Genomic DNA, 72,089 nt, shown 5'->3' on the forward strand with positions numbered 1-72,089 from the left:
TTTGCCAAGTTTGCGAGTATGTTGGAAGGAAGAAATCCAGAACATGGGAAAAGCCCTATACCAGAAGGTGTAACTGAAGACCCACTTCATCATCCAGGATTAACCCCAGAACAATCTCAGAATGTTCAAGTGACCCCTGTTCATGTCGGGAAGGTGCACATTAATCCAGTCGGTGCTTCTGTAAACGTACAGCCTGGATCTAGTTCATATCAGGAAGAACATCAATATCATCAAGTTCCGGACCTTGATGAAGAAGCCAAGAAGGACCAAAACAATCTGCTGGAAGAGAAATGGAAGCAGTTAGAAAGAGAGGTCAGAGCCATGAAGGAAGATACCAGTGTCTATGGATTCGACGCAAAGGAGTTAAGTCTAGTTCCTGATCTGGTCTTGCCTCCAAAGTTTAAAGTTCCTGACTTTGAAAAGTTTGATGGTACCAGGTGCCCCTCTGCACATATCACAATGTTTTGTAGGAAGATGACCGGATACATAGGGGACAATCAATTGTTGATACACTGCTTTCAGGAAAGCTTAACTGGCTCGGCAATCCGATGGTATAACCAGCTGAGTAGAGCTAATATTAAATCGTGGAAAGACTTGGCTAAGTCCTTTCTTGAGCAATACAAACATGTGAAAGATGTTAGGCCCAACAGGATGATGTTGCAAGGAATGGAAAAGAAGTCTAACGAGAGTTTTAGACAATATGCTCAAAGATGGAGAGATGTAGCAGTGCAAGTCCACCCGCCATTGGAAGAGGATGAAACAAATGCTTTTGTCAACACCTTAAAGGCTTCTTTTTTCTCGCATCTTATCGGTAATCCTTATCGAAGTTTTGCTGATGTAGTTACGGCGGGAGAAATGATTGAAATGGATGTTAAGAGTGGGAAGCTCGAGGGAGGAGAGTCTAGTAAGAGGCCACCAACGAGGAAAAAGGAAAACGAAGTCAGTAATGTGAGGCAGTACGATTCTAATAACATCACTTTTTCCCGTCCTCAAGGAGCAGGGTCATCAACACAAAATGACAATAGACAAGGGGTAAGGGACCAAAAGAGAGATAGGCCTCAATTTGATCCAATTCCGATGACTTATAAGGAATTGTTTCAGATTTTGTATGATCGACATGTGGTTTCGCCATATCACGTGACACCAATACAACCTCCTTTTCCCAAATGGTATGATGCTAGTGCTCAGTGTGAGTACCATGCAGGGAACCCTGGGCATTCCATTGAGAATTGTACTGCTTTTAAGAAGGTTGTCCAAGCTTTGAGAACGAGGAATGTCATCAACTTTGGTGACAGTGAGCAGCCAAATATAGCTCAGAATCCGTTGCCAAGCCATGCATGGGCAGGAGTTAATGCGATTACTGAAGAAAAAAGAAAGAGAATTGTAAGGAAGGTTAGTGATGTAGTATTACCCATGAGTTGGGTGTGGTGCCAGATGGTCAAGGTAGGATTGTTGAAGCCTAGTTTGATGGGTGAACAGTTTAACAGTGGAGAGGTATGTCTGTATCATAACAGTGAAGGACACAATATTCAACAATGTCCTGACTTCCTATCTTTGGTACAAAGACATGATGGACAGTAAAGAAATTGAGTTCTTTAGAGAGATTGCTGAAGAAGAGGAAGCGGAAGTTTGCGCTTCAAAAGGATCGTCTAAAGGGGTATACAATGCCAGTTGTCCTCTAATTATTACTCCCAAAAATCGAGTTGTTGAGAAAGTAGCCCCGAAAGTGGTTATTACACCTCCATCTCCATTCCCATATCGGGATAATAAACAAGTGCCTTGGAGATATGATTGCCATATGGGAGATGTAACAAAAGAGAATGAGGAAGTAGATGAGGTGGGACGCTTTACTAGAAGTGGTAGGTGTTATTCTCTTAATCCACCTAAAGAGTCTGAGAAGAAGGTTGCAGTTGATAAAGGGAAAAAAGTGGATGTGCAGATAGAAGAGGATAAGCCTGTTATTAATGAACCAGTAACCGAGAGTGAAGCGGTAGAATTTTTGAAGTTTTCTGAAACACAGTGAATACAGTGTTGTGGAACAGTTACACAAGTTGCCTGCCCGTATTTCTGCTTTATCATTACTTTTGAGTTCAGAGGCCCATAGGAATGCTCTGTTAAAGGTTTTGAACCAGACTTTTGTTCCGAAAGAGTTGCCCATTGAAAAGTTGGATCGGTTAGTTTCCAATATACAAGCTGATAATTTTTTATCTTTTTCTGAGGATGAGATCCCTTCTGGGATGATTGGTAGTCAGAAGGCTTTGCACATTACAGTTAAATGTAAAGGGCATGTGTTGTCCCGGGTCTTGATTGATAATGGTTCAACTTTGAATGTGATGCCCTTAGTGACTCTGAAGAAGCTTCCATTAGATAGTACACTTATGAGAACCTGTCAAAGTGTGGTTCGAGCTTTCGATGGGACTAAAAGAGAAGTGTTGGGCAAGATTGATGTTCCTCTGAATATTGGTCCAGCAACTTATGAAGTAGAATTTCTCGTAATGGACATTATGCCTACGTACAATTGTTTGTTGGGAAGGCCTTGGATTCATCAGGCCGGTGCAGTTCCGTCCACATTACACCAGAGACTGAAATTTGTGATTGATGGAAGGTTGGTATGTATTCATGCTGAAGAGGACATTATTGCTTCTGTTTCTACTACTGCTCCGTATATTGAAGTTGATGAGCAAGCCGTCGAGTGTTCTTTCAGATCGTTGGAGTTTGTCAATGCTACGTTTGTGGCCGAAGGCAAGAAGATACCAAAGCCTCGATTGTCAAACTGTACCAAGATGGGGCTTAAATTGACTCTTGGAAGAGGAGCAAAAGTTGGAAAGGGTTTAGGCCGACAGTTGCAAGGACCGGTGAATCCCATATGCCCTATTACTAAAAAGATCGATTTGGTTTGGGATATCAGCCAACTTCGAGGGATAAGATGAGGGGAATTAAGAAGGGCCAAGAAATCAGAAAGGCCAGATTGGCTGGTGAAGACCTTAGCTGGGAACCCATGACCTTCCCGCCGTTGAGTAGCATTTTCATGTCTGGGGGGCATATGTTTCAAGGGAATACAAGGAACACTGAGACGATGGTTGAGAATGCCTTGGGAGATTTAGGCATTAATGTTATAACTGATGATGAATCCGAGGAAAATGAGAGCTATGGGCATTTATCCTGCACCACCGGGCTTCGTGTTGAACAATTGGACCGCGAAAGAATTGCCTGTAGTTTACAAATCTGTTACAGAGTAATGCACTGGAACTTTCTCCCTGTTGTTCATACCCTGGGGCAATAGGTGATTTTATGTAAAGGGTTAAGCTGTTTGTTTTTTCTTGCTTTCAATAAAGGATGCATTCTGTTAGTTCCAAATGGCAAACATTCTCCCATGCATTTCATTCATTCATTCTTTGTTGTATATATGTATGTATTTATTTCTTTTTATTTATTTATATGGGAAAATATCCTCCCATATGTATATATGTATATATATCTTCTCTTTCATTATTTTTTCAGGAGCTCAGATATCAATAATATGAATGCCAATGACTCTGACCCGGAGATTGATTTCGAAAAGCCTATATGTCAAGGGGAGATCGAGGATTGTGATGATGATGAAGGATGTGAACTACATTCTGAATTGCTGAAAATGGTGGAGAATGAAGATAAGCATATTCTACCTCATAAAGAGCTTACTGAGATTTTGAATTTGGGGACAGATGAGGATAAGAGAGAAATAAAGATTGGTACCACTATGTCAGTTGGAGGTCGACATGATTTGATAGAATTGCTTCGAGAATACAAGAATGTGTTTGCTTGGTCATACGAAGATATGCCGGGTTTAGATACAGAGTTGGTTGTTCACAAACTGCCAATAAAGCCTGAATGTAAACCGGTACAACAAAAACTGAGAAGAATGAGACCCGAGATGCTGCTCAAGATTAAAGAGGAAGTGAAGAAACAATTTGATGCCGGGTTTCTTAAAGTGGCCAAAATATCCTGAATGGGTGGCTAATATTGTCCCAGTACCGAAGAAGGATGGGAAGGTTCGAATGTGTGTCGACTACAGAGATCTCAACCGAGCTAGTCCAAAAGATAATTTTCCTTTGCCACATATAGACACGCTAGTGGATAATACTGCTGGAAATTCTTTGTTCTCTTTTATGGATGGTTTCTCTGGCTACAATCAAATTAAGATGAACCCTGAAGATATGGAAAAAACGACGTTCGTTACCATGTGGGGAACGTTTTGTTATAAAGTAATGCCATTTGGATTGAAGAACGCCGGGGCAACATATCAAAGGGCCATGGTGACGTTATTTCACGACATGATGCATAAAGAGATAGAAGTTTATGTCGATGATATGATTGTCAAAGCTAAGACAGAGGAAGAACATATCGGGAATTTGAGAAAGCTTTTTAAAAGACTAAGAAGATGCCAGTTAAAACTCAACCCAAATAAATGTACTTTTGGGGTGACATCTGGGAAGCTGTTGGGATTTGTAGTAAGCAAAAAAGGAATTGAAATAGACCCAGATAAAGTAAAGGCTATTCAAGACTTGCCAGCCCCACGAACACAAAAAGAAGTCAGAGGATTTTTGGGGAGATTGAATTATATAGCTCGGTTTATTTCACAGCTGACGGAAAAGTGTGATCCCATATTCCGCCTTCTTCGCAAGAATAACTCAGGAGAATGGAGTGAAGACTGTCAAAGAGCTTTTGAAACAGTGAAGAGATATTTGTCGAGCACTCCGATTTTAGCGCCACCCATCTCAGGCAAACCCTTGATTCTGTATTTGTCGGTTTATGAAAATTCAATGGGGTGTGTGCTGGAGCAACATGACCAAACTGAGAAGAAAGAAAGGGCTATCTATTATCTCAGCAAGAAGTTCACTGAATGTGAGACAAGATACTCACCCATTGAAAAGTTGTGTTGCGCTTTAGTGTGGGCTACCTGAAGGCTTAGGCAATATATGTTGTATCATACTACTTGGCTTATATCCAAGCTTGATCCCTTGAAATATCTAATGGGTGTGCCTGCATTATCTGGAAGATTAGCTCGTTGGCAGATCTTATTGTCCGAGTTTGACATCCAGTATGTAAACCAGACGGCAATTAAATGAAGTGCTATAGCGGAATTCATTGCAAGCAGGGCTTCGGAAGAATATGAGTCGTTGAGCTTTGATTTCCCAGATGAAGATTTAATGGCTATTTCGGTAGAAGAAGCAGTGGCATCCACTAGCAAATATTGGAAGTTGAACTTCGATGGTGCTTCAAATGCCTTGGGACATGGAATCGGGGCAATTTTGGTCTCACCAGAGGGAGAGCATTATCCTTTTACCAGTCGGCTTAATTTTGATTGTACTAACAATATGGCTGAGTATGAAGCTTGTGTTCTGGGTCTTAGAGCTGCTGTTGAACGCAAAGTAAAAATGCTCAAGGAGTATGGAGATTCAGCTTTGGTAATATACCAGCTCAGAGGAGAATGGGAGACAAAAGATCCCAAGCTTGTAGAATACCGTAAGTTGGTTATGGAGCTTGTTGAAGAATTTGAAGAAGTAACTTTTAATTACCTCCCCAGAGAAGAGAATCAAATGGCAGATGCCTTAGCCACAGTGGCAGCAGCGTTTAAGATGAACGAGCATTCAAATATGATGCCCATTGAAATGAAGGCTTATGAGTATCCAGCCCATTGTTTTAATATTGAAGAAGAAGAAGATGGAAACCCCTGGTATTATGATATCTTGCAATATATAAGGTATCAGAGTTATCCAGAACAGGCTACTGAGAATGATAAGAGAACCATTAGAAGAATGGCATCAGGGTATGTGCTTGATGGTGAGACCCTATACAAGAAAGTCTGGATCAGGTTTTGTTAAGATGTGGACGCGAAAGAAGCCAAATTGATTCTTGAAGAAGTGCATGAGGGAATATGTGGTACCCATGCTAATGGGCATGTTATGGCTAGGCAGATTATGAGATTTGGGTATTATTGGTCAACTATGGAAACAGACTGTATCAATTATGCCCGAAAATGTCACAAATGTCAGATTTATGGAGATAGGATACATACTCCTCCTCATCCGTTGCATGTAATGACAGCTCCGTGGCCATTCTCAATGTGGGGCATGGATGTTATTGGACAAATTTCGCCCAAGGCTTCAAATGGTCATCGCTTCATTTTGGTAGCCAAAGATTATTTCACCAAGTGGGTAGAAGCGGCTTCTTACGCAAATGTTACCCAGTCTACAATATGCAAATTTTTGAAGAAAGAGATCATTTGTAGATATGGTTTACCCGAGAGGATTATCTCCGATAATGCGTTGAATTTAAATAATAAGATGATGGACTAGGTCTGTAAACAGTTCAAAATAAAGCATCATAATTCCACCACTTATCGCCCAAAGATGAATGGGGCAGTAGAGGCGGCCAATAAGAATATCAAAAGGCTCATAGAAAAAATGACTGAGACCTATAAGGATTGGCATGAGAAGTTGCCCTTTTCTCTGTTTGCTTATCGAACTTCAGTACGGACTTCAACTGGGGCAACTCCGTTTTCTTTGGTTTATGGGATGGAAGCTGTCTTACCTATTGAGGTGGAAATTCCCTCACTTCGGATTTTGTCAGAGGTAAAACTTGATGAGGCAGAATGGGTCCAAGCTAGGTATGACCAGTTGAATTTGATTGAAGAAAATAGATTGAAAGCTATTTGTCATGGTCAGATGTATCAAAAACGTATGATACGGGCACATGGTAAGAAAGTTCGTCTTCGAGAATTCCATGAGGGAGATTTGGTGCTTAAAAGGATTTTGCCTATTCAGAAAGATTTCAGAGGAAAATGGATGCCCAATTGGGAAGGACCTTATGTTGTCAAGAAGGCCTTTTCTGGGGGAGCTCTAGTCCTAACTGAAATGGACGGATCAGAATTACCATATCCAGTGAATTCCGACGCTGTTAAGAGATATTTCGCTTGAAGAAGAAATAAAAGAGAAAAAAAAACGAAAAATGAAAAAAATAATAATAAAAATGAGAAAAAGAAAAAGAAGAAAAGAAAAAATGAGAAAAAATAAAAATGAGAAAAAATAAAAATGAGAAAAAATAAAAATGAAAAAAAAGAAAGAAAAATAAAAAGAGAAAAATGAAAAAAAGAGAAATAAAAGGAGGGTTCAAGACGAAAACCCGAAAAGGGCGTCTTGGAACCAAAGGAGGTCTCAAGTTGAAAACTCGCAAAGGGCGACTTGAGTCTCGATTGAAATAACCAAGAGAAATTGAATGCATATGAGATTCAATATTGGTTTAGGGCATCAAATAATAGAGATTTGGGAGTTTAGAAGTAGCTTCATACTCGTAAGCATCACAATTTTGGAGATCCTTTTGACAGAAGCTACACTCGAGACATTCTAACGGCGTGCCAGTTCAAAAGCATTTGCATTATTGATATTTGAAGACGCCTATTCTTTTGTTCTTTTACTGTTTTCAGTTAAAAGTTTGCCATAAAATTACCTAAAAATTCTCTGCATTTTATAAATAAAGAGATGTATTTTCTTGTTAATTTCCCTCTTACAAACATCTTATTTTGAAAGGTCAAAACATATAGCTTAACTTGAAGTACATGAGATCATTTTGTATTATTGTGCAAAAGGTTTTGAAAAATGCAGGTATTCTGAAGTTGACAATGGTTTAAACATGTAAGCTTGTGTGGCCATGGGAAACTAAAATCCTCAAATTCAAAGAAAATCTCAACCATTAAAAGATGACCCAAGGAGGTTATCATTGATCAAGAAGTTGGTCATGGGTACTGACGGGTTTCAAGAAAGAAATAAGTCAAGGTACTGTTAAGCCGAGAGATATGGAATTGAGATTGTTAACTGGGGTGAACTGGTTAAATGTTCTGTGCCCAATATGAAACCGAGTTCCATCGAGATCAAAAGGAGATAGAGTTCCTTCAAAGAAGAAAACGCATTGAATTGCATAATTGCATACATTTAGGCATGAATAAGATCATGACACTCATAATTGCATGATGACTTAAGCATTTGCAGGTTTCCCAATGATAGTTGAAGATTGAAGAGTTTGAAGCATCGAGATGAAGATAACTGGTCTTGAGATTTTGACAAGAATGTTGTTCAGACGAAAATTGAGTCCTATACTCTCTGAAGGAATAGGGAGCGGACAAGTTCGTTGAAGATTGAGTCCTATACTCTCTGAAGGAATAGGGAGCGGACAAAGTCGTTGAAGATTGAGTCATATACTATCTGAAGGAATAGGGAGCGGACAAGTTTGTTGAAAATTGAGTCCTATACTCTCTGAAGGAATAGGGAGCGGACAAAGTCGTTGAAGATTGAGTCCTATACTCTCTGAAGGAATAGGGAGCGGACAAGTTTATTGAAGATTGAGTCCTATACTCTCTGAAGGAATAGGGAGCGGACAAGTTTGTTGAAGATTGAGTCCTATACTCTCTGAAGGAATAGGGAGCGGACAAGTTTGTTGAAGATTGAGTCCTATACTCTCTGAAGGAATAGGGAGCGGACAAGTTTATTGAAGATTGAGTCCTATACTCTCTGAAGGAATAGGGAGCGGACAAGTTCGTTGAAGATTGAGTCCTATACTCTCTGAATGAATAGGGATCGGACAAGTTCGTTGAAGATTGAGTCCTATACTCTCTGAAGGAATAGGGAGCGGACAAGTTCGTTGAAGATTGTTCGAGTTCTATACTCTCTGAAGGAATAGAGAACGGACCCGTTTTATGAAGATTGCTCGAGTTCTATACTCTCTGAAGGAATAGGGAGCGAACACGTTTGTTAAAGATTGAGTCCTATACTCTCTGAAAGAATAGAGAGCGGGCCTGTTTATTGAAGATTTTCCGAGTTCTATACTCTCTGAAGGAGTAGAGAGCAGACCTGTTTTATTGAAGATTGTTCAAGTCTTATACTCTCTGAATGAATAGAGAGCAGACACGTTTTATGAAGATTGTTCGAGTCTTATACTTCCTGAAGGAATAGGGAACAGACTCGTCATTTGAAGATTTTTCAAGTCTCACTTATCCCGACGTAATATTGAGTGGTTTAATCTTTTGAAGTTCTCATGACTGGACAAATTCGATCATCTTTTGATCTTTGTTCTATTCTCGTTACACGACAATGAGCAAAGAGGGGCAGCTGTAGATGCTCGTTTCTGTCCGGGGCCAAGTCGGAGCAGACCCGAAGCAATGAGAGCCCAGATGAGCCCAAACCAGATGAAGGTCCAGCTCAAGACCAATTGACAACAGTTTGATGCGGAAAAAGAAAGAGATCCAGGTTGGTTTTTAGCAGTTGGAATAATTAGATAGTGGGGAATTAAAAAACTGTAAATGGTCAGTTTTGAGGGGGTTTAACTACTAGAAACTATCAACCATGGGGAGGGATAGAAAGGAAGAGTAAAGGAAAAAAAAACGGAAACCATTTTTCTGGAGAAAAAAATAGCAAGCATTACGGAGGAACACGATCAAGACAAAAACGACAAGAAACAGGAAAAATAACAAAGAAAGAAAGAAAGGGGGTTCTACTGTCCGATAAAAAACTAAAAAAACGAATCAAGCAGAAATTCCATCAACATTCAGTGGGAAATTCGAGCACAGGGAGAACACCATAAAAATTTCTATGTAAACAGGGTATTTCTTCAGTCTTTTTTTTTTCTTCTTGTCTTCCGGTTTTATTTATATTTACTTGTATCATTTTGAGATCAAAATAAATAGGAATAAAAAGAGATTTATCTTGGTTACCTTAGTCTATCGAGTCGCGTGGCCGTCGGGGAAAAGAGTTCGAGCGTGGGCGAGCAGTGTTTCCTCTGCATGCATGGGCACTGTTCGAAAGTCAGGGAAAGTTTTGAAAAAAAATAAGAACTAAAAAAAATAGAGCGAGAGAAAGAGGAGGTCTACCTTTTTCGAGCGTCGGAGCTATCATCGGGGTGCAGTGAGGATTTCAATTGAGAACAATAGAGAGTTAGGGAAGAAGAAGGGCGCTGTTCTAAGTGAAGAGAAGAGAGGGGAAGGAGATTTACCTAGTTTGATCGAGTATTTGTTGGAGTGGGTTGGATTTGATGGTTGTTAGCAGTGGCCGGTGTTTAGAACTTTAGGGTTCTCATTGAAGAAGAAAGTAGGAGGGTATTAGGTGAAACGACGTTGTAGGGGTTGAGTTTAACAGAAAGAAGGCTTAATTTTTAGGTTAAATCTTAGGTTTTAATTAACAGGGATAAAGCGACGTCGTTTAGGTGTTTAGAGTACCCATTTCACGTGTGGGTTATCCACAAAGTGAGCCATTCAACTTTCAAGGTCATGCATTCTGGTCCTGAAGTCGAATCTTTTATGTTTTAATTCTGCCTTTTTATTTCATGAACATTTGAATTTAGTCCTGGACACTAGTATATTTATTTTCCATTTACTTATACATTTGGCACATAATTCTCTTCATGTTATATCTTAGTGCTTGAATATAATCTTTTCTGTTTTTTTTTAACTTAGCTATCAATTGTTACATTCATTTAAATTTAATCACCACATTTATGTAAATATACATTTTTTAAAAAAAAATTTATGGTTTAACATGTTAAGTTTTTGTTTTTACATTTGAGTCATATTTATACGTTATATGTTAATAAGCATTGTTTATATTTTTAATTTTTAATTTTAAATATTTTTTTTTCATGATATTTTTAATTTAGTTTAATTATTTTTTGGCATGACATATTTTTTTTTGCATAATATGCATGATAACCTCATTTGCATAACTCGACATATTACATAATTAGATTAAGGGTAATACCCTTTTAATTTAAAATTATTGTAAGTGGGCAGTCATAACTGATTTGAGGTCCGCTTTTAATGATTTTAAATTAAAAGTGTATCCCGAAAGTGAAACCAAAAATTTGATTCGTCACCTAAAATTTGACGAGAGAAAAAGAAATGTTCGTTTATTTAAATATATCGAGAAAAGGTTGTTATATCTTTAAGATCTGGTCTCGATATTTGTAAATAATCGAACATTCTTTATCTTTCTGAAATGACTTGGTAATTTTAATTTAATTTGTTTGAGTTTTGAATATTTTAAATTTACATTTTTATTTTATGGGATCAAAAATCAAATTGAATTAGAATTTGTAAAGTTCAATGCAAGGACGTTAATTAATTGATTAGGTACCGATTTAGGGCGTTGTGGGGGTGCTAATCCTTCCCCACACGTAACCGACTCCCGAACTCGGATTTTGGTAACGCAAACCTCAATTTGTTGTTTTAATTAAAATTAATTTTTATTTAAAATGACAAAACATTTTTGGGTGCCCAATCACACCCTAATCAAAGATTGGTGGCGACTCTTTGAACCGTATTTTTTGATCATAAAGGAAATCCAAAAATTTTCGAAACAAGAGGTCTTTTAAATCGCATTTATCTTTAATTTAAAAATCAATTGAAAGGGATAAGTTAAAAATTGATGTGGTTTTCAAAATCTCACCTTTTCACCTTTAAGAAAAAAATCGTTTCGACACTCTCGAAATCTAATTTTAATGCGGTTTAAACATGGGCTTCCAAAATTGTATTTTTTCAAATAGAACCGTCAAAATCTTTTTAAAATGATAATTTTATTGATACTCGATCATACCTAATTCAAGACAATTGATGAATAGTCCATCTTTTAAAAGTACATCTTTTAAAAGTACATTTTTAAAGACGAATATTTTAAAAACTATTTATAAAAACAAAAAGAAATGAGCATAATTGAGTTTTTTATGAGTTTAAGAGCAGTATAAACCAAGTTATCTTAGTGTTTAAAACGATGATTATTATCTCTAAATGTCTCAAGTTCAAGTACTAGAGACTGCAATGATATTTTATATTTTATCGTAAAATAGTTAAAAATATTTAGAACAAATATTATTCTATAATCATCATATATTAATAAAAAAATAACGATCTAGATGGTTAGTAATGCCTCCATTTTCGACTCCTTAGGAACCAAAACTAGTAAATATATGCTTTATGTTGAAAATTGGCACACCAAATTGCTATCATTAGTCAACATTATGGGTGGCAATTTGGTGGCATTAATGGGGCGGCAAAATTGGTAAAATTTGGCCACCAAATTATTGAAAATTTTGGATGGTAAAACTATACAATTAGTCATTGTAATTTAGGATATTTACAAATTAGTCCTTAAAGCTTCAACTATAAATACCCTAGCTCATTTAACTTCAAAACCATCCCAAAGCATTCTAGCTTTCTTCCAATACTAGAGAGAATTTAGAGAGTTTATTGAGAGTTGTTTTTTTCTTTTTATCAAGAGAGAATTATCATTGTTTTCTCTTTGGTAGATCGAGAGAGGTTGTAATTCCTATTTTTCTCATAGTGAAATTCTTCTACCGTTGCCCGTGGTTTTTACCATATATTATTTAGGGGTTTTCCACGTAATTTTGTGTCTATTTTATCTTCATTTTTATTTTCTCAAATTATCAGTTGCGATTTTGCTCTATTCGATAGCCATCTTCTGCAACAATTGGTATCAAAGCCAGATTAGAGTGTGTAATATCTGTTTATTGTCTTTGTGGTTACCAGCGAAAGGTGTATCCTCCAACATAAGAAAGTAAGAAGTTATTACCCATTCTTTGAAGGTTCCAGAGAACTATTCACGATAGTGAAATAGTGGGAGTTATCCGTAAACGAAGCAATGACAACGAAATTTGATATTGAAAAGTTCAATGGGAGAAATTTCTCATTGTGGAAATTGAAGATGAAGGTCATCCTGAGGAAAGACGGTTGTCTAGCAGCTATCAGCGAAAGGCCAGTAGATTTCACAGACGACAACAAATGGATCGAAATGGACGGAAATACTATGGCAAACTTTCATCTAGCATTAACAGATGAAGTATTGCCAGGTATCGAGGAGAAGAAGACAACTAAAGAGATATGGGATCATCTCACCAAACTGTACGAGGCCACATCGCTGCACAATAAAATTTTCATTAAGAGAAAATTGTACACTCTCCGTATACCATAATCTACTTCAGTGACGGAGCACTTAAATACACTGAACACTTTATTTTCTCAGCTTACATCCTTAAGCTGTAAAATAGGAGAACAAGAACGTGCTGAACTTCTACTTCAAAGTCTATCGGATTCATATGATCAACTCATCATCAACTTGACAAACAGTAATGTCACCAGTCTAGTCTTCGATGACGTTGCAGCTGCTATTTTACAAGAAGAAAATCGGCGCAAGAACAAGGAAGACATACAAGTAAATCTGCAACAAGCAGAAGCGTTGACAACGATGACAACGATGAGAGGGAGATCAACAGAACGTGGCCAAAGCAGCAGTCACAAACATGGTAGATCGAAGTCGAGAAACAAGAAGAATTTAAAGTGTTACAACTGTGGAAAGAAGGGTCACTTGAAGAAGGATTGTTGGAGTCTAAATAAAAACTCCAATCCACAAGGCAATACCACAAACACTTCAGATGATGGAGATGCTCTATGCTGTGAAGCGTCAACCACCATGGAATAAAGAAAACGATTTACAGATATATGGCTCATTGATTCGGGAGCAACATATCACATGACCTCAAGAAGAGAATGGTTCCATCATTATGAACCTGTCTCAGGAGGACCTGTGTATAGTTGTAATGATCATGCCTTAGAGATCGTTGGCGTGGGAACCATCAAATTGAAGATGTATGATGGAACAATTAAAGTTGTTCGAGATGTGCGGCACGTGAAAGGTCTGAAGAAAAATTTATTATCCTACGGATTATTGGATAATAATGCTAGCAAGATTGAAACACGAAAAGAAATCATGAAGGTGTTCCGTGAAGCGCTTGTGGTGCTAAAAGGTGAAAAGCTAGCTGCAAACTTGTACATGTTGAAGGGAGAGACATTGCTAGAAGTATAAGCCTCTGTAGCCTCATGTAGTTCAGATTCTGCAATGTTATTGCATAAGAAACTTGGACACATGTCAGAACAAGGAATGAAAGTCCTTGTGGAGCAAAAGCTACTTCTAGGCTTAACAATTGTATCACTTACTTTGTGTGAGCATTGCATAACAAGTAAGCAGCACCGGTTGAAATTCAACACATCAAATTCTAGAGGAAAAAGTGATCTAGAATTGGTTCACTATGACGTATGGCAAGCACCAGTAACATCCCTAGGTGGAGCAAAATAATTTGTCATTTATTGATGACTACTCTAGGAGATGTTGGGTGCACCCTATTAAGAAGAAGTCAAACGTGTTTTCAACTTTCAAAAACTTCAAAGCGCGGGTGGAACTTGATTCTGGAAATAAGATCAAGTGTTTCAGAACAGATAATGGAAGAGAATACATAAGCGAAGAATTTGTTGACTTTTGCAGGAAAGAAGGCATCAAAAGACAGTTCACAGTGGCGAACACTCCTCAACAAAATGGAGTGGCAGAGCGGATGAACAAAACCTTGTTAGAAATAAGAAGAGCAATGTTGAGGGATGCAGGCCTAGAAAAATCATTCTGGGCAGAATCAGTCAATACCGCCTGTTATTTGGTGAATCGAGCTCCATCAACTGCAATAGAGCTGAAGACACCAATGGAGATGTGGACTGGAAAACCAGCTGATTATTCAAACCTCCATGTATTTGGAAGTACAGTGTACGTGATGTACAACTCCCAAGAAATTTCAAAGTTGGATCCAAAATCCAGGAAATGCAAATTCTTGGGGTATGCTGTTGGAGTAAAGGGGTATCGCTTGTGGGATCCCACTGCCCGCAAAGTGATCATCAGTAGAGATGTTATCTTTGTAGAAGATAAACTACAAAGAAAAGAAGACGATGATAGCGTTGAAAAGTCAGATACTACTCAGATACATGTGGAAAAAGAGTTTGAACAAGGAGATTCTTCTGAAGCAGAACCAACACATGATGAACAAGAACCAGAGAGTTCTGAAGCTCCAACAACTCATCAATCAGATCGTGTGAGAAGACGTCCCAATTGGCACTCATATTATGTTATAGAAGGTAATATTGCATACTGCCTTTTAACAGAGGACAGTGAGCCATCAACATACCAGGAGGCAATAAACAACTCAGATGCTTCACTGTGGATGATGGCGATGCAAGAAGAAATTAAAGCCCTTCATAAAAATAATACATGGGACCTTGTGCCACTACCACAAGGAAGGAAGCCAATTGGTAACAAATGGGTATTCAAAATCAACCGAAATGGTGACGATCAAGTTGAGAGGTATCGTGCAAGACTGGTGGTCAAAGGATATGCTCAAAAAGAAGGTATTGATTTCAATGAAATATTTTCTCATGTGGTTCGACTAACAACAGTTCGAGTAGTTTTGGCAATGTCTGCTACATTGGACTTACATCTAGAGCAGCTAGATGTTAAAACAGCTTTTCTTCATGGAAATTTTGAAGAAGAAATTTATATGCTCCAGCCTGAAGGTTTTGAAGAAAAAGAAAAGAAGAACTTGGTTTGCAGGTTGAACAAATCTCTGTACGGTCTAAAGCAGGCGCCGAGGTGTTGGTATAAGAGATTTGATTCTTTCATTATGTGCCTTGGATACAACAGACTTAATGCAGACCCTTGTGCTTATTTCAAGAGGTCTGGTGATAACGATTTTGTTATTTTGATGTTGTTTGTGGATGGCATGTTGGTTGCAGGACCCAACAAATATCATATTGAAGAATTGAAGGCACAACTGGCTAGGGAATTTGAAATGAAGGACTTGGAATCAGCAAATAAGATTCTAGGGATGCAAATTCACCGAGACAGAAGTAATAGGAAGATTTGGCTTTCACAAAAGAATTACTTGAAGAAAATCTTGTCACGATTCAACATGCAAGATTGTAAGCCAATTTCTACCCCTTTTCCTATTAACTTCAAATTATCCTCCAGTATGAGTCCTAGCAGTTAAGAAGAGAGGATGAAGATGTCTGGAGTACCGTATGCATCAGCAGTGGGAAGTTTAATGTTCGCTATGATATGCACAAGACCAGACATTGCACAAGCAGTGGGAGTGGTTAGTTGGTACATGGCGAATCCAGGAAAAGAGCATTGGAATACAGTAAAGAGGATCCTGAGATACATAAAAGGGACCTCAAATGTTGCATTATATTACGGAGGATCAAACTTACTAATCAATGGGTATATAGATTCTGACTATGCAGGGGACTTTGATAAAAGCAAATCTACTACAGGATATGTGTTTAAAGTTGCTGGTGGAGCTGTAAGCTGGGTTTCAAAATTACAGTAAGTTGTGGCTACATCCACAACAGAAGCAGAATATGTAGCATCTACACAAGCCAGTAAAGAAGCAATATGGTTGAAGATGCTATTGGAGGAGCTTGGGCACAATCAAGAGTATGTCTCTCTGTTTTGTGACAGTTAAAGCGCCTTGCATCTAGCAAGGAATCTAACATTTCGTTCAAGGACAAAGAACATACGAGTTCAGTACCATTTTATTCGTGAAAAGGTGGAAGAAGGGACAGTAGATATGCAGAAGATCCATACCAAAGACAACATAGCAGATTTTATGACGAAGGCGATCAACGCTGATAAATTTACCTGGTGTCGATCCTCCTGTGGCCTGTCAGAGACGTAAGCAACATGAAAGGTACAAGGTAGAAAGAATGGTGTGAAGATATGATTGTTCCAATCAAATCTTCAAGTGGGAGATTGTTGAAAATTGACACACCAAATTGCATCATTAGTCAACATTATGGGTGGCAATTTGGTGGCATTAATGGGGCGGTAAAATTGGTCAAATTTTGCCACCAAATTGTTGAAAATTTTGGATGGTAAAACTATGCAATTAGTCATTGTAATTTTGGGTATTTACAAATTAGTCCTTAAAGCTTCAACTATAAATACCCTAGCTCATTTAGCTTCAAAACCATCCCAAAGCATTCTAGCTTTCTTCCAATACTAGAGAGAATTTAGAGAGTTTCTTGAGAGTTGTTTTCTCATTTTTATCAAGAGAGAATTATCATTGTTTTCTCCTTAGTAGATCGAGAGAGGTTGTAATTCATATTTTTCTCATAGTGAAATTCTTCTACCGTTGCCCGTGGTTTTTACCCTATATTATTTAGGGGTTTTCCACGTAAATTTTGTGTCTCTTTTATCTTCATTTTTATTTTCTCAAATTATCAGTTGCGATTTTGTTCTATCCGATAGCCGTCTTCCGCAACACTTTATTATTACGACGATGACGAAGAATGCTTTAATATCAATAATTAATTGATCTAGATTGATTGATTGATAAATCGAATACCAATAGTTATAAAAAATAACGAAGGATGCTTGGATTTCAAGGCAAATAGATAACTATTTATCATCCTACATATTCTATAAAATATTATTTTTTGGAGATTGGGTTATGCAGTTCATTAGAGGTAAACCTTAGACCGAATTTCATGAATTTATGTCAACCCAATCACCCAAACTCATATTTAAAAAGAAATTTAAATTTTACTATAAATAATTGGAAAAGCCAAACTTCTCCGCAATGAATGATTTACAATGAGATTTATGTTTTGGTGTTGTTATTTGGTGTCAATGATAATTATTATTTTTTGAATAATCTGAAATTATTATAAAATCACATATTTTATACATATAATTATTTAAATTTAAAATCTTTAAGAAATCAACACTTAATTTAACTATTAAAACTATTTGATAGTTTCAATATTATCTCTTTTGAATACTGATTGTAATGACTAGGATATGATTATCTCGTGCTTAGTAGAAAATGTATTGTGAACATAATATAAATTTACATTTATGTATGTATATTATTTTTTAAACGTGCACGATTAAATCAAAACAAACATTTCAATGTAGAATTAAATTAAAATTAAATTTTCAAGGTTATAATTATATATATATAATGCAATTAATAAAATCTATCTGTAAATTTTAAATTTATCACTTAAAATTATAATTGTTGTCTGTATTGGTAAATAAATGGTGTATATTACGTGACATTGCTTAGTTGTATATTTAGCCGTTACAGTCTTTCCATAGAAAGAAAAGGAAATCAGTGGCCCAGGAAATACCACCAGGTGGCCCCGGAAATCCAAGGTGGATTGAAGCTGTAGTTTAACTACAGTTTATAAAAGCAAGGCGGAATCCGAGCACAAGCTCGCTGGATCTCTCTCCCCTTTAAATTGCCGAAAAACCAACCGTAAAAAATGTATTTTTAAGTTAAAAAAAATATTAGTTTTTTTTTTATGACAGTACTTCCTCTTCGAAAGTTCTTATTCATCTCACTGTATCACTTCGCTCCCGGAAAAAACCCAAAACCCTAACTTAATCTCCAGTAAATCCCGTTTGTTTTCTGCCTGAATTTCTGTTTTGGTTTCGTGTGTTTTTCTGTAAGGTTGAGTTCTGAGCTTTTTAACGGTGTGAAATGGTGACTTTTGGACTCTGATTTTAAACTGTATCTGTGTCTATGTGTATTCAGGTGCGTACATAATTTTTTTTGGAAGGAAAAGAAGCTATGGCTTCATCTGATAAAGAGCTGGAGCTGCTGTTGGAGGCCGGAAACAGCCTCCTCGAACCTCCCTCGTCAGTTGATGAACTCATCACTCTCCTCGATGTAAACCCTAGCTTCTTCTTTTACTCTTTCACACTCCTTTTCGATTCATTTCTTTGTTTTTATGCCACGCATGACGGTTTCGTTTTCTTTTTTGGTGAATAATTTTGGTTTTCTGATATTGAAGTAAGTTGCATTTGCCTCTTCGTGATCTAAGTTTTTCTTTGTCCTAAAGGTTTTATTTTTATGTTTTCTATTTATTCGTGTGTTCAATTATGGTTATGCCGTTACTGTTGTAATCTTGAATAAGTTCAAAAATGATTTCTAACTGATGCTCAGTTCTGATTCTGTCTGTGGGTGCTGTTTTCCACTCTTAAATGCTGCCAATTTTCTATCTTTTTTGAAGACATGCTATGAATTTGAATTTTTCACATACCTGATATGAATAATAACTTTGCTTTGCGGTAGCAAATATCTGATAATATAATTTGTCAAATATCTGATATGTATAATAGTTTTCAATGCTAGAATGTTGCTTGTATTTGAGTGCAAATGCTATGCAGTAGAAAATATTTGGCTGAAATGGTTTGACGCTTTGAAATCCTTTCAAATTTAAAAATGCGCGCAAACGGCTTTCGCAAAATTTTTTTTTGTCTATATGCGACTTAACGGTCTTGATTCTTCCTAAAAGGAATCTCACAAGCTGCATTTAAGTGAGTTTGTATCGACAAGTGCGTGCGTTTTTGTCAATATACAACTTAACGGTCTTGATTCCTCCTAAAGGAAATGGTTTGATGTTTTGAAATTCTTTCAAATTAAAAAATTTGCGTGAATGGCATTGAAGTGAGCATTTAACTACACACGCACAGTTTTTTTTCTATATGCGGCCTAACGGTCTTGATTCTTCCGAAAGGGAATCTCGCAAGCTGCATTTAAGTGAGTGTGTGTCTACAAGTGCACGTGTTTTTGTCAATATACGGCGTAACGGCCTTAATTCCTCCTAAAGGGAATCATATGAGGTGCATTTAAGTTGGCGTGTATCTAAACGTGCTCACTTTTTTGTTCATATGTGGCCTAATGGTTTTGATTCTCTCTAAAGGGAAACATACAAGCAGTTATGTGAGTATCTACAAGTTTGTGCTTTTTTTTGTCAATATGCATGGTAACGGTCTTTATTTCAAAAGTTAATCTCACGAGCTCCATTTAAGTGAGTGTGAATTTACACGTGTGCATATTTTGTGCCTTTATGCATCGTAACGGTCTGATTCCTATTGAAGGGAGTCACATATCTGGCTTTAATTTTATAAAATCTTAGGACTAGTATAATGGATAGTGTGTCCTTTGATTTTTTTTTTCTTTTCCTTAGTTAATTAAGCACTAGATCATTTGGAAATTAACTTCTAATAGTGAGTTAAAGTTTTTAATGACTTTGGAAAGCTTGTATTTGAAAACATTTCTAGTAAGGAAAATTCTTTCAGCATGTGAAAATATGTTTTTGTTGCACAAGATATAGAAGTTGGTATTAAATTATGTATTCATGGTGTCAAGTAAAACTTGAAGTGGATGTGAAAAAATGTGTGGTGAGATGTTTTCTGGCAACTTTTAATCATTTTTTCTGATAAATTGTTTGTCTGGGATCTGCTTCTCTTTTAAGCTATCTCCTTAGACTCATTGTTAATTAGGGTTTACAACTTGTTTATTGTATAAGTGACTGCAATAGAAATTAGTGCTGATTGGGGTGTTGGATACTTTAAATTTGTCTTTGGTTTATAGTCAAGTTGAACTAGAATGGTTTCCAAGTAGTTTTGTTTTTTTCTTCTCCCTATTTGACATTTTGACCGGGGCATCATTGTTTCTTTTTTTCACTGGTTACTGTACCCTTACTGTTGTCTGTATTATGTATTAAATCTGTTTCTTTTCATAGAATTTTATTCTGTATGGGTAATTTTTGAGCAGTTCCTAATGAAGCTGGGATGATCAAATTGATTATCTAATATTTTTTTGTTCTGGGTTGTGCTTTATGCTTGTTTTTCTACTTTTACATTGATTGATAATTGTCTGCTCTTTCTACCCTCTGCAAATATAGCAAGTCGAGAGTTTTCTGTCAAGGGTGGAACAAGCACCAAGCCAATCAATGCAAAATGCAATCTCTCCTTCACTTAAAGCATTGATTGCAGAGCAGCTTTTCAGACATCCCGATACTGATTTAAAATTGCAGTTGGTGCTTGCATCAGTGAGATAACAAGGATAACTGCACCAGATGCTCCTTATAATGATGACCAATGAAGGTACTTTGAATTCATTTTTTCTGGACGCTCTTGCATATTTCATGATCTTTTAAAACCCATTTTCTGCACTGGAAGTAATGATTCTTCTTAATGTGTATGCAGGAGATCTTTCAACTGATTGTATCATCATTTGAAAATTTATCTGACAAGTCCAGTCGCTCACATACTAAGAGGATCTCAATTCTTGAAACTGTTGCGAAAGTCAGATCATGTGTGGTGATGTTGGATCTTGAATGTGATGCTTTATCATTGAGATGTTCCAGCATTTCCTTAATGCAATAAGGTACAACTAAGTCCATGATTGGAGAGATGCATTCCCTTGTTCACATTCGTTCATCGGCACAAATCTTGGCCATTATTTCCACCTTACGAGTTCTGTGTGATTTGTAGGCTTTAGTTTTCCACAAGATGGTTATTGCATTATCTAAAGTAGAAAGTTGTCATTCTGTTATATTCATCCTTCTATAGGCTTCTTATTGGAGTAGATTGCTATTATAAAAGAGAACAAAGAAGTGGTTTAGTATGCTATCATGTATATGCATTCTGAACCATTGTTTTCCTTGTGATTCTTTTTGTTTGCTTTTCAGAGATTATCATGCAGATACTGTGTTTACATCAATGCTGACGATTATGACCCTTGTGTTGGAAGAAAGTGAAGACATCTCTATGGAGCTGCTCTCCCCAATCTTAGCTAGGGTAAAGAAAGATAATGAGGTCTGTTACCATATGAGTCACTTTCTATCTGTTCTCTTCTGCAATCTTGTTTAGCTCATGTAGGGCATCTATTTCCTCTCAGGAAGTTCTTCCTATTGCTCGGAAGTTGGCGAAGAGTGTTCTTGAAAACTGTGCATCAAAACTGAAACCTTACCTAACTCAAGCTGTAGAGAGCTTGGGAATTGCTTATGAGGATTATAGTGTAGTAGCTTCTATATGCCAAGTGGCACCCAATGCTGTGGTGCAGAATGATGATGCTACTGACAAACGTGTGGTAATTATCTCATTTTCATCTGAATATAATTCTATAAATTCTTTTTGTTTGATGACAATTCGTTTAGTCATTTTTCTCTCTCTGGTTTTGTATGTCTATACTTAAGACTAGGATAGTCGAGTAGTGTGGGTCACATCTCTGTCTTCTTTTAATGCCTTTGTAGTAATTTACATAACTTCTACTTTTTATCCGTTTCTGTTATTGGTATTTATGAAGGCTTAGAACTGGGCTTGCTATCGTTTGACTTCTGTGTATCATTCTCTTCACTTTTAAATTTAGTCGGGTCTTACGTTTCTGTCTATATACAAAGATTACTGCCCATTACAGACGCGCATATGATATTAACGATATTAATGACTGCATATGAATACTGTACAACTATGTATTTATGTATTTATTTACATGCATTGCATTTTATCTATATTTTAATTTTCTGAATGCCGGAGGTCTTCCACGGAAGCTACTCTCAACCTGGCGTTGGGGGCAGCCTACTACCCTACCTCCCCCTTACCCCATTGCATATGGGAATTGGGTTTTGTTGTTGTTGTTGTTGTATTAGGCACTATTTGATTATATAAGGTTAAGAGTTTTTTATTTAATTTTGTACAGTACTTCATTATTGATCTTTTTTTATTATCTTTTTCAGTTCTTTTGTTCAAGACATCCTTCAAAAGCTTGTCTTGTGCTGGCACACTAAGACACCTACTGATCCCTTTTATGCCTTCTTTGGCAACATAGAGTAGTATTAGTAACCTTAATGTTTTCTTTCTTTTTTGGGTTAATTTGCTGTAGGATGTGAGAGCAAACCAGCAGAGGAACCTTTGGAGAATGCAGTTCAGGCATGTTTCTTATATTTATTGTCAGTTGTCAATGTTCTATGAGTGTGTGTGGATTCAAGTGCTTCCTTTATTTTTCATTGTATTCTACTCTTGTTATTAGAATTTGATACTTGAAATTCATCATTTATGAATCCTCAAATCCTATACAGGAGGAGATTCCTAAAGAGTCCGTTTTAACCGAACAAGTTGATCATGCAAATGAAAAATCTCCAACTTCAGTTGTTAGCATGGTGTTATTCAAACTGATGAAAACAATTCATTACGTGATTCAAACTCCTTACAGAAGCAAGAGGATGACTGCTTTGCCAATAGTCTGAGAATGTTGATACATCAACTGTTTCTGAACTTGATGGATTGGAAGGTGACAAAGTGGTCATTTCAGATTCTAAGTTAGAACAAAGTATGAATGAAAAAGGGGGACAATCTCATTCAAACCAACAGAACCTTCTGACAGCACTCATGGTGATGGTAAGGAAGTTGAGACCTTAGCCGATCAGAAAAACAGGAAGGATGATGCTCATCCACCTTCTGAGGATCCTTCTGTTGATGGGGTTGTATCCACGGAAAATAGAAGAGAGACAGATGTTCAGCCTTCCCTGACAAAAGCAATTACGGATGAACCCAATGATGTTGCTTCCCCAGCCCCAAGCGGGGCTGTACATGATGAGAGCCATTCAATCAAGGTTGCTCGGCCAAAAAAGAAAGATGGCTTGAGCAAGATCACACCTTCTGTTGACAATGTTAAGAAGTCATCTGAAGTGTCAATTGATTCAGAAGCAAAAACAAATAAACGATCGGGAAAAAGGTTGCTTCGGCGGTTTCGAAAAGGATAGTGCTCCTCCCGGTGTAGATAAAACTAAGAAAGAAGTGGCACTGCAAGTGGTTCAGCGGAAAAACCACTGAAGCAGATATCAAAGATGGTGGATTCTAGTAGTAATAATGCAGATGGATCCTCTTCAAGGAAACTTAAGGATAAGAAAAAGCGAGCTCGGGGAAAAGTTATTCTTCCTGAGAAGGATGGAACCAAATCTCGACCAGGAATGAGGATGAGGTGCTTAATTTTTGTCTTTTAAGTTGCTTATTTAAAGCTTTATTATTTACATTTTAGCTGTTCTGGATACTTAAATAAAGGGAATAAGTGTTGTTTTATCGTTTAATTAGGAAATGGTTGGTTCTCCAAAGGCAGTGAAATCAACAACTTGATCCTCATGCGGATGAGACCCCTAAGATGAATTCCAAGAGAAAGCATACCCAAAGTAAAGAAAAAGTAAGTGTCTGTAGGTAAAAGCTGTTGAGGTTGCCTTTGTGTTCTACTTTTATGTTTCGTTTTGCTAACTTTGAGTTTTCCTTGTTGTTTCTTGAGATCATAGCTTGTCCCTTTATCTCACATGATGGAAATGGAGGCTCAAATATATTTATGACTAATCGTAATCCTTTTATTTGACTCTTGTTCATACAAACTGCGATCTGAACATAGTTGAAGCAATGATAGCGCATGTCCTTTTTCTGGAAACAAATGATTTAGATTTTATTTTTATTTGTTGTCAGGGATCTGATACCTTAGAATATGGTGAGAATCTGGTTGGCTTGAAGGTGAAGGTTTGGTGGCCTAAAGACCATGCGTAAGTATATATATTTCTGTATTTCCATCCTTTATTTGCAAGTATTACCGAAGTGATTCTCTAAAAAGAAACCTGAAATATTATTCGTTTGATCTTTTCTCTTACCATTCCCATACCAGTTTATAACCTCCTATTACCATGTTCATACTCAAACTTATATTTGCTCCAAGGAAAACAAATGACTAATGGCAAGTGATCTCTTTCAAATATGTGGTGCGAATGTAAGATTTGAGTGTGTAATAAAAAAGCTATAATATGAAGATAATAAAATCTCTTGATGAACAACAGACAATTGACATAGAAGCCAGCAGTGGTCTGTGATTCAATGTTAATCACAGGTGCCTTTCCTAATCTTATTCAGTAAACTCTTGAAAGCAGATCACCCCCAAAACATGAAACCAAGATCAGACACCAACCATCCCAACCCCCCCTCTCCCCTTCTCTCCCTTATGAATGGTATGAAACTAAACCTATCTTTTCTGCTAGCAAAATGGCATCACTTCTCCTATTAAGTTTTTCTAAGAGGTTCAAAATAAAAGTGTTGGTTGGCGTTATCCTTGTCAATTATGGATTGGATTTCTTCTTGTCTTATTAAAGTTGACCTTCTCTGCTTACTACAATTTGGTTTAGGTTGAATGCATAACATGGTATCAGGTCAAAGTGTGTTCTGTTGTTCCTAACTATCTTAAGTGAGGTTGTCCATGTGTAGTCTCTTGTCGAGCTATACTAGAGGATGGTATTAAATGGTATTACCACACATCTTTACGGACTAGATTTCTTATTGTTTTATTTCAGTTGGGCCTCTTCACTTACTACCAATTGGTTTTATGTTGGATGCTTAGTGGAAAAAGTAAATAACATGTACCTGAAAGGGTGAATTATTTGGTTATTTTGAACGATGACGTCTTAAGTGCCACTTGGTTATTTATTTGTTAATTGCCTCGAGGTTTTTCCTGGAGGTTTAATGACTTCTGAATCAAGTCATGTTTGTATTAAGATTTATTAAGTCTTTGGCTTGACTTACTTTAGTCAAGGAACTTAATCAAGTAAATGTACATAGATATTAGATTTTCTTTACACTTTGATTAAAGGTTCAGTTTCTTACTCTCCTTATGGGTGTTATTGTTTTGCAGATTCTATGACGGTGTTATTCAATCATTTGATCCTATTAAAAAGAAGCATAAGGTTGGCACATCAACTAAGATAAAAGCTTCCTTATATGCTTTTCTTTTCCTGCATGTGTTACCTGAGGTTTTCCCTCTTAACTGTTTATGGTATAATTTTTAAAATTCTTCATTTCCCTGTCTTTAGGTGTTCTATGATGACGGTGATGTAGAAATTTTGAATCTTAAGAGAGAAAAGTGGGAGATGATCAAAGATGAGCCTGGGTCAGATTGGGTGGTCAGTTTTCCTAATTAATATATATTACTAGCTTTTATTTGATTTGTGTTCTAGATTGCTAATAATTTATTTAAACAGGAAGTCGCAGCAGATCATCCAAGTGGTTCGTCTGAAATGTAAGTTCCTATTGTGATTCTTGATTGCTAAAGTTATTGAACCACAATCATGGTTCTAGATGGTGTCATTATGTATTTGGGCCTTGCGTCATGAAACCTGCTTGGTTTTTTGTGCAGTTTATGTCGATATATCTTCCGATATTTAGCAATCCTAATTCTATTTGAAGCTAGAGTTTTACTGTAGGTTTAGGGCTTGATATATTTGGTAGTTTGTACTAGCTTTGCATTTACATGTCCGTTTCCTGCTCTATTCCTGTCTGATATCTTCTGTGGCCTTATCTTTTCGACCCCTTGTTTCCATTTCCATTAACAGCTCTCAAAAGAAGAAAGCAAAAACTGCTGATCAGCCGAGAAAGAAAGCCAAGATGGATGCTTCGCCAAAAAGGTTCGTGAATTCTTTCAAACGAAAATCTTTGCTACGATTCTTTCCTTGATTTCTGAATATCTCAGAATTGGATGTCCAGGGGTGGCGGAGCTTCGTCCGGAAAATCCAAGGGTGCTGCCATGAGGTCTGGTAGCAAAATAAAGGAAGATGGTACTAAAGTGGATGGCTCCAAGAATGTCGATAAATCGGACAATGTTACCAAAGCCAAGGATCATACCCCTGAAAGTGGTAGTAGACCAGTTGACGATGCTTCAAAAGTGGGCAGCAAATCCAAAAACGAGGACAGTGTTGACACACCCAAGGATGTTGACATGCCCAAGTCTACCGAACCCAAGGATGATGTCAATGTCACACCGAAATCTACCACAAAGCCGAAGGAAGATGCTGCAAAAACAGCCAAGACCAAACAGGAAGCCCCCAAAGTTTCCTCCAATTCCAAGGGTAAGCCTCTTAAAAGTGGTGGTAAATCGGATGCAAATGGTGGGAGAAAGTCAAAATCCGGTTCATCAAAGGTGAAAGAAAGTGAGAGCATGAAAGAGAACTCAGCTGATTCAGCCGAGGTTGTGGAAGCTTTTAAGCGGAAAGCCCCAAGTTCATTGAAAGGACAGGGAACTGATCCCAAGTCTGTAAAAAAGCGACGAGAAGAGCCAAAAGCCACTTCAACACCAGAGTCATAGCCGGGACAAAGGCTGGTTCTTGTCCGATGTGGAACTCGGATGTTGCAGCCTTCTTAAATATGCATTTGGTATGGACTTGGTTTTTAAGCTTTGTGGCTTGCAGTTATTCACAGTTACAGTTCACAGCTACCCATGCATTTGGTATGGACTTAGTTTTTAGGTTTTATGGCTAAATGAAACTCATGTTGTTTAAGGTGCAGCATTAGAATACATACATCGGGTTGGCCTTTTGATCCTAAATTATTGCAACATGGCCTGCATATTTTACTTTCAACTCTTCTTTTTAGTAGGATTAAATCATCATTTCATCATTTTAGGGGGGCCAAAATGCAATTACACCGTGTACCAATTTATAAATTAATAATTTTTAAGGGACCTCCTAATAGTTTTATCAATTTTTTTTATCAATTTAGCACTTAATCTACAAGATACGTGAAAGTTATGAACAAACATTGGTTTGAACTTTTAATCTAAAACCAATAAATTCAGCTACTTAATTTTCTACCAGAAAACAAGTACCGAACAGGCACTTTCGTTGAAACAAACAATCAAATTTAACTTTGATATATAAATTCTGAATAAATATTATCTTATAATTATTTTAAATTATTAAAAAAATTATTGAAAGCTTCAATTGATTTTTTTATTAATAGGATAGCCAATCGATAGTGTTTTGGTTCGTGAAGGCTTCTTTTATCTTAAATTTTTAATTTGTCAATTGGTATATATGCTTATTAATTAAGTATTCATATATATATATATATATGTTAAGTTTGTTTTTTTTGTAAAAATATTTTGAAAAATGAAATGTTTTTTTAGAAAAACTAATATTCTATGATGTTTGATTTTTTTATATAAAAATTATGTATATATATATAGTTTTTTATTAATATTCATTATATAAATTTATTTTCATTTTCATTTTATGTAAAAGAAATGAAGTTTGAGTTCAATCCGTACAAATTTCATATTTTACTGTTTAAAAAGTAATAAAATATAACTTTATATTAATATTTAATACTATCAATTATTTAAAAAAAGTCTTTTTAATATAAAAAAACTTCAATAGTTATATAAACTTTTTAAATAGTTTGATGTGATTATAAGGTAATATTTATATATAAATTTTTTTAGTTAATGATTCGCACACATCCTACAAACATAATTGCTCGAATTTATAACCTCTAGTGAAAATAAATTCACTCAATGGATTTAATTTATTTGTATTTTTATGCTTAAATACCTTATAAAAACCTATATTTATATTATGATTTTCCCATAAAAACCAGAAAAGAAACGTGAACATTTCGCTTATAATTTATTAACAACCGGTTAGTCTAGTGAGATAAGACAATAAATTCTTTAAACAGTATCTTGAGTTCAAACTTTGGTAGCTAAAAAAATATCCCATAATAAATCTCTATAAAATCTGATATGAAGTAATATATCAATAGATCATAAATCCATAATTAATTAAAGAATCATTTCGCTTACAATTTACACCCACGAACATCTCACTAGCACTTTAAAATTGCTCCAAATGTGAGAATGACCCACCAAACAATCAAAGGCTGTTATTCAATAAAAAAATGCTTGATCAATATTTTAATTGTTTTTAAAGATTATATTGAAAATTTTATAAATTTATATACAGAGGAAAACTAGGGAATAAGTTGTTAGCTATCAATATAATTAAACAATTATCATGATGTGCATTTAGAAAATAAAATAATTAAAAGTAATAAAATAAAACAAAACAAAATTCGTGAAATATGCAAGGGACCAATTGGCTCCCTTTCAATTTTATATTATATATATATTGAAGTGCCCTTTCGATATATAATTAATCACTTTTTATGTCAATATGAATGATGATGAAATATTTCAAAAAAAAAGATAAATATATGTGTAAATTATAAATTTCAATCAATCAATCAATCAATTTTATTTTATTTCTATTTTGATTATTAAAGTTTAAAATATTTTAATTTTATCATTAAATTTTTTAATTGTTCTTATTTTGATCATTTTATCGTTAATCATTTAATAATTTTATAACATGATGACGACTTCAAAAGGACATTGTTTTGGAAAAGTAAAATTTACACCAAAACATCGTTTTGGATCCATACAAAACCCAGTTCTCAATTTTCTTAATTTCCCCCCATTTCCTCTTCCCCCCATTTTAATCCTCTCATTTCTCTCATCTATCAAATTCTGACTATTGTTGATTGTCATTAACAATGGCCGATGAGTCCTAAAATTTCTTACCAAACTCATTTCTCCTTCTTAAACATGAATTTGATATATTTACCCAGAAACACTCCATACCCCATATCTAACATCAATGTTTCTCTTCTCTTACGAAACCACCACTGTTTGATGGTCTTTGATGTTCAAACCATACAAAGAGCTTCCTCTTGTCGCCATCATTTCCTCTTTCATCTCATATTGTTTGACTGTAAAGGATTATGTTGAGACAATAGGCAATTTTGATTAATCAGAGGCATGACTTGGACTTGGAAGATCAAATTGAGTGATTTAAATTTTGGGGCTTAATCGTCATTGGTGATGATAATCGACAAAATGGTCGGCTGCAGCCAGTGATGATCGAAATTCGAGCCCCTACAAAGCTTACAAATCACTAATAAAGAAACAATTCAGCACATAATTAGAGAAATAAACATTGAGTGATGAAAATAGAAATAATTTAAAAGTTTAATGATTAAATTTAAAAAACTTAATTTTAATGATAAAAATAAGACTGATAATAAAATTGAATGATGAAATTTGCAATTTACCCAAAATATATTAAAGATAAATAAAAAGAGTTGCGCTTATCCTAATCCGAAGGGAAGGGGTTTGAATCCCAATTCTTTAAAAGAGAGAGTTGAACCATTATTTATATACTTGTCTTTTTAATATGTGCCCTAATTACCTATTGACCCAACAATGATTGTCCTTTTCAGTAAATGCTCAAATTAAATTAACTTTACTTATAATTTTATAAATTAGACTTAACTCAGAAAATTTGAAATTTGAATTGAGCCATCAAATAAAAATTAAATAATTTAAAAATTTTAATAGTTAGTTGATTGATTTTTAAGTTTGAGTCGAGTCTCTCGATTTTGTATAATATATGTGTATCACATATGAAAAATATATGAAGAAATATATATGTATTGTTATGGTTATAGGAAATTTTTAAAATTAGAATAAAATATTATCATAATATTATAAACATTTACAATTAAATCTAAATAGAAACTCGAATAACTCGACTCCACTCCACTAAAGTTATTTTTTTAAAATTAAATTTGAGTTATAAAATAAGAATCACCAACTCGAATAACTTAATTTTTTTTTATACGACTCGACTTGCATTTTTCAATACGTGCCCCAATTACCTATTGACCCAATAATGATTGGCTTTTTCAATAAGTGCCCAAATTACATGTTGAGTATTGACCCGTGCTTTATTTATTAATCAAGTCTCTCAATTATATTAATAGTTTTTAAAATTATCTTAATTTATTTTAAATATTAAAATAAACATTTTTCTTAATATGTAAACCTGTACACTTCTCACACAAAAAATAATTAATCTTAAAATGGAACAAAGCTAAATTAATCACGTCCCTCCACTTGGGCATTATAGTTTTCTTTATTGCTATTTATTATATATAATACGTAAGACAGTAAGCGAAAGCTACGTACGATTAAGTATTAATTTATCAGTTTTTTCTTGATATTTAGAATAAAAATAAATATTTTATTGACAAATCACATTATTATTTCATATTATTCTCCTTTTAAAATTTTAAGTAGCACAGTTACAATAGTAAGTACACAAAATACATTGTTTAAATAAATATGGAGATAGTTTCATAGGATGACCTTAACTATGACTCTTGTTTTAAATTGGTTCGTAAATTTTAAAACATTCTATATCGTTCTTCAAACTATCGATATTATTTCATTTTGATCATTTTGTTAACGTGACATTAATTCTACTAGTTAAAAGTTTTAATTTGTTTTTGAAGATCTTGGTATTTAGAATGATTAAAAGTTTGGGGACTAATTTAGAATGAAAGTCATAATTTAGGTATAAAATTAAAATATTTAAAATTTTAAGGATCAATTTAGAATAAGTTATAGTTTGGTGATGTGTAATGTAAAAATGATGAGAAAAAGGATCTTTGGAGCCCAAATCGTAGCCAGTGGAGAAAAGAAGAGCAGAGAATTTAGTGAAGATAAAAAGGTGAAAAATGATTAGTCTATGAATGTTTGTGTAACCTCCCCCGCAACATCAACGCCTCTTTCCTGTTTAATCGACCCCTGTTTTGACAAAAATTTCCCTCATTCTGTGTGCTGCACAAATAGCTCCACCCTCATGATGGAATCCATCAGCATCATCACCATCTGCTCTGTTCTTTCATGGATTCCCTTATATTCCCTTCGATTTCATTAGAACCATAGCCAAATACCCAGTTTTTATTTTGCAGAAAAAAATATGGAGGAGAAGCATGTTTTGTTCGGGAAATATGAGATGGGAAAGCTATTAGGGAAAGGTACTTTCGCGAAAGTCTACCACGGAAAAGTTTTAACGACGGGTGAAAGCGTCGCCATTAAATCATCAACAAAGATCAGGTGAGAAGAAGGGATGATGGAGCAAATCCAGCGAGAAATCTCCGTTATGCGCCTCGTCCGACATCCAAACATAGTTGAACTCAAAGAATAATGGCTACCAACAAAGATCTTCTTTGTCATGGAGTATGTCCGTGGGGTGAACTCTTTGCCAAAGTTTATAAAGGCAAGCTCAAAGAACATGTAGCTCGTAAGTACTTCCAGCAGCTGATTAGCGCCGTCGATTTCTGCCATAGTCGGGGCGTTTCCCACCGTGATTTGAAGCCGGATAATCTTCTCTTGGATGAAAATGAAGATCTGAAGATCTCTGATTTTGGGCTGTCTGCTTTGCCGGAGCAGATTCTCAACGATGGGTTACTTCACACTCAGTGTGGGACTCCGGCGTATGTTGCTCCCGAGGTTTTGAGGAAGAAAGGGTACGATGGATCCAAAGCCGATATCTGGTCTTGTGGGGTTATTTTGTATGTTCTTCTTGCAGGTTTCTTGCCATTTCAAGATGAGAATGATGAAGATGTATCGGAAAGTTTTCAAAGCCGAATTCGAGTTCCCGTGCTGGTTTTCGACTGAATCCAGGCGTTTGATCTCAAAACTACTTGTGTCGGACCCTGAAAAAAGGATCACAATCGATGCCATAATGCTCGATCCTTGGTTTCGAAAAGAATTCACACGTCCACCCGCGTTCTCGATCGAGGAATCAATCAAGGACGATGAATCGACTGTGTCAAAGAATGTGAAACAATCGTCTCCCAAGTTTTTCAATGCGTTCGAGTTGATTTCCTGGATGTCGTCGGGGTTCGATCTGTCGAGTTTGTTCGAGAGCAGAAGAGATCGGGGATGATGTTCACTTCGAGATGTTCGGCCGGGCAATCATGGAGAAATCGAAGCTGTTGCAAAGGGGATGAATTTCAAGGTGGGGAAAGCCAGGGAGGAGTTCAAGATGAGATTACAAAGGCCGTCGGAGGGGAGAAAAGGGCGGCTTTCGATGACGGCGGAGGTGTTCGAGGTTGCACCTGAGGTTGCAATCGTTGAATTCGCAAAGTCGACTGGTGATACCTTGGAGTATGCTAAGTTCTGCGAGGAAGATGTTAGGCCTGCATTGAAAGACATTGTGTGGACATGGCAAGGTGACAGTTTCGACATAGCAAGTACAGCCGCAAGTGACAACTTAACAGTTCCTAAAAATTAAGGAAAATCTTCTTTATTTACCTGCTTTTTGTGGTTGAAGATGAGAATTTGTAAATACGTACTTTGTTATTAGTACAATAATGGTATGGGTTTGAATTTTGTGTATACTGGCCATGGAGTTTTTGGTCCTTTTGTCGCTTTTAAAAAACTAAAAAGAAGAAGAAGACAGAATTCAAGTAACAGTGGCCGCCCGGTTTTGCCGATTGTCTGGTTTTATGACAATCATGGTGTGGAGATGAGAAAGTATTATATTTCCGGAGATAATTTTTGAAAATCATCGAGGTTTTTACGGTTCGGATTCATTAAAATTATTAATTTTTTAATAAATTAAGATTTAAGGTGTTTCTATTCATCAAAGTTTTCAATTAGTCTATATCCTCTAAATACATTTTTTAATGAACTACAGTGTATAAAAGAAAAAACCCTCTCATAAACCCACGTGATCGATAGAATAAAATTTGTCTAAAGATTATATTTATATAAAACTCGTTAACATACAAATAATTATAATATTTATATACATGAACTAAAGATCATTATAAATAATTCCCATTAAGATTGAGAAAGGAAATTAAAATCTTACTATCTCAATATTTTCTGTTTAATTTTTATTTTTAATATAAAAATATCAATTAATAATTATTTATTTATTGATAATCTAAATTGATTTCATTACCAGAAAGAAAAAGAAGAGTGGAGCGTTCGAAGGTCATGGAAAAAGAGATGTTAATCTAAACATCCTTTTTGTTGTTGTGCAAATTACAGCTCATATCGGACAATGATTTCATACACTGAATTCGGAAAATTCATTGGGTGACACGTCCCACAAACACTATACTTTAAACCACATTTAAGCACCACCAGTCGAGCACTCAATTTGCTTAAGGAATCAAATATTATATTATAGTAAGCCGAATCTTTCGATGTAAGTTGTAACAGATTTAGATTTTTAGGAGGCTTTCTATAACGCTTATAAGATGTAAAAGAACGTTTATTAAACGACAATATTTTTTTAATATTTTAGGGTTGATTTAATTTAAGATATTATTATTTTTTATAATATTTTTTGTTTGAATCGAAAATATTATATTTAAACACATAGTTGCTAATAGAATCAAATAGACAATTATATTATATTGTAGCATACACAACGTAATCTAAGATTAAGCAAAAAATATTCTTGGTAAGTAGCTCATCTAAACAAACGAACTTGCTTTGGCTTTTGAACATGATCAAATGACTTTGTAGTCACGTCGAGAATGTCGGTGACATTAGGTATTCAATACATTTGTTCTAAATAAGATGGTTTATAATTCTCATAATACATGTAACTCTCTTCTATTTTTCTTACTCGGAAAAGCTTGTTTTAATAAATATTTCTTCTTCTATTCTATTTTATGTGATGTGAATTAAACAGGTTGGGCCAAAATAGAAGCATCCATAATATGGAGACATGTAGCATTGCTCCACTAGCCGATTAAATAAACGAGTGGACTAATAAAAGTTGCCAACATTCAATTGGGCTGAGAAGCAATATTCACGTCAACGCTGCTGATTTCGTCTCTGGATTGGATCGTATCATACCTCTAATTTAAGTTTTTTTTAAAAATACTGCAATCCGAAATAAAATAATGGTAAGACAGTGAAGGTCAATAAAATTTGATTTTGTTTTAAACATTTCTTAATTTAACTCATTTTTTTAAAAAGTAGTTCTACTTTAATATTCAAACATTTTGTCTAAAAGTCTTTATAACTGTTTTATATATTTTTAGGTACTTGAAGTATCGAATATTACAGATTTTTAGACATCAAAAAAATTAACCTGTCTCCCGGTTTATATATCTGAATACTCACTAATGGAGTGCTGATATTTCAGGTCAAGGGTATTGATTAATATTTTTTTTAGAATTATGTTATTTTTTAAAAAAGAATCACATGAGAAAAAAAACTTAAAACTTAAAATATAAAAGTTTATAATACATGATTGACACATAAAAATTCAAATTACATAGTCCAAAACAAAACTTAAAAATCCAAAAAAAATAAAGAAATAGAACTAAATTGAGAATGTTTTGAAATTAAAAGAATAATTTTAAAAGTAATTTAAATATTAGGGTGAAATAATTTAAGAAAATAAAATTTAGAATTTTATAGTGAAATAATTTAAGCAATTGATTAGAATATTATGGTGAAATAATTTTGAAAATTGGGTGTGGAAATCTAATATAAAATATTAAAAAGAAAAAAAAATAGGGAATTAGGTATCCGCCGACCTACCGGGTTGAAACTTTCAGCCCATGACCCTGCACGTGACTCAAAAAATAGCAGATCGGATACTCAACCCTTAAATTCAAATATTTTAAAAGAAGTACCTAATTATTTTTATTTCAGTCCGCGGATCAACAAATCAAATATGTCGAGTCGAATAATTTTAAATACCTCTAATTTTCTCCATTGATTTCCTTCTAATTAACATATTAAAATTCTCTTTGGCATTAGAAATCGGAGGACATTACAGTTAGATTTTATAATTTGTCTAGCTCAAGATTAAGCGTCCTCTTCAAGGCATCATGTTTGAAAGAATAATTGACTAATGTGTTAAAAATATCATAATTTGTAGACTAATTTAGTCCATAGATTAAATTTGATCAAAAGAATAAGCCAGCACTGAAATTGGGTTAATTAGCAGTTGATATAAGTGGAAATTTAAATTTTACATTTCTTGAAAGTAAAAAAAGAGAGGCTAATTTCATGAAATTACCTTTATCTCTAAGAAAAAATATCTACTTTATTTACAGTCAGATCACTTTCCGTTATTTCTAAGATGTCTTTAAATTTAACTTTACAACCTGATTTAAGTCAATTGATGATTATGTATATTTTTGAATAAATTATTTTCATAATATATATATATATATATTAAGATTATTTTTTTAATATTTTATATATTAAAAATTATTGAATGAGTGGAAATAATAGTTAATGTTGATTTGAATGATTCTATATTTCGTGAAATTATCTTAAAAAAGGGATTTGGATGGGATGAATGAGGGAAATTGCTAGGTTGCTTCGTATTGCTTCTAGATTGATACTACCGTTTGACTCTTATGATCGCTGAGCATTGACTACTGCTTAGAGCCGTTCAATCGATACCCCGATTGTATTTCTTATGTAAGCACTACAACATTCTTATGAACGATCTCTTTTTTTCTCGAGAAACAAACACCTCACCCAAGTCCACGAATTTGTCTACAGCAACCAACACGCAGGGACAGTGGGACAGTATAAGAATTGTGAAGCTAAGTTGCTTACCTCATCTGAATGATGTCATGCAGATTAAAATCCCTCCATAGTTGGTGCTTCGAATATATTAAAAACCCATGACCATGATGATTTCAATAATTTCTTGACTCAGTCTCCCACTTCTAGTAAAATATTTCCAGTTTTTGAGAGCAAAACAAGACTACCTACTTTTAGGATGCTCCAAACCCTAATAAAGAGAAGGTATCTTGGTCTGTTTCTTCTTTTTCTTCTGGTGTTCCACTTTAAAAGATGAAAATTTTCAGGTGGAAACTCTTCGGAGGAGTTGGAAAAGTTGCAGAAAGAGAACGAAACTCTTAAATTAATGCTTCAAGTGATTAGCAGCAAGTACAAATGCTTCATCAACATCTCTCAAATAAGAGCCTCAGACCAGAGGTCAGTCAGCAGCAGCCAGCTGCTCGCAAGTTTTCGTGGAAACAAATCCTGGGGACGAAACCCTCGTAAGTCCTACCTAAAATAGGTTGTCGCAGTTGCAAAGATTAGGGATATTTCGACATGATTTATTCTTAAAAATAATGATGATTTAATTATAGATATAATTACAGTGCTATAGTAACACAGAAAAAAAATTATGATACTATTATAGACGTTGTAATCGTAATTTAATGTTGTATTGCATAACAGATGACTCATTGTAATATCTTCCTGATATATATAGTAGCTAACGTTAAATGTAGTGTGGCTTTAGAGAGTTGAAGATGGATTTCAATGGAGGAAATACGGACAGAAAGTCACAAAAAATAATCCATCCCCTCGAGCTTATTTCAAGTGTTCAATGGCTCCCGGATGCCCTGTAAAAAAGAAGGTATAACACACGCACATTATAATATTTTTTTATGCAAATTACGGTGAATATTCGATTAAGTCGAGTTAAAATATTTTCAATTACTCGAGTTGATGACTCTTATTTATAAACTCAAATTTTATTTAAATTTTGTTCGAGTTTTTAAAGTTTCTATTTAAATTTAATTATAATATGTATAATGTTGTTATACTAATTGATTTTAATATATATATATATATATATATATATATATTTCTTCGTATTTTTTATAAGTGATATATGTTATCATGTATCAACCCTCTCCCTCAAACTACAAAACTTGGTGATTGTAATTTTTAAGACATTGAAAGATGAATTACACCTCATGATCTTGTTTTATTTTCTAGGTTCAACGATGTTTGGAAGACAAGCTTTTCTGATGGCAACATAAGAAGGACAACACAACCATGACGTTGATCCTACAATAGGACTATCTTCGACTTCCCCCGGAAGCTCCGCGATAATCTCCGCTACAACGTCGAAGTCTGAATTTCGTGTTTCCGGTTCTCAATAACCCTTTCGACCAAGCATCACTCTTGATCTCAATCTATCAGGCTCTAACCATGAAAAACTGCAGAAACGATGTAACTATGACGAGAATAGAATTGAAGACTATGCTGCAACCTTAGCAAAAGATCCTAATTCACTGTAGCTTTAGCGGCAGCCGTTGCTCGCTACATCGCGAGCACCCTAAACCACCAACTCCATAAACTCCGATGAAAATTGAATTTCTTAAAATTATTAGGTAAGGGTTTTGTTAAATCTAAATCCAAGTTTTAAGTTTTCAAATGCTATATGAAGCGTTAGTGCAAACAATTTGCATTATCCTTTTTGATATTCTATGGATATATATATATATATATCTTAATTTTGTATATTAACAATATGTTTTGAATTATTAGATAAACTTATATTAACAACTGATTAATCCTAATTTTATGTCTTGAATTTTATATTAACAATATGGAGCGTAAAATTTAGATAAAATTCAGTAGAAAAGAATTCTATAAACTTCGTCTATATCAATATTCTTAATTTATATTAGAGTAAAGTATATAAATGATCCCGACTATAGGACCTTTCCTTGTTAAATCTCCAAACTATAAAAGTTAGAAAATGATCATCTAACTATAGGAAGTTATTTTGTTGAGTCCCTTGGCTATTAAAAGTTATGGTCCTTTAAACTGGACATTAACATGTTGACTGAAATTGATAAAATAATTTTAATGATTTCTACTATATCGTTGCGTTCAAGCAATGACTTGATGACATAATCTTTTAAGTACTAGCTCAACAACATAATGTAAACGAAAGAATTGATTCAAAGTATAACTCAACCAGTTATAGTATCAAATTTTACACTTGATATTAAAAGTTAATATTGTTTAAAAATAATTATAACAAATACATTTAATAAAATACTCTTATATAATCTTACATTACATTTTACCACCAAACATCACAATCTTATATTCCCCACCAAATGAACCAAAGAAGCTAATATAAAATTTTCAAAGTTAATAAAACATTCTCAATAACATGTCAAATAATTTTACATCCTAATAATCTTATGCGAAAAAATGTTATATTTCGTGAACCAAACGTTTCTTAATAAAAATCAAATCTTTCTTCTTGCTGTTGGTGTTTTGGTGAGTCATACACCAAAAATCTCATAGTTTCCGAAGAAAGAGATGTTTCATATAAAAGGTTCTCTCAATGCTGTAGGCAGCAGCAATTCGGGCTCTAATTCCCAAGTGGTGTGAAATAGTACTCTACCATGTCTTTGCTCACCTCTTCCACCCTTGGAGGATCCCACTGCAAATCGATCACACAAACATGAGGAAGAATATAGACGTATGTGCGCGCGTGTCGTTGGAATATATATTAACAAATACCTTGGGAGCAAAATCCTTGTCCACTAACCAAGCACGAACACCCTATACAAACAGCTCGATTAAGCTCGCGCAGGTATTCGGGAAACACTCTTTATGTAAAAGGAGAAATATAAAGACCATACCTCGGAGAAATCATTAGAGACCTGTTTGGAGATCCCTGCAAGGGACATCCTATATTCTCGTGCCAGACACTGATCAAGAGATTGAAATCTACCTTCTCGTATCTAATTCGACAAAGAAACCGAATAAAGCAGTTAGCAGCCAAGAATGGAATTTAAAGTTGTAAACACTAGTCACTTACAGATCTTAGAGTAACTTTCAAGCTCAACGGTGAGGCTCCTTTCATTTTCCTGAGCACTGTCTTGCACCAATCATCATATTTTTTCAGCTGCCTCAGTTTCCTGAATTAATTAATTTTTGGAACATTCAATGGAACATGTAGCCAAGTGGACAGCATACACGAATGTACATACATGACTGCGCAGAATTAAGCTTACCAGAGAATCATAATTTCCTCAACAGTGTCATGGCAGAAACATTTATCGATCGTCTCAGCCCTGAAACAAAAATCACGTGATAACGCCAAGACAAATATAGTAACTGTCCTCAAGTGCCATGGTCACTGAAACAACTGTTACCTGTGAAGAATGCTGCTTCTATCCGGATAAACAATGTCGCCGTACTGTGCAAGAGAAGACTCGATGGCAGTAGGATCATCGTTCATCAAGCTACCCAGATGTTCTTCAATCCAAGCAAGCCGCTGTCACGGAAAACTCATTCAAATAAGCCGAGAAAAGAGGAGCCAGAGGAAAAGCACAAATACACATGGAGCAGAGAACAAACAGCATTTAAACAATAGTGCGTAGCCAGGCTGCAGGCAATCATTTCGACACCGTTAAGCTTTTCTCCCGTTAGTGCTAAGCATTCCCCTGATTAAAACAGTACAGGTGAACTTGTTAAGATGAATGGAATGTGTATCCAGATACAAGCAAATAATCTGGACAAATGAAACATTCTTACATTTTAAACTAGAAAATTATATGAAAAAACTAAGCTTCGTATATCAAGGAATTTAGTTACGTATTTGAAAACTTATCAAAATGGTCATCACCTAAGTAACCAGGTAGGCGAGAAAGATAAAACGAAGCCCCTGCATCAGGATGGAACCCCAATTGAATCTCTGGATGAGCAAAAGCCTGAAAATGTTTTGCATAGTAAGACAGTTATACGAGTCCAGACACTCGAAAGGACAAATATGGTGGCGGAGGGATAGGGGAGGATATTTCGAGCTCTCATTCATTCAAATGATCTCCGATTTTCTTTATCGAAGGCAACAGTAATATCATAGTATATATCTCAAACAAATACAAGAAGAGAAGAATGGTTTTATCATTCTAATTATAAAATGTTTCCATGCAAATGATATCACCCTTCCTTCTTCAGGCTGTCACACCGCCAGAAGCATGAAGCGGAATTTATAGTGCATTGAAGGTATGCTACCTAACCATTACTAACAGATAAAAGTTCAATCCTCATACAACAAGAACAAAGAAGAAAACAATTTCTAACCACAAGGGTACAAATTTTCAATCCGTGCATGACAAAATGAATTAAAATAAATCATATGCCAATCATAAGAAACATAATGAATCGGATCAGTACACGAATTCTAAAACAAGAATTTTTTGTGAAGGAATGGCACCACACACAGTTTTATCGGTCACTAAACGAAACATCCCTGGGAGAGAGATTCCACCTCCACATCCCATCGTTACCATCCAAGATCGCCACCTGCGTGTACGGGCAGTACATTTTTATCACAAGTCTCATATGCAACAAAACAATTCAGAAGTAATTCACATGGTATCCATCTCTCAAAGGTTGAATTCTCACATGTGGCTTCAAATATGTTCCTTGTACGTATACAAACTTATATAGCGTCTCGAAAAAACTTTTACATTCTTCAACTTTCCCTGCACAGGTATAAGAAGTTGAACCATGAATCACAGTTTATTAAAAAGCTAAGACTTAGTCATGATTACGAGAAGAATACAGCAATTTAATCAGAAGGAAATTCCATGGAGATGTTTGATGTATAAATTAAGGTATCGATTAAAAATAGTTTTGAACACTCAACACTCGTGTTCATGAAAATTACTGCCCAACTATGTTGCTCTCAGTTCAAATTGATCATAATGGACACCATAATCAGGCTGCACTTAGTTTTAAACCATCTAATCAAGTGACTGAACAAAATCGATAGGTGGCTAACCTTCATTAAGTGAGTGATAGAGAGAAACAGCATCAACACCAGAACAGAAAGCACTGCCACTACCCTTCAACAAATTTCAAAACAACAGCTTAGACGATGAAGATCGAAATGTCAAGGGCATGAAGAAATTCCAATTACAGAAGACAAATCCAATGTTATACCTTCATTAAGACAAATCCAATGTCAGGGTTCTCTTCCCAAGATTCATACAATTTCTTCAATCGAGATGCCTATAAATCGAAAAACAACTTCAATTTATTCAAGACTGGAAGTCAAAAGGCATGGACTTTAAAAAGCAAAAGAAGAAAAGAGAAAGAGCAGGAAATTAACCATTGAGTTGGTAAGTGAATTGAGAGAGAAGGCCTATTGAGAATGGCTGTTCTTGATTTAGCTCTTCCTTGCACTAAAAACCTGAAACATTTCACTCGCCAATTAGCAATCTTGACACAAAACATGAACTTGGGTCTTCCATTTTTCTCGGAAAATTCACAAATTTAACCACAAAAATCATACTTGACACAGATAACTATAACCCACAGAGAGAGGAAAAAAACAATCATTTTCTCAAAGACCTGGTCTTGGAAATCATCATATGGGTTGTAGAGTGGCTGAGCAGAGAAGTATCTTTGATGGGGAGAAACCCAAGTTTTTGAAATGACTGCCTTGCTTTTAGTAAACCTTTCACTCTCTGCATCTTTGTTCTTCTTTTCTCTTTCAATGTTCCTTTGCCTCTGAGCTATGGAGAACTAAGCCTTTGTTTGTTGCGTTTTGCACGGGGGTTTTGGGGTTTATTTTAGGATTGATTGTAGCCGTTGGATTTACTGATTGCATTAGTCAAAACAGAAAACTCGGTTAGGTATAAGTAAAATGAACGAACCATATTAAAAAGCCCGTTAAGGGATGTTTGTTTGTCTCTTAATGAAATTATTCAATGTGTTTTGTTTCATATCTCTGAATGATTTTGTATTGATTGATTCAGTAAAACATGTTGAATGATTCAACACATAAATATTATGAATCATTCAGACAGTTATCAAACAACATATCACATTCAGAGCTAAACATTCAAAGTCTCTGAATCATTCAGCATCTCTGAATTATTCAACGCTTAATGAGTAAACAAAAGCTCCTAAGTGTTATGAATACAATCTTGGTCAAATTCTGGTTTTGGTCCATCTACTATACTCATTTTGGATTTAGTCCCTAAATATTTTTTTGGGCATAACGGATCAAACATGAAATTTCTTGTGCCGTGTAAGCACGTATGTGGCTGACGATATATTTACAATGGTTGACTTAGTGAAAGCCGGATAAAGATTCCCGATTGGTTTTCCGTGCTGAATGGTCAATCCAAATGGCCGATCCAATCGAGTTGTAACCTGGCAACTTGTAATACTTGAACATTTCATATGAAAATAGATGATCATAACAACTGGATACAAGATGTTTGAAAGAGAAATTGATTACATTTTTCTATGGGTGGAAACATAAGCTACAGACTTGTTTCATGCCATAAAATCCTACAGCTTTTTACACTTCCAACAGTTTCAGGTTTCTTGATGAACAAACCCCACCATCCTTCTCTAGGAAATAGAATATCTCCTGTGTCTTGAAGAAAAACCCGATGACTTGGTGCCGCCTCTTACCACCACCGAAGCCGGACTTGGTGAACTTCCAGGGGTTTCGGAACTTCTATTCTCCACATGCCCCTTCCCTGCTGCCCACAGCTTGCCAAATATCTCCTAGACCTAGATGGCAGTAGCAGCATGCCACTTTTACTGTTTTTTCTGTTCTTGGCCAGTTTACACTTTTCCCGGGTTCCATCCTTGTCTATCTTAACTTGACTCGTCTTTTCCTCAAGGCAGTTGTAATCTTCGGTCGCAGCTATACTTCGATGATCGGAGTTACATGATTGAGCTCCAGCTGCAGCCTTAGTTGCTCAAAGAAGAGAACTTTAACTACAACCCGCAGAGGAAGTCTCTCGTTCTGTGCAGCGTGCATAGATGCATCCATCGTCAGTTTCCTGGCATCCATCAACCCGCACATTTTCTTTCTTTCAGCCTTGGTCAAGTTTGGATGCTCCTGCAAACAAAATAACCCGTTTTCACACTGTCCGAATGACTTCGGGTGAAAGGTTTCCATTTCTCATTATATAATAGTGACAGACATTATGAAAAAAGAAACAATAAGATCTGTGTAATTTTGTTACTAGACCACAAACATTTTTAAGGAGACAAATATATTACAAGTTCAAGTTATCAACCCCGAAACCGGATCCGAACATGGTATTACTTGATTGCAATATCCCGAGTGAATTTTGAGTTCTGCTTAACAACAATTCCGCCCTCTCTACTAAAAACTATAAGCACTACTAGTAAAGCAATTGGTTCGCCACAGGGTCATAAATGGTGGTCAAGCTGTGAAAGCTTTCACAAACAAATTAAATCGAGCATCGAATATACTATATAATTCTAGAATTTGAAATTGGTTTAATAGCTGAAAAGCCTACCTTCAAGTAGATGTCAAGGCTTTATAGAGTCCATCATGAACTGGTCTAGCTAACTCGGAGATAGACTGAGACAAGTTGATGAAACTGGCAAGGGAAAGATTCGAATCGTGTGCAATTTCTTGAAGATACCCGTCGATCAGTTTACCAACGTGCAACAAGGATCCATGCCCCAATACAAAACCAGTACGTCCCATCTCGTTCTTTCCAAGTTTCTACATCTTGACTTTGTTTTTCATGTATCACATACTGGTTCACAATAGACTGCACCATTCCAACATCATATAACGTAGTTGGGGAGACCGTGCTGGGATTAATAAATCCTTGACAGAAGCTTCATGCAACTTTAAACTTATCCTCTTCACTAAATCTTCCTTTGCTGAATCGTCCATCCCAGCCAAAATGGCAACTTTCAACAGCTTCAGCAAGAAACTACATGAACAACCCACACTATTATCTGAAGGCAATAAGAATGCCATTGTTTCCACTAGTAACTTGTTCCTCGGGAATGTACATCGGAAACCAATGCTTCAACAGAATCCGGCAACCATCTGACAGCATAAGTTTTCAACGCCTCACCAATGATTGCACCATCCATTCTTCCCTTTGATTTCACAGCTGTCATGACTCGCTTGTAGAGATCAATCTCTAACTCACATATATCTTCAACCCACCAATCCTTCGGGACAGATTCGATCTTCTCTCGAAGCTTCATACCATCATTGATTATCTTGTCCTGAACTGATAACTTCCGGTTATATGTGTAGGACCATGTGATGTTTTCCGGATCAATAGAGGTTTTCGATGCAATGGAATCAATGCATCTTCCAACTATCTTCAGGTTTTCAGACCACGGTAGAAGAGACTTGGCAGTTTTTAGAACAATAATCGAATCTTTCCAACTATGCAATATGCTAGAGTTGAGAAAGAATTCGATTTTAAAAATCAGATTACCCCGATCAACATCCTCAGTCATCTCTAGGTATTCAGCAGCACAACGAGCAGCCACAACATTGTAAGCATTTAAAGTAACAGTCATCCCATAACAAAATTTTGCACAAATTTCAAATGCGCTTGCCCCACCAGGAAAATCAACCATACTAATTTCGTCGCAGTTATCTTCACTGGCTTTCAGCACTACTTCTTGCATGCGGATGCTCTTAGACAATAAAGGAAACTGCATGCACATCAAAAGTATAATTAACAATAATAGTAAGCACCACATACAAAGCTTAAAAAATTTAAGAATAGGCTGAGAGAAGAGATCATAAAAAGTGAAAAAGATTCGCCACAAAAGAGTCATCTGAGAAACTTCTGCAAGATTTCATGGAATCATATTACGCTGCATTGAGAAAATTCTGCATGCTTACAACCATTAATTTGTAACGATAGCAATATTTTTTTGGAAGCAAAACAATCGGTTAAATAGTTATTTGAAGAAATACATTTAAAAATTCATGAACTTCAAGTGGAATATAGAAAGAAAACTACTTAAACATGAACCAAATGCCAAAATTAAGCTAAAAAACTTGAATCTACAGACAACCGCTAAAGAAGAAGCATGAATTAAAAGGGGATTGAGCAAACCTTGTGAAGGTAAAATTTCAGCTCGCCAACCTTAATGGTGACATCTGTTTCCAAATCACATGTGACATGCCTGCATCAACAGATATTTCTGTTATGGCATACATACACAAGAAATTGCCTTGATGAGGAAGAGTTAGCAAAGATGAAGAAAACAACTTTGAAGGAATGAAAAAAGAACAAGACGAGCTAATTTTGCCTATTTGGCACTACCAAAGAACCAAGGTTATTACTCGCATGTCAAATTACATTTGAACACCAATCAGTCAAAGCAATAAGTATGATCAATGGAAGAGAAACAATAAGTGTCAATGATTTCAATTCCCATATTAGAACTCTCAAGTCTTTTTTCATGTTCCCAGTTTTAATTAATCAATGTCATCTGAAAATTTGATATCTGAGTGTACATATAATTGGTTTCACAGTTAATACAACCACAAATCAAAATGGAAAAAGCATGTACCGGGGTCTTATTAACCTACTAGTCAAAGAACGTATGCATCCGAAATCAAAGTATAAAGTTCCAACCAAGGAACAAATTGACACATCCAAGGCACTAAACCAGATCCTCGTCCATACTATTGTCCTTAGCACCACAATGATAAACTGATTCAGTTCTGAGAAGTTGCTGTCAAGAGAAGATACTTTTAAGGACAAGTTATGGGGTAAAATCCAAGCTTGTTCCTTCTTGGGAGATGGGAAATATGCCTGATGCTAGGTGGAACATGCACTAAACCAGATCCCTCCTGCATACTCTTGTCCTAGCACCACGATGATAAACTGATCCAGTTATGAGAAGTGCTGTCAGGTGAAGGTACTTTAAGGACATGTTATGGGCTAAAATCAAAGCTTGCTCCTTGTTGGGAGATGGGAAATAGATGCTTGGTGGAACATGCACTTGTTTACAGGGGAAAAAAAAAGAATTCTTACAACGATTAAAGGCCTGTTCACAATATGCCTTTTCTCCACATATGGAGAACTTTGGACCACTAACTCATGAAAAAGAGGACAGGTTCAATAGCCGGACCACCTCCCAAAAACAAAAAACAAACAATGAAAAGGAATAAAAGTTGTAACGAAAAACACCCATGTGGTTAATCTGTCACCAAGCCAAAAGGAAATCAATAGAAAAGAGGGAAATTACTTGTTAATAAAGTTCCCTATGGTATGTGACTATGATTAACAACTGAAAGTCTCTCTTTTCTAGAGCAAATGCACTTGCATCTCAGAAACCATAAGGACAAAACCAGAATAGAGATAACAGCATGATAAGAAACAAGCATGAAGAAAATTTGCAGTGGTTATTGTTGTAAAAGAAAAGAATGTTCAGTGAAATGCATCTTACCTGATGCATTTGCCATCAACTTGGAAGATATCAGGCTTCGAGCCAAGCTTCATAAACTTCATGGTCTGTTCTTCTGCAGAAAGTAACTTTAAAGAGAAGAAACAATAGGAAGAAACACCCTTAAAACAATCTCAAGCAGCTGAGCTAAAAATATGGTTAATTCTTCAAAGAAGAATACGAGACTTCAAAATAAAAAAAGAAAAAAAAACTCCTTATATGCACTGAAATTCTAAAGAAGAAAACATGCAACCACAACAGCAAGAAGCCAAGGAGAGAGCTCGTAGTTCCAAGCCCATTTCCCAGTTTCCTCGTTTCATGATGACATTCATGACGCTTAATCTAAATTACCAACTAAATATCATGAAACAAAAAACAAAACCCAGAAACATAATTGGAAAAAAGAGACCAAAGTCTCAAAAGACTCAAACCAAAAGCGTTGAAATAATGGGTTTTTGTTTGTAAAAGCAAGCGATGAAACAAAGGCAACAAGGAATAGATGAAAAATACTGATAGAAATAAGAGAAAGAGAGAGAGAGACGAAGGGTAAACGAGTCATGTGCATGAATGATATCACATACATCATATCAGTAAATTCTCGCCGCCTTTACTTTTAAATCAGCCTGATTTTGCTGATATATGAAAAAGATCTTTCTCTCTCTTTTTCCCCAAAGGCACAAATCTCCATGAATGTAATCAACGGTGAACAGCTTCCCAGTCTAACGCAGTTATCTTCCCCAAACCCAATATTTTTCCATCGCATTCTCTTTCGTTATATCGATGTTTTGCCAGTCTGAAGTATGTGGACTGGCTTTGCATGGGGCGTAGGAGACAGTGTTACAGAGCTACTCAGAAGGTCTTTTCATGGAGTCTTTTATTAATTGTTATATAAAATTTATAACTAATAATTACAGTAGATGACGGTAGCCTTTCTTCCATAGTATACGTATACCATCGAGATCGATCATAGCTCATAGCTCCGCGTCTCCGCCTGTAGGATCCAACCCTACGTTTCTGTATAAACCCTGAAGGCAGCAAACGTTTAATTCTGGATAAATTTCATTCATGGTCCCCTTTTATTTTTTGTCTATCTTATTTGATCACTATCGATTCATGAAATATTAATGCATGAAAATTTAAAACTTTATTTTTCATCTTTTTCAAACAAAAAACCTCAGAACTCAACAACAAAAAAAAAAAGCGTCCACGTCTTTGATTTTCAATTCATATCAATTATGAACAAACAACGGCAAGAGAATGGATTTGGGTTACCATCGAAACCAACCGGCAACTATGCATAAAATGTGAATCATTGACACCAACTTTTAGTAAGAAACACATGGGCGTACACATTGTTTAGCAAAAAAAAAATGCCATGAATAGTCAAAAGATCAGCCTAACGTAGCTCGAAGCAATGGGAGGCGTGAGCATAAGCCATCATAAACAAATGCTGATGGTGGAAGCTGAGGAACTCCGATCAGTGATGGATTAAAAAGGACGATCAAAGTAGTTGTTTAAAAAAATCATATATATTTTCTAATAGAAATATGTTTTATTCTCTTAAAATTGTATAAATTCATTCATAGTATAAAATTTTACGTTTATCCCTAATTTCGATGATCAATAATAAATGCAGTATGGACGGATTTCCTGTTGGTAATGAACAGAGAGATATCGAGGGGACCATCTTTACTTTTTCCACGAGTTTAGAAAAGGTGGCAAGGATTTTTAAGTGATTGGTGCTCTTTGTGATATACAACTTGATGGATTTTCTCCAGGTTTTATGCTGTTAAAGCTCGACATGATTATACTAACTACTTACCTTGCCTCATCTCCTCCGTTTTTCACTTCCTAATTTCTTTTTCACTCTCTCTCATAGGTATTTTTGAAAACGTGGAACACACTAAAATGGAAGATTATTGTCAATGGGAGGTGTAGATGCTCGTTTTTATCCGGGGCTAAGTCGGAACATACCCGAAGCAATGAGAGCCCAGATGAACCCAAACCAGATGGAGGTCCATCTCAAGCCCGATGGACAGTAGCTGTATGCAAAAGATGAGAGAAATTGGGGTCAGTTTTTAGCAGTTAAAATTACTACAGTGGAAGAAGGGGTCAGTTTTTTTCTTAGTTTATCAAGGGGAGGGTAAGTTTTTATTTGAATTAACTGCCACAGGGAGAGGGAGGCAACCAGGATGAGAGAAAACAGAGACCATAAAAAAACCAACAAAAAAGCACAGAAAAGAAAAAGAACAGTACCTGTAAAAGCTATTTCCCATATTCAGAGATCAAAGGAAAAACACCATTTTTTTCTGGTATTCTAGGCACAAGCAGTGAGTTTGGAAAGCAACACTAGCAATCTATAAACAGGTTTTTTCTTCTTTATTTCATTAATATCATTTATTTCCTTTTTACTTTTGAAATGTTCATTCATGTATGGGTTTTGTAATCTTTCTTTCGAAGTATATAATAAAAGAGAAAGAGGAATTAGTAACTCACCTTATTTGTGCGACAGTAGTCTTGGTGGGATTCGACTGATAGAAATAGGGACTGAGGTTAGAGTTGCCAAACCAACCTGAGATTAAAAAAATAAAATAGTAAAATTAAAATAGGAAGAGGTTGGTTTTTATAATTTACCTTACAGTGTGTCGGGATTGTTGTATGCGGTCGGAATTTGAAGTTTCACGATGGCGTTCATGGGGAGAGATGGACATAATCGAAGTCTAGTCTAAACGCCACTTCATTTCACTCTCTCTATTCCTTCTTTCTATTGTCTCCTCTTCAACTAAAAAAAACCCAAACTTTACAGTGTCTCTCAAACACTAAACAAAACCAAAGACTAAACTGAAAAAATCACCATGGATCTTTACGATACGACCAACGTTTTGTTCAGCAAAATCAAGAACCACAAAATTAAACCCGATCTCAAGACCCAATAGATCCAACTCCAAAATTTCACAGAACCCATTCCTTCCATCGTCTTCTGGTTTCATTCCATGAAATGGGTTCTTAGAATTTCCATATGTAAGACACCTTCTTGGTCTCCCGCTAGTAGCCCAAAGTCGAGTCTTTTTTTTCTCTTATAAAGATATCCACTCTGGGTCTCTCTTATTTCCTTCGAGGACCGAGGATAGCAACACTGATTCCATCGATGATAACCAAATGAGTGATTATTTTTCTTTCTTGGACGATTCTTCATCTTCTAAGAACGAGGACTTTGTTGGTCATAGGAGGTGTGTTTTGGGACAGTCGAAGAACCCGTTGGATTTGGTGGTCTTGTGGGTGGTTACAAACCTTGTCTTTATTTTGTCAGAGGGTTATATAAGAATGGTGATAACAGATTTGAATGGGAGCTCTCGACCATTGAAGCAATGAAGAATGTGGAGAAGAGATAGAATGGAGAAGAGAGAATGGCCGTGAGGTTCAAAATGAGTTTAGCTTAGGGTTATCTTAGTTTAGGTTTTTTTAGTTAGGTTAGATATTAAATATTTCGGGTAAATTAGAATCTAGTCACTATAATTCTAGGAGTAAATTAGCTTTTGATCCTCCTATGTTTAGCGCATGTTTATAATTTAGTCAGATGTAGGACTTGATTTTGATTTCTTTTTTTTTTAATTTGACCCGATTTAGTTATTTTTATATTTCAGTTTTAGTTGTAATTTTCATGAGTTATTTAGGTTTATGTACCTTACATTTATGCTTGTTTTTATTTAAGTCATTGTTTTAATTTTAAATTAGTATGTTTAATTCTACATATATTTAAATTTAATCCTTATTTTAACATGTATATATATACTTTTTAAATTTATAGTTTAGCATGTTATGATTTTGTTTTTTTATATTTGAGTCACATTTTGTACATTAGGTGTTAATATGCGTAATTTAGGATTTTTAATTAAAATATATGTAATTTCTTGTATGCCACATTGTATGATGTTTTTAATTTTGTTTAATTAATTTTTGGCATGACATATTTTTTTGGTACAATTTGTATGATAGCCTCACGTGCATAACTCGACCTATTACATAATCGGACTAAGGGTAATACCCTTTTAATTTAAAATTGTTTTAAGTGGGCAGTCATAACTGATTTGAGGTCCGCTTTTAATGATTTTAACATAAAAGTGTATCCCATTAGTGACGCCTAAAAATTGATCCATCACTCTAAAATTTGGGAACGAAATAAAAGGAAATGTTTGTTTATTTAAATTTATCGAGAAAATGTTGTTATAACTTTTAAGATCTGGTCTCGATATTTGTAAATAATCGAACATTCTTTATCTTTCTAAAATGATTTGATAATTTTAATTTAATTATTTTAAGTGCTTTTGAATGTTTTAAATTTACATTTTTATTTTATGGGATCAAAAATCAAAATAAATTCGAATTTGTAAAGTTCATTGCAAAGACGTTAATTAATCGACTAGGTACCGATTTAGGGCGTTGTGGGGGTGCTAATCCTTCCCCACACGTAACCGACTCCCGAACTCAGATTTTGGTAACGCATACCTCAATTTATTGTTTTAATTAAAATTAATTTTTATTTAAAATGACAAAGCATTTTTTGGTGCCCAATCACACCCTAATCAAAGATTGGTGGCGACTCTTCGAACCGTATTTTTCGATCGTAAAGGAAATTCAAAATTTTTCGAAACGAGAGGTATTTTAAATTGCATATGTTTTTAAAATAAAAAGAGACAATTAAGAATTAATGTGGTTTTCAAAATCTCACATTTTTTCACATTTTAAGAAAAAATCGTTTCGACAGCTTGGCAACTCTGCTGGGGACTTTTTTTTAGAGAGTCAAGCCGATAGTCGATTAATTAATTATCTTTGAATTGAAAATTACAAATTCGTTTTAATTTGGTTTTTGATCCCTTGTTTGGTTTTTAATAAGTTTTGTTTGTATTTTGTTTTTATTAATTCGATTAACTAATAAATAGTTGTACTGATTTGTTTGCTAATTGTTTCAGATTAATTGTGTGAATTTAGAAAATTTTGAGTGTTTTTTATTGTGTGTTTTTTCGCTTTTCCTCACACATTGCACAGTTGCATTTTCATGACATGAGCTAAAACCCTGCTCCGTCCTAATTAAGTAGGAGTGAGAGACTATGCCCTCGTGTGGTTTTCACCTCCGCATGGGATAGTGGATCGCTCCTGGAGCTCATGCCTTATGGTCCTCGTGATGGTAATCACCTCCGCATGGACATAAGGAGGTGTGTTCCCTCGAAATTGAAATCGATCCTCTAAAGCCTGTGATGGGCCAGAATTGAGGGTTCGACAGCCCAAGAGGGCACCGGCAAGGACAATTCGAGAACCTATTACTTTAGAACCTAACCCGGCATATAGTGAACGTAGAGCCTGAACTTAGGTTGAACCAAACCCGAACCTTAAGAATCTCGTGAGGATGGTACACAAGGAAAAGCTTTTTTGAGTTATTTATTTTCGTTTTTCGAATAAATGCATGCGAACTAGATATCATGCGGTTAGGTTTATTTTTTGAATAAGCATGCGAACTAGATATCATGCGGTTAGGTTTATTTTTTGAATAAGCATGCGAATTAGATATCATGCGGTTATGATTTATTTTTGTGAATAACAAAGCATGGGGGTAGATATCATGTTGGGTAGGATCTGATAAAGCATGATTGGGTAGCCAGTATATGAGTAGGATTCTTGAACAAATTATTATCCGACTTAATTGCTTTATGTTTACTAACTGATCTTTTGTTGTCTTTGCTTTATTTCTTTTCTATTTTGCATTGCAATGTCCATTACATGGTGTTGATTTGGGATCGATGTCCATATAGAAGGCCAGTAATATGGAATGAACGATTCAGAAAGAGATTGAGGACAATGCCGATGTTCTGAGATGGTCGGAACAGTACCAACTGACCAATGGGGATAACGTGATGCCTGGATACGTGTCGGAGTTATTTGGTTATACTCACATGAACGTGCGTCAGAATGATCTAAGTGAGCTAAAGGAGATATGGGGAAGATGGACAGTAGCCGACAAGGAGATGTTTTATCAGTTGTACGGAGATATTCCTTATATTCTAGATGTTCCTATTGACCGAAATCTATTTAGAGCGTTGGCACAATTCTGGAATCTGGCTTACAACTGTTTCATATTTGGTAGAGTGGATCTAACACCAACAATAGAGGAATATCAAGCTTTGGTCCGTTGTTCGAGGTCTTAGATGGATAGAGTATATACCAAGCTGCCAGTCACTTATTCGTTTAAGAAGAAATTACTATTGATGACCGGAATGAGTGAAGATTGGGTAGTCAGAAACATTAAGAAGAAGGGAGACAGTGAGTGTATCTCTTGGGCTGCTCTGAAAGAAGTAATTGATCATCACCCTGATAAGAGAAAGAAACTTGACTTGTTTGCTTTAGGGATTTATGGGCTCATTATTTTTCCAAAGGTGTTAGGATATGTAGACGTATCAGTCGTTGACCTGTTTGAAAGATTAGACAAGCACGTGGATCCTGTTTCAGCCATTTTAGCTGAGACGTTCCGGTCTTTGAGTTCTTGTAGGCGCGAAGGAGAATGACGCTTTATAGGATGTGCGTCTTTGCTGCTAGTGTGGATTATGAGTCATTTCAAACATGTTGAAAGAGCACCATTACGAGTGTTTCTAGAGGGGTTTTCGCCTTTGAAGGATTTTCTTTCTAAAGAATGGCCTGGGGGCTTCACCGAAGAAAAATGGATGGTCATCTTCAAGGATATCAGAAATAGTGATATTTTATGGCGAGCTTCGTGGAATGTCTCTTCGGCTATACTTTACCGATGTGGAGAGCGAGATTGGGTTCCTTTACCAGATATATGGGGTTCTATTGGGTATGCACCGCTACTAGTTTCCAGACAGTATGGGTCAAGGCAGTTCATTCCAGCCACATGGGACTTGGTAGGGTCAGATTTTGCATTCAAAGGAGATCAGTATAAGGGTAAAGTTAAAGGGGTTTCTGAGGCCTGTAAGCAAACTCGTCGCGTGAATTTGTTCACCTATGATCTCGAGTTATCTCAAGAGTACGAGCAGTGTAGAAGCGGTCGAGTAAATGGCAACATCTCGATGGTGAATCCTGAAAATATTCATCCGGTGGAAGAACAGTTGAGAGTGGTGTCGTCTCCATTAGAGTTAGCCAAACGCGATTTTGAAGCAGAATGGAGACAATGGAGAATGACTTTGCAGAAGCTGGAAGATGAAGTGTATCAAAAGGGATTGGAGATTGACATTCAGAAGAGTAGAGCAGATCGAATTAAAAAAGTGGAGAAGCAACTTCGGCTAGACTTTGACGATCTTCGGTCAACTTATCAGCGAATGGTAAAAGCTCAGGCAGGTTCTATCTCAAGTAAGTCTGTCGAATTGAGGCAAGAGGTGGCGAGCCTCAAAAGAGTAGCCAGAGAAAGTCAAGAAGAGCTCAAGCAAAGCAGACACCAAGTTAAGATTTTCTCAAAGGAAAAAGATTCTTTATAGCAGCAGTTACAAGAGAGTCAAGCTCAGAATGAGAAGTTAAAGGGGAAGATTTCAAGTTTAGAGACTATATTACGACGATACCGAAACAGGGAAGGTAGCTCGAGCCAGGGGGAGGTTGAAAGTCTGAAAAAACAAGTGAGTGAGCTTGAAGCCATGGTTCAAAATTTTCAGAGGTAAGCAAGTGAGCTATCGATAGTTCCTTATGAGGGGGATATATAGTGGCGTTTTCGATGAGAGCGAGCTCAGGCGAGAGTTAAGCAAAGAGAGGATCTTATTGCTTGTTACCTAGGACACACGCGGAGAATAGCTCAATATTTGGTCATTCTATCTGAAGAAACTGCTGATGTGACTGAAGAACTGGATCCCGAGGCTGAAGAAAACCAGAAGATTGTGGAGTTGCTAGCACATGTACAACAAATAAGATAGATGGTACAGATTTATTTGTGATATATTTCAACTTTGTAATTGAACGTCGTTCTAATATAAAGAGTTGTTCTAAGGAGTCGTTCCAGGATCAACACCCTGCATTTTGCATATGCATTTTTAATACATTTAAATTTTTGCATCGCATTTTATTCATTCATAATCATATATTTCATATTCATTAATAAATATCAGCGATAACAAAATGACTCTGTGACAGAGTAATACTTGAAAATCCCAAGCATATCTACAGAACCAGGAAGAAAGTTATGGAGGACAAACTTGCCCAAATTGAGAAGGCTCAGTTGGAGTTACAAGATGATATCAAGAAAATGCAAGAAGATATGATGAATGCCCAAAAAGAGTTTGCCAAGTTTGCGAGTATATTGGAAGGAAGAAATCCAGAACATGGGAAAAGCCCTATGCCAAAAGGTGTAACTGAGGACCCACTTCATCATCCAGGGTTAACCCTAGAACAACCTCAGAACGTTCAAGTGACCCATGTTCATGTCGGGAAGGTGTACATAAATCCAGTCGGTGCTTCTGTTAACGTACAACCTGGATCTAGTTCATATCAGGAAGAACATCAATATCATCAAGTTCCAGACCTTGATGAAGAAGCCAAGAAGGACCAAAACAATCCGTTGGAAGAGAAATGAAAACAGTTAAAAAGAGAAGTCAGAGCCATGAAGGATGATACTAGTATCTATGGGATTCGACGCAAAGGAATTAAGTCTAGTTCCGGATTTGGTTTTACCTCCAAAGTTCAAAGTTCCTGACTTTGAGAAGTTTGATGGTACTAGGTGTCCCTCTGCGCATATCACGATGTTTTGTAGGAAGATGACCGGATACATAGGGGACGATCAATTGTTGATACACTGCTTTCAGGAAAGCTTAACTTGCTCGGCAATCTGGTGGTATAACCAGCTGAGTAGAGCTAATATTAAATCATGGAAAAACTTGGCTAAGTCCTTTCTTGAGCAATACAAACATGTGAAAGATATTAGGCTCAACAGGATGATGTTGCACAAGATGATGTTGCGGGGAATGGAAAAGAAGTCTAACGAGAGTTTTAGATAATATGCTCAAAGATGGAGAGATGTAGCGGTGCAAGTCCATTCACCATTGGAAGAGGAGGAAACAAATATGTTTTTTTGTCAATACCTTAAGGGCTCCTTTTTTCTCGCATCTTATCGGTAATCCTTATCGAAGTTTTGCTGATGTGGTTACAACAGGAGAAATGATTGAAATAGAGATTAAGAGTGGAAAGCTCAAGGGAGGAGAGTCTAGTAAGAGGCCACCAACGAGGAAAAAGGAAAACGAAGTCAGTAATGTGAGGCAGTACGATTCTAATAACATCATTGTTTCCCGTCCTCAAGGAGCATGGTCGTCAACACAAAATGATAATAGACAAGGGGCAAGGGACCAGAGGAGAGAGAGGCCTCAATTTAACCCCATCCTGATGACTTATAAGGAATTGTTTCAAATTTTGTATGATCAGCATGTGGTTTTGCCGTATCATGTGACACCAATGCAACCTCATTTTCCCAAATGGTATGATGCTAGTGCTCAGTGTGAGTACCATGCAGGGAACCCTGGGCATTCCATTGAGAATTGTACTACTTTTAAGAAGGTTTTCCAAGCTTTGAGAATGAGGAATGTCATCAACTTTGGTGACAGTGAGCAGCCAAATATAGCTCAGAATCTGTTGCCAAGCCATGCAGGGGCAGGAGTTAACGCGATTACTGAAGAGAAAGGAAAGAGAATTGTAAGGAATGTTAGTGAGGTGGTATCACCCATGAGTTGGGTGTGGTGTGTAACATCCTCCATGTCGGGTAAGTGATTAATTTGCAAAGTTTCAACATTTGGTGATTAAAGTAGAATAATTATATAGTTTAAAAATAAAGGTTGGTAAATATGAAATTAAGGTGAGGACCAAATGGTCATTTGCAAGGAATTTCTAATTAAAATAAAAATGTTATGGGGTATATGAGACCCACGTGTAATATTAGGTTCCAGAACCCTCCCATTTCTTCTTCCTTCTTCCTTATTTTCTTCTCTTCCTTCTCTCAACGTTGGGCTTGCAATTAAAGGTAAGAAACTGAACTTGGTAGTTTCTTTGATGTTTTAAGATTGGAAATGGAAGCTTAGATGTTATATAAGCTAAAGGAGAGCTTATAGGACATTAAAACAACAAGATAAGTGATTTAGAGAAGGATTTGGAAAATGAATTTTTAGATGAAATTTTGATATGGATGAGTTTTTGATGTTTGAATCAGATTTTTGACTTGTCAAGAAGCTAACTAAGAAGTATGAGGTGTTAGAATTCAAATTAGAACATATTGGAATTTGGGTTGGATTCTTAAATGCTATATGGAGAATTAGATTTCTAAGTTTTAGAGGTATTTAATGGATAATAATTAGTTTAAGTAAGTGTATGAGAGCTAAGAGTAGTAAAGGGATTGAAATATGTATGTTTGAGTTGAAATTAGATGATTTTCGGGCTAAAAATAGGATTTCTGGGTTAGGGGAATCGGTACCCATTCAAGGGGAACCGATACCCCCTCAATGAAATGAATTTCCAGAATGCTAGAGGGGAATCGGTACCCCCAGGGGGGGGGGGAACCGATACCCCCTCATCGTATATGAAATTCCAGATTGCTTGAGGGGAATCGATACCCCCAGGGGGGGGAACCGATTCCCCCATGAGAAAAAGAAGAAGAAAGAAAAGAAAGCAAGACTAAGCTATAAATTCTTTAAATTAGTAAGCTATTAAAGCTTAATTGCAAGACATAGACATCTGATGATCATCTTAAAAATTATGTTTATGTAGATACCGAGCCTACTCGAGTTCGGGAACAATCTACAAGTAGAATCGATCGAGGAAAAGGCAAAGAAGTATAGGTGAGTGCATATGCATAGCATGAATATAGTAGTATATTCAGTTCTAGACTTGTGATAAGTCTAGATTCCATATTTTGACATATGATTACATTTCATATTATGATACATGACATGAATTCATATTATATGTATTACATGACATGAATATGCAGAAAAAGTTATATGCACTATGTGATAAAGGTATGTAAATGATATGCCTATGTGTTAAAGGTATGGAAATACTATGTCTACGCGATGTGAACTACGGGAAATGTATAAGCCCATGTTATGTAGATGAGAACTATAGGTATAGTTGGCATGCCAAGGGTAGAGGGTATACTCGGTTCTTTAGGACATATGTATATCCTTTGGAACCTGTGTGAAGTCTTGAAAGACACATACTTGATCCATAGTATATGTATATGATTCTTAAGGAATTCTACGTGGTCCTTATGGACATAATTCTACGGGCACTTCGGTGCAATTCTACGGGCACTTCGGTGCAATTCTACGGGCACTTCGGTGCATTTATACGAGCTGTGGTGACAGCATAGTGCACAACCTCACATTACTCAAATACCTTAGGTTCTCAATATGCTATCATGTGCCAATAAACTTATTAATACAGAATAATGAATGTTACAGTCATACGCTTACAGGTATGGATATTGATAAAGTATACTACATTGATTAGTTACATGTTTGCATCTCATCTCATATGATCCTGACATTTTCATTTCAATACATTGCCTTGTATTATTATTGCCTCACTAAGTCGATGACTTAGCGTGTGAGTGTTTCACACGTAGGATCCGGGGAATTAGACAAGACAGGTGAAGCAGCTTGACAGTATTACTCCTGCAACCATCAGATCAGAAGCAACTTATCAGTAGGTTATTTTGTTATGTAAATAGCAGTTGGCATGTAATTAAAGAGTTAAGTTGTGTATGCTCTGAATATTTTTGTAAACTTATATTACAGTATGTATATTATTGTATTTTCTTAATACAAGTCTCAATATTTTACTATTATTTATTAAGAGTTGTGTTTTAAAGTCAATGTAGTATCTCTGACTCATCTCCGGGTCGGGTATGGGTTGGGGGTGTTACATTTAATGGTATCAGAGCTATGGTTTAGCCGATTCTAGGCATAAACCAGAGTCTATGGAGTCTGTAAATGGAATACATGCCAACAAATAGTGAGAACTTCTGATCTGGTATAGTATAAGTATGCTGTTTTGCTAATAGGATAATGTGGTTATTCTTATTAGATGTCCGGACATAATAGCTCCCGAAGTGAAGCGGGAGAAGATAGGCATGCTGAAAGCAGTAATTCACCTGCCCTGGCCAGGCACGGTGAAGAACAGGCATCTCAAGGAGTGCCTGTGCAAGATCAAGATACGTTCTTCAGAACGTTAGACGCTATTCTGACGCGTCTTCAACCTCCTGCTCCACTAACTCCAAGAATTAATGTAGCAAAAGAATTGAGAAGTTTAGGAGCTCCCGAATTTAAGGGAGAAGCTGAGGAAGGTCCGGTGTCAGCGGATCTTTGGTTGAATGATTTGAAAATCATGTTAGATGGTCTCCACTGTTCCGAAGTGGAGAAAGTAGATGGAGCTGTGTCTTTATTAAGGGGTCAGGCGAGGATATGGTGGACGAATGTCACCATGAGGATGTCAACCGACCAGTTGACTTGGTCTTTGTTTTTAGATGAATTTAAAAGCAAGTATATTGGAGATCAGTTTATCCGCCAAATGAAGCAGGAATTTATGAGTTTGAAGCAGATGAGCCGCTCTGTGTATGAGTACGAATGTGAGTTTAATAAGCTGAGCAGGTTTGCAGCCGAGCTTGTGCCTACTGAAAAAGATGCTTGCGAGTGGTTCGTGGAGGGCTTGCGCCCTAGACTTAAAGAAATGTTGATAGTATTAAACTTGTCCTCATTCCAGGAGGTGATCAATCGTGCAAAAGCTCTTGAAAGGGCTCAGAATGAAAGATTTGGGGACTCGAGAGTTCAGACATCAAAGAGGACGACTACTTATTCTGGTTCAACACCAACAAAAAGGGGAAGAGACTCGGGATTTCGATCACAAGCTAGATCAGAATCAGTTGCATCGTCTGCTAGGGGAGCAAGTCAGGCAAGACCTAGACAGACGCAGTCAGTGGAATCTGGTGTTGGGAGATCTACTCCGGGTCAAGGGAGACAGTGTCAGCAGTGTGGGAAAAACCATTATGGAACTTGTCGTATGGCAGCTGGGACTTGTTTTCGATGTGGAGAGGCCGGACATTTTGTCCGTGATTGTCCATTGATTATTGGTGAGCCGGCACCATCTGGAAGAGCTGGTTCTTTCTCACAAAGAGGACGAGTAAGAGGCAGAGGAAGGAACCCGTCTGAATTCTCTGCTCAACCTGAAGTTCGATCCACTGCTCGAGTATACAACCTAAAGACAAGTGAAGACCGTGATGACCCTGATATTATAGCAGGTACTTTTCAGTTGTATGATAAATTAGTATTGGTACTGATTGATCCGGGTTCTAATTATTCTTATATTACAAGTAAGTTAATAAAGGAGTTGGGGATTCCCTTAGAAGCTACGAGTAATGAGATTATAGTAACAACTCCGTTAGGCCAGAGTGCCCGGGTGAATAAAGTTTGTAAGGGGTGTCCCATAAAGATTCAGGGAATTGAATTCCCTGCTGATCTGATGGAATTACCCTTTGACGAGTTTGAAGTGATTCTGGGAATGGATTGGTTATTCCGGTATTATGGAGATGTTAGTTGCAGATTGAAAAAGGTAACTCTGAAAAGTCCAGAAGGAATAGAGATAAGTGTGAGCAGTGAAAGGTTTAATCCTTTAGCAAATGTAATATCAGTGATGTCTGCCAAGAAATTATTGCTACAAGGATGTCGGGGTTTTCTTGCAAATGTGATTGATTCAAGAGCTCAAGAGAAAAGGTTAGAGGAAATTCCAATAGTTCGAGAGTTCCCTGATGTTTTTCCTGCTGAATTGCCAGGATTACCTCCGGATAGAGAGGTAGAATTTCAAATTGAAATAATGCCGGGAACAGCTCCGATTGCAATGGCACCTTATCGAATGGCTCCGAAAGAATTGCAAGAGTTAAAGAATCAATTACAAGAGTTGCTAGAGAAGGGATTTATCCGACCAAGTGTATCGCCTTGGGGAGCTCCGGTGTTATTTGTTAAGAAGAAGGATGGATCAATGCGTCTTTGCATTGACTATCGACAGCTCAATAAGGTGACCATCAAGAACAAGTATCCCCTTCCGCGCATTGATGATTTGTTTGATCAACTAAAGGAGCTTCGGTATTTTCAAAGATCGATCTACGTTCGGGTTATCATCAATTGAAGATCCAGGAGAAAGATACTCCGAAGACAGCTTTCAGAACGAGATATGGTCATTATGAATTCATAGTAATGCCATTCGGAGTAACGAATGCACCTGCTGCTTTCATGGATCTTATGAACAGGATTTTTCAGCCCTACTTGGACCAGTTTTTTGTTGTCTTTATTGATGACATACTGGTGTACTCGAAATCCCCTGAAGAGCATAGCACACATCTGAGGATCGTCTTGCAAATTTTAAGAGATAAAAAGTTGTATGCCAAATTGTCCAAATGTGAGTTCTGGTTAAAGGAAGTAATTTTCCTGGGGCATGTGATCTCGGCAGTTGGGATTAGAGTAGACCCTCAGAAAGTTAAAGCTATAATGGATTGGGAAGTTCCTAAGAATGTGTCTGAAGTTCGGAGTTTTCTTGGACTTGCCGGTTACTATCGAAGATTCGTTAAGAATTTTTCGATGATTGTGCTGCCTCTAACAAAGCTAATGAGAAAGAACGTACCATTTGTTTGGACTTCTGGATGTCAAGAAAGCTTCGAAGTTTTAAAGAGAATTCTGACGGAAACTCCGATATTGGTTCAACCGGAATCTGGCAAGAATTTTGTAGTATACAGTGACGCATCCCATAACGGGTTGGGGTGTGTACTAATGCAAGAAGGAAAAGTGGTAGCGTACGCATCGAGACAGTTGAAACCACATGAAAGGAATTACCCCACACATGATCTAGAAATGGCTGCTGTAGTATTCGCTCTCAGGATTTGGCGTCATTATCTTTATGGGGAACGTTGCTACTTATATACAGATCATAAGAGCCTGAAGTACCTGATGACTCAAAAAGAATTGAATTTGAGGCAACGTAGATGGGTAGAGTTCTTAAAGGATTACGATGTGATAATTGACTATCATCCCGGAAAGGCTAATGTAGTAGCAGATGCTCTGAGTAGAAAGACGTTTGCAGCTTTACGAGCTATGGATGCAAGATTATCTTTAACGGGAGATGGTGGTCTTTGTGCAGAATTAACCCTTAAACCAGCATGGTTGGAACGAATAGGAGAATTGCAAGGTAAAGATGAAATGTGTTTGAAAAGAATTGAGCAAGTAAAGAACAAAGAGATTAAAGACTTTGAGATTAAGTCAGATGGAAATCTATATTATAAAGGAAGAATTGTAATACCCGACAATGAAGACTTGAAGAAAGAAATATTAACTGAGGCTCATTGCAGTCCGTTAACGATGCACCCGGGTGGAACCAAGATGTATATGGATTTGAAGGATCGATTTTGGTGGTTAGGGATGAAACGAAGCATCACAGAATTTGTGTCTAAGTGTTTGATATGTCAACAAGTCAAAGCCGAGCATCAAGTTCCATCAGGATTATTGCAACCGCTGTTCATTATTGCAACCGCTGTTCATTCCTCAATGGAAATGGGAAAATGTTACGATGGATTTTGTTTCGGGGTTACCCTTGACTCCGAACAAAAGGGAATCAATCTGGGTAATTGTTGATCGATTAACTAAGTCAGCGCATTTCCTCCCTGTTAGAACGGATTTCTCTATGGAAAAGTATGCAGAGCTGTATATTAGAGAAGTTATTAGATTGCATGGAGTACCTGTTTCCATAGTCTCTGATCGGGACCCCCGATTCACTTCTAGATTCTGGAAATCTTTGCATGGAGCGTTGGGGACTCGTTTAAACTTTAGTACGTCTTTTCATCCTCAGACTGATGGGCAATCAGAGAGAACTATTCAGATATTGGAAGATATGTTGAGAGCATGCGTAATGGAATTTAAAGGATCATGGGAAAAGTATTTACCGCTGGCAGAGTTCGCTTACAACAATAGTTATCAGTCTAGTATAAAGATGGCCCCCTATGAAGCATTATATGGAAGAAAATGTCGTACTCCATTAAATTGGTATGAACTCAAAGACCGAAGTGTTCTTGGTCCGGATTTAATTCAAGATGTAGAACAGAAAGTTCGAGAAATTCAGCATAACCTCAAAGTGGCCTCTGATCGGCAAAAGTCCTATTCGGATCTTAAAAGGAAAGAAATTGAATTTCAAGTTGGAGATAAGGTGTTTTTAAAAGTGTCTCCATGGAAGAAGGTGTTGAGATTTGGTCGGAAAGGAAAATTGAGTCCTCGGTTTATTGGACCATATGAGATTGTAAAGAGAGTAGGACCTGTAGCATATCAGCTAACTTTACCACCTGAGATGGAAAAGATACATGATGTTTTTCACGTTTCAATGCTTCGAAGATATAGATCTGACCCTTCTCATATCGTGACACCAGAAGAGATTGAGGTTCGTCCTGACTTGACTTATGAGGAAGAACCGATTCAAATTTTAGCACATGAAGTTAAGCAATTGAGGAACAAGACCATTCCTTTGGTCAAAGTGTTGTGGAGAAATCACAGAGTAGAAGAAGCAACGTGGGAGCGTGAAGAGGATATGCGACATCAATACCCTCATTTGTTCGTGCAATGAAAATTCGAGGACGAATTTTCTTAAGGGGGAGAGATTTGTAACATCCTCCATGTCGGGTAAGTGATTAATTTGCAAAGTTTCAACATTTGGTGATTAAAGTAGAATAATTATATAGTTTAAAAATAAAGGTTGGTAAATATGAAATTAAGGTGAGGACCAAATGGTCATTTGCAAGGAATTTCTAATTAAAATAAAAATGTTATGGGGTATATGAGACCCACGTGTAATATTAGGTTCCAGAACCCTCCATTTCTTCTTCCTTCTTCCTTATTTTCTTCTCTTCCTTCTCTCAACGTTGGGCTTGCAATTAAAGGTAAGAAACTGAACTTGGTAGTTTCTTTGATGTTTTAAGATTGGAAATGGAAGCTTAGATGTTATATAAGCTAAAGGAGAGCTTATAGGACATTAAAACAACAAGATAAGTGATTTAGAGAAGGATTTGGAAAATGAATTTTTAGATGAAATTTTGATATGGATGAGTTTTTGATGTTTGAATCAGATTTTTGACTTGTCAAGAAGCTAACTAAGAAGTATGAGGTGTTAGAATTCAAATTAGAACATATTGGAATTTGGGTTGGATTCTTAAATGCTATATGGAGAATTAGATTTCTAAGTTTTAGAGGTATTTAATGGATAATAATTAGTTTAAGTAAGTGTATGAGAGCTAAGAGTAGTAAAGGGATTGAAATATGTATGTTTGAGTTGAAATTAGATGATTTTCGGGCTAAAAATAGGATTTCTGGGTTAGGGGAATCGGTACCCATTCAAGGGGAACCGATACCCCCTCAATGAAATGAATTTCCAGAATGCTAGAGGGGAATCGGTACCCCCAGGGGGGGGAACCGATACCCCCTCATCGTATATGAAATTCCAGATTGCTTGAGGGGAATCGATACCCCCAGGGGGGGGGAACCGATTCCCCCATGAGAAAAAGAAGAAGAGAAAAGAAAGCAAGACTAAGCTATAAATTCTTTAAATTAGTAAGCTATTAAAGCTTAATTGCAAGACATAGACATCTGATGATCATCTTAAAAATTATGTTTATGTAGATACCGAGCCTACTCGAGTTCGGGAACAATCTACAAGTAGAATCGATCGAGGAAAAGGCAAAGAAGTATAGGTGAGTGCATATGCATAGCATGAATAGTAGTATATTCAGTTCTAGACTTGTGATAAGTCTAGATTCCATATTTTGACATATGATTACATTTCATATTATGATACATGACATGAATTCATATTATATGTATTACATGACATGAATATGCAGAAAAAGTTATATGCACTATGTGATAAAGGTATGTAAATGATATGCCTATGTGTTAAAGGTATGGAAATACTATGTCTACGCGATGTGAACTACGGGAAATGTATAAGCCCATGTTATGTAGATGAGAACTATAGGTATAGTTGGCATGCCAAGGGTAGAGGGTATACTCGGTTCTTTAGGACATATGTATATCCTTTGGAACCTGTGTGAAGTCTTGAAAGACACATACTTGATCCATAGTATATGTATATGATTCTTAAGGAATTCTACGTGGTCCTTATGGACATAATTCTACGGGCACTTCGGTGCAATTCTACGGGCACTTCGGTGCAATTCTACGGGCACTTCGGTGCATTTATACGAGCTGTGGTGACAGCATAGTGCACAACCTCACATTACTCAAATACCTTAGGTTCTCAATATGCTATCATGGACCAATAAACTTATTAATACAGAATAATGAATGTTACAGTCATACGCTTACAGGTATGGATATTGATAAAGTATACTACATTGATTAGTTACATGTTTGCATCTCATCTCATATGATCCTGACATTTTCATTTCAATACATTGCCTTGTATTATTATTGCCTCACTAAGTCGATGACTTAGCGTGTGAGTGTTTCACACGTAGGATCCGGGGAATTAGACAAGACAGGTGAAGCAGCTTGACAGTATTACTCCTGCAACCATCAGATCAGAAGCAACTTATCAGTAGGTTATTTTGTTATGTAAATAGCAGTTGGCATGTAATTAAAGAGTTAAGTTGTGTATGCTCTGAATATTTTTGTAAACTTATATTACAGTATGTATATTATTGTATTTTCTTAATACAAGTCTCAATATTTTACTATTATTTATTAAGAGTTGTGTTTTAAAGTCAATGTAGTATCTCTGACTCATCTCCGGGTCGGGTATGGGTTGGGGGTGTTACATGGTGCTAGATGGTCAAGGTAGGATTGTTGAAGCCCAGTTTGATGGGTGAACTGTTTAACAGTGGAGAGGTATATCAGTATCATAATAGTGAAGGACACAATATTCAGCAATGTCCTGACTTTCTATCTTTGGTACAAGACATGATGGACAATAAAGAAATTGAGTTCTTTAAAGAGATTGCTGAAGAAGAGGAAGCGGAAGTTTGCGCTTCAGAAGGATCATCTAAAGGGGTTTACAATGCTAGTTGTCCCCTAATCATTACTCCCAAGGATAGATTGACTGAAAAGGTAGCTCCAAAAGTGGTTATTATACCTCCATCTCCATTCTCATATCGGGATAATAAACAAGTGCCTTGGAGATATGATTGCCAGATGGGAGATGTAACAAAAAAGAATGAGGAAGTAGATTAGGTGGGACACTTTACCAGAAGTGGTAGGTGTTATTCTCTTAATCCACCTAAAGAGTCTGAGAAGAAGGTTACGGTTGATAAGGGGAAAAATATTGATGTGCAGATAGAAGAAGATAAGCCTGTTATCAATGAACCAGTAACCGAGAGTGAAACGATGAAATTTTTGAAGTTTCTGAAGCACATTGAGTACAGTGTTGTTGAACAGTTATACAAGTTGCCTGCCCGTATTTATGTTTTATCATTACTTTTGAGTTCAGAGGCCCATAGGAATTCTCTATTAAAGGTTTTGAACTAGACTTTTGTTACGAAAGAGTTGCCCATTGAAAAGTTGGACCGGCTAGTTTCCAATATACAAGCTGATAATTTTTTATCTTTTTCTGAGGATGAGATCCCTTCTGGGATGATTGGTAGTCAGAAGGCTTTGCATATCACAGTCAAGTGTAAAGGGCATGTGTTGTCCCGGGTTTTGGTTGATAATGGTTCAGCTTTGAATGTGATGCCCTTAGTTACTCTAAAGAAGCTTCCATTAGATAGTACACTTATGAGAACCTGTCAAAGTGTGGTTCGAGCTTTTGATGGGACTAAAAGAGAAGTGTTGGGCAAGATTGATGTTCCTCTGAATATTTGTCCAGTAACTTATGAAGTGGAATTTCTCGTAATGGACATTATGCCTACGTACAATTGTTTGTTGTGAAGGCCTTGGATTCATCAGGCCGGTGCAGTTCCGTCCACATTGCACCAGAGACTGAAATTTGTGATTGATGGAAGGTTGGTATGCATTCATGCTGAAGAGGACATTATTGCTTCTGTTTCTACTACTGCTCCGTACATTGAAGTGGATGAGCAAGCGGTCGAGTGTTCTTTCAGATTGTTAGAGTTTGTCAATGCTACGTTTGTGGCTGAAGGCAGGAATATACCAAAGCCTAGCCTGTCAAATTGTACCAAAATGGGACTCAAGCTGACCCTTGGAAGAGGAGCAAAAGTTGGGAAAGGGTTAGAAAGTCAGTTACAAGGACCAGTGAATCCAATATGCCATGTTACTAAAAGAGATCGATTTGGTTTGGGGTATCAGCCAACTCCGAGGGATAAGCTGAGGGGAATTAAGAAGGGTCAGGAAATGAGAAATGTCAGATTGGCTGGTGAAGACTTTAGCTGGGAACCCATGATCTTCCCGCCGTTGAGTAGCATTTTCATATCTGGGGGACATGTGTTTCAAGGGAATTCAAGGAACACTGAGGTGATGGTTGAGAAGGCCTTGGGAGATTTAGGCATTAATGTTATAACTGATGGTGAGTTTGAGGAAATGAGAGCTATGGGCATTTATCCTGCACCGCCGGGCTTCGTGTTGAACAATTGGACCGCGGAAGAACTGCCTGTAGTTTACAAATCTTTTATAGAGTAATGCACTGGAACTTTCTCCCTGTTGTTCATACCCTGGGGCAATAGGTGATTTTATGTAAAGGGTTAAGTTGTTTGTTTTTTCTTGCTTTCAATAAAATATGCATTCTGTTAGTTCCAAATGGCAAACATTCTCTCATGCATTTCATTCATTCATTATTTGTTGTGTATATGTATGTATTTATTTATTTCTATTTATTTATATGGGAAAGATCCTCCCATATGTATATATATATATATATATCTTCTCTTTCATTATTTTTTCAGGAGCTCAGATATCAATAATATGAATGCTAATGACTCTGACCTGGAGATTGATTTCGAGAAGCCTATATGTCAAGGGGAAATCGAGGATTGTAATGATGATGAGGGATGTGAACTACCTTCTGAATTGCTGAAAATGGTGGAGAATGAAGATAAGCAGATTCTGCCTCATAAAGAGCCTACTAAGATTTTGAATTTGGGGACAGATGAGGATAAGAGAGAAGTAAAGATTGGTACCACTCTGTCAGTTGGAGGTCGACATGATTTGATAGAATTGCTTCAAGAATACAAGGATGTGTTTGCTTGGTTATACGAAGATATGCCGGGTTTAGATACAGAGTTTGTTGTTCATAAACTGCCAATAAAGCCTGAATGTAAACCGGTACAACAAAAACTGAGAAGAATGAGACTTGAGATGCTGCTCAAGATTAAAGAGGAAGTGAAGAAATAATTTGATGTCGGATTTCTTAAAGTGGCTAAATATCCTAAATGGGTGGCGAATATTGTCCCAGTACCGAAGAAGGATGGGAAAGTTCGAATATGTGTCGACTACAAAGATCTCAACCGAGCTAGTCCAAAGGATAATTTTCCTTTGCCACATATAGACACGCTAGTTGATAATACTGCTGGAAATTCTTTATTCTCTTTTATGGATGGTTTCTCTGGCTACAATCAAATTAAGATGAACCCTGAAGATATGGAGAAAATGACGTTCGTTACCATGTGGGGAACGTTTTGTTATAAAGTAATGCCGTTTGGACTGAAGAATGCTGGGGCAACATATTAAAGGGCCATGGTGACATTATTTCACGACATGATGCATAAAGAGATAGAAGTTTATGTCGATGATATGATTGTCAAAGCTAAGACAAAGGAAGAAGATATTGGGAATTTGAGAAAACTCTTTAATAGACTGAGAAGATGCCAGTTAAAACTCAACCCAAATAAATGTACTTTTGGGGTGACATCTGGAAAGTTGTTGGGATTCGTAGTGAGCCAAAAAGGAATTGAAATAGACACAGATAAAGTAAAAGCTATTCAAGACTTGCCAGCCCCACGAACACAAAAAGAAGTTAGAGGATTTTTGGGGAGATTGAATTATATAGCTCGGTTTATTCACAGCTGACGGAAAAGTGTGATCCCATATTTCGCATTCTTCGCAAGAATAACTCAGGGGAATGGAGTGAGGATTGTCAAAGAGCTTTTGACGCAGTGAAAAGATATTTGTCGAGTACTCTAATCTTGGCGCCGCCCATTTCAGGCAAAACATTAATTTTGTATTTGTCGGTTTATGAAAATTCAATGGGGTGTGTGCTGGGGCAACGTGACCAAACTGAGAAGAAAGAAAGGGTTATCTATTATCTCAGCAAGAAATTTACTGATTGTGAGACTAGATACTCACCCATTGAAAAGTTGTGTTGCGCTTTAGTATGGGCTACCCGAAGGCTTAGGCAATATATGTTGTATCATACTACTTGGCTTATATCAAGCTTGATCCCTTGAAGTATCTTATTGTGTGTCTGCATTATCTGGAAGATTAGCTCGTTGGCAGATCCTATTGTCCGAATTTGACATCCAGTATGTAAACCAGACGGCAATTAAAGGAAGTGCTATAGCGAAATTCATTGCAAGTAGGGCTTCGGAAGAATATGAGTCGTTGAGCTTTGATTTCCCAGATGAGGATTTAATGGCCATTTCGGTGGAAAAAGCAATTGCATCCACTAGCAAATATTGGAAGTTGAACTTCGATGGTGCTTCAAATGCCATGGGACATGAAATCGGGGCAATTTTGGTCTCACCAGAAGGAGAGCATTATCCTTTTACCAGTCGGCTTAATTTTGATTGTACAAACAATATGGCCGAGTATGAAGCTTGTGTTCTGGGTCTTAGAGCTGCTGTTGAACGCAAAGTAAAAATGCTTAAAGTATATAGAGATTCAGCTTTGGTAATATACCAACTCAGAGGAGAATGGGAGACAAAAGATCCCAAGCTTGTAGAATATCATAAGTTGGTTATGGATCTTGTTGAAGAATTTGAAGAAGTAACTTTCAATTACCTCCCCAGAGAAGAGAATCAAATGGCAGATGCCTTAGCCACACTGGCAGCAACGTTTAAGATGAACGAGCATTCAAATATGATGCCCATTGAAATGAAGGCTTATGAGTATCCAGCCCATTGTTTTAATATTGAAGAGGAAGAAGATGGAAACCCCTGGTATTATGATATCTTGTAATATATAAGGTATCAGAGTTATCCAGAACAGGCCACTGTAACATCCTCTATATCGGGTCAGTGATTAAATTGTGAAATTTTAAAAGTTATTGATCAAAGTAGATAAATTGAAAGTTGAAGGAATTGATTGAAATATTTGGTGTAGGATCAATTATCAAAGCATGGGGAACTAAAGGGGCAAATGGGTCTTTTGGCAAAGAAATAAATTAAATGTTTTTTAAGGATATTTAAATCCACGTGGTAAGCTTATGACAAGGTTCTGGATATTTCTTTCTTTTTCATTCTTCCTTCTCCTTCTCTGCCGTGAAGCCAAGCTAAGGTGAGTTTTCTTGTGATCAAATTCTTGATGAATTTAAGGTTTCTTATTGATCCTTAGTTGATAACTAAGCTTAAGGAAAGCTTAGATTATCTTAAAACCATAAGATGAGGAGTGTATGAAGAATTAAAGAAAGGAAGTAGAAAAGTGAAATTTTGGAATAAGGTTCTTAATAAGAATTAGAAGTGAAATTTGACTTGTCATTAAGCTAACTAAGAGGTATGAAGTGTTAGAATTCAAATTAGAACATGTTGGAATTTGGGTTAGATTCTTAAACTCTACATGGAGAATCGGATTTCTAAGTTTTGAAAGTATGGAATGAATAATAAGTAGTTTAAGTAAGAGTATGTAAGTTAAGGATATAAAAAGACGGGTAATATAAAGTGTTAAGTAGACTAAGAAGAGATTTCCGTGCTAAAATGACAATTCTGGGCAATGTGCATCGATGCACATTCATTGTGCATCGATGCATCAATGATAAATCCCAGAAATTGTTTAAGGTGCATCGATGCACATGAAGTGCATCGATGCATTAATTTAAAAAGAAAACATCGAATGCCATCGATGCATCGATGCATAAGGAGTGCATCGATGCACCCCATTAAATACAAACATCGAATAAGATTTATGCATCGATGCATGGTGTAATGCATCGATGCATACCCCCATTAAAAGATGAAAATGACTTTTCTTTTAGCCTAAGAATGATAGCTTAGAATATACTAACTAGTATACTGATAAGTATCAATGAATTACTATGTAGATACCGAGCCTAAATGAGTTTTGGAACCATCGACCAGTAGGATCAATCGAGGGAAAGACAAAGAAATCTAGGTGAGTGCATATGCATAGCATAAATATGTATTCTATTCAGTTCTAGACTTGTGATAAGTCTAGATTCAATATTATGATACTTGACATGAACTCATACCATATGCAAGAAAAGTTATATGAGTTATGTGATAAATATATGAAAATAATATGCCTATGCGATATAAATTATGTGAATGGTGAAAGCCCATGTTATGTAGATGAGAACTATAGGTATAGTTGGCATGCCAAGGGTAGAGGGTCTATGTGGTCCTTCGGGACATATATACACCTGTTCCAAAGAATACATATATGTCCAGAAGGACCACATATCATTCCTTAAGAATCATATACATATGCCAAAGATCAAGTATGTGTCTCAACAGACCTCACACATGTTCCAAAGAATACATATATGTCCCGAAGGACCACATAGACCCTCTACCCTTGGCATGCCAACTATACCTATAGTTCTCATCTACATAACATGGGCTTTCACCATTCACATAATTTATATCGCATAGGCATATTATTTTCATATATTTATCACATAACTCATATAACATTTCTTGCATATTCAGGTCACATAATGCATATGGTATGAGTTCATGTCAAGTATCATAATATTGAATCTAGACTTATCACAAGTCTAGAACTGAATAGAATACATATTTATGTTATGCATATGCACTCACCTAGATTTCTTTGTCTTTCCCTCGATTGATCCTACTGGTCGATGGTTCCAAAACTCATTTAGGCTCGGTATCTACATAGTAATTCATTGATACTTATCAGTATACTAGTTAGTATATTCTAAGCTATCATTCTTAGGCTAAAAGAAAAGTCATTTTCATCTTTTAATGGGGGTATGCATCGATGCATTACACCATGCATCGATGCATAAATCTTATTCGATGTTTGTATTTAATGGGGTACATCGATGCACTCCTTATGCATCGATGCATCGATGGCATTCGATGTTTTCTTTTTAAATTAATGCATCGATGCACTTCATGTGCATCGATGCACCTTAAACAATTTCTGGGATTTATCATTGATGCATCGATGCACAATGAATGTGCATCGATGCACATTGCCCAGAATTGTCATTTTAGCACGGAAATCTCTTCTTAGTCTACTTAACACTTTATATTACCCGTCTTTTTATATCCTTAACTTACATACTCTTACTTAAACTACTTATTATTCATTCCATACTTTCAAAACTTAGAAATCCGATTCTCCATGTAGAGTTTAAGAATCTAACCCAAATTCCAACATGTTCTAATTTGAATTCTAACACTTCATACCTCTTAGTTAGCTTAATGACAAGTCAAATTTCACTTCTAATTCTTATTAAGAACCCTATTCCAAAATTTCACTTTTCTACTTTCTTTCTTTAATTCTTCATAC

At 36.2% G+C, this 72,089-nt stretch overlaps 1 long non-coding RNA gene and 4 pseudogenes across 1 annotated transcript; 3 read left to right on the forward strand and 2 right to left on the reverse strand.

Annotated features, from left to right (window-relative positions):
- Window positions 1–18,256: 18,256 nt before the first annotated feature.
- Window positions 18,257–27,229, forward strand: LOC120150154 (annotated as a pseudogene).
- A 3,888-nt stretch (window positions 27,230–31,117) lies between these two features.
- Window positions 31,118–32,775, forward strand: LOC120150145 (annotated as a pseudogene).
- A 3,290-nt stretch (window positions 32,776–36,065) lies between these two features.
- On the forward strand, window positions 36,066–37,574 carry LOC120150169. The gene is made up of 4 exons (XR_005518505.1): window positions 36,066–36,174; window positions 36,237–36,431; window positions 36,680–36,796; window positions 37,162–37,574. It is a non-coding gene; the product is annotated as an uncharacterized LOC120150169 (long non-coding RNA).
- An 800-nt stretch (window positions 37,575–38,374) lies between these two features.
- On the reverse strand, window positions 38,375–41,747 carry LOC120150168 (annotated as a pseudogene).
- Window positions 41,748–42,430: 683 nt separating this feature from the next.
- On the reverse strand, window positions 42,431–49,837 carry LOC120150167 (annotated as a pseudogene).
- Between the last annotated feature and the right edge of the window lie 22,252 nt (window positions 49,838–72,089).

The sequence above is a fragment of the Hibiscus syriacus genome, unplaced genomic scaffold, assembly GCF_006381635.1.
Source record: "Hibiscus syriacus cultivar Baekdansim isolate YM2019G1 unplaced genomic scaffold, ASM638163v2 tig00111014_pilon, whole genome shotgun sequence".
In the NCBI taxonomy this organism is placed as follows: Eukaryota; Viridiplantae; Streptophyta; class Magnoliopsida; order Malvales; family Malvaceae; genus Hibiscus; species Hibiscus syriacus.